Source organism: Lutjanus erythropterus, chromosome 4 (assembly GCF_056507025.1).
Source record: "Lutjanus erythropterus isolate fLutEry1 chromosome 4, fLutEry1.hap2, whole genome shotgun sequence".
Classification (NCBI taxonomy): Eukaryota; Metazoa; Chordata; class Actinopteri; order Lutjaniformes; family Lutjanidae; genus Lutjanus; species Lutjanus erythropterus.
Genome location: NC_139320.1, coordinates 6,233,521 through 6,299,434, shown reverse-complemented (window position 1 = coordinate 6,299,434; position 65,914 = coordinate 6,233,521). Strand labels below are relative to the sequence as shown.

Here is a 65,914-nt window from a genome sequence, read left to right as displayed (position 1 = left end):
GTGTCGTCGTTCCTCGTGCGTCCTGGTTGCGGCAGAGGTAACGGGGTTAGCGGCTCCCAGTGGCTAACGGGTCCTCGGCGAGGGGGCAAGTCTCTGGCGAGTCGATTCCGGCTCGTAGCGGGGAATCACTCGGAAAGAAGGGGTCCTTGTCCTTCTTCTTGAAGCGGGCAGTCTTTGTTATCTGCCAGGCTTCGCATCCGCGGGCATCCGGTCGAGAGGGTCAATCCGTGGTCTCGTACCGGGTGGCTCTGTGTTCCTCGGCGCACAGAGTGAGGGAGAGGAGAGGAAATCAGCTCGACCAGCGAGGGAAATCCGTAGGCCTAACGCGTCTAATAATGCACAGTCACTTGGTCTAAAGCGTTCGCCACATGGGATGAGTTGTTAAACTTTAGAAACTGTTGCGGTTACTTCCATTGACTATGCGGGTCACAGTCGGAAGCACTGCCTTCGGGTGCGCTTCGCATTATTATAGTCCTGTGTGACGTCATTGGCCATGGCGGATTTCACCCAATGGGAGCTGTGGATTCCCCTGGGACTCCTGCTGGTCAGCGGGGGTTCTGCTGGGGTTTGACTCTGCTGAGTCATTCAAAAAGAGGGGGTTGACTCTGTTCTTTTGTTCTCTTGGGAGCCAACATGTGGTCTCAGGCTTTTATGGTTACATACAGGCCCCTAAGTTAACAAAGAAAGTGTGGACCTTTGTTGGTAATCCTTGTACGGCACAACAGGTTTAATACCTGAACTCCCAAACCAGTCAGGCAGAACTGAAGAAGCCTCTTGGATGAGAGGCGAAACGTCTTCAAGAACTCTATTAAGTCCAGTTGCCTACTACAAACTTTACAAAACTTTACTAGAATACCATGACCTGGATTAATGAGAATATTCACAGACATGACTAAATATATACAACTTAAATTTCTATGATGAATGCATTTGGTAAACAAGTTTTGTTTCTTCTATATTATTACTGGCATTGTTCATTAAATCATCTATTATTAACAAATTGTTTCTGTCGGGGTAGTAATACATCGTCACACAGAGATTCGGGTAACCCATTCACAAAGTTAATATCTCTTATTTTGAGGAGTTGATTGTATAAAGGCTGTCAGCATAAGTAAATGTAAACAGCGTTATCCATGTGGTGTGAAATAACCCGATGCATTTTCAATAACACTTGACAAAAAATGTCTTACCACAATTGCATGGTCCACTCACCACTAAACTAAATGGATGCTGTAGTTTGCCATCAAACCCTTAATCCGTTTTAATATTCATAAGGAAGTGTAGAATAATCAGGATACACCCTGTGCTTATTGTACACTACCTGGACCTTTTTGACAACTGTTTTGTTTTTTAATTGAAACTTCTTTTTATCTCGTTTGATGGTGTCAGACACAGTCACCATGTGCGAGTCTGTTTTCTGATTGGCTACAAAGGAGTGAACTAACCCTTGCAGCAACTCGTGGGTGACAACCGATACGTTTTGAGAGTTTAGCGTCACCCCTTTGCATTTGACTTGTGTTTTCCCTAACCGTGTGCAATATGCATAGCACTTTGGACCCCCCGATACAAACTCTGTGATAAAGTCTTCCTCAAGAAGACCGCACACATCACCGTTGTTTAACTCGTCCGTCAAATCACCCAGGTACAGACCTAGGGGAGGGACCCAGTCGCCAGAACGCGATGTAAAAACAACACTGTCTGTGTCACAATACAAAACACGTTCTTGCAACTTGTCTAACAGATCGTACAGCATGACTCAGGCATGAGCAGTCGTCATGGCTCCTATAAAGACATTTACATCTTTAATTCTGGATCGTCTGCATGACGCCACTGCACCATCGCCACATCATCTGAGACGAAACAGAACTGCCGCACATCATAATGATCGCTGAACATCAGCTGTGCAAATCTGGCTGGTTCTGTGATCAGCTCACACGACAGCATGTTGCTTCTCATGCTGAACCTCCCCCACAACGAGTTTAGGAGAAGTTTGTTGCAACTCTAACAGCCTTGTTGACACGGATTTTATTGGCGTCTAATCTAATACCCTCTTTTTGATAATAATCGTCAATGTAGTTTTTCTGCTCCTCAGGTGTTTTGACATGCCCGGGGTACCCTGAAGCTTCTTGTTTGCATTTCAGAAATGTTCTGACATAGTCCTTGAACAACATGTCTGTCTTGTTGGGAAAATGCCACACTTCATCGATGCTCACAATCCAGTACCCCTTTTCAACCGCTTTCTGAAGCTCAAACGAGACCCACACGCCTGACAGCTGTCTGTCACAGTCATCATGCGTACAGGAGCTCGTCTGGTTCAGATCCATAGCACATTTACTGCACAGCGGCAACATGAGCTTGTTGTGACACCTGAAGGGCAGAACAGGGTGGTAGAGACCTTTTGGAGGGAGCACTGTGCATTTCACTAAACCAAAATATCAAATCAAAAAAAATTCCTTGTGATGATCTGAGGGGGACCGATCAGGTACAGTTTTTTAGACTGAACGGTTGGATACAGACTTGTAAAGTCATAGTATCTAATTTTCTTGTTGTCGTTCTCCACCTGGTGGTACAACCACATGGCGTTTGTACGCCCGCCAAAGAGAGCCTTACGGGGATCAAGGCGTTCAGGCTTCTTGTAACCGGCCAGAAAAGCTTGTACCGCTAGGTTTGACTTGACTGACGATGACCATTCACACTCCCACATCACCACCACCCTGCACCTGTGTAGTGTTTAAGGCTGTTATTTTCTCATTAAACTGACAGTATAGCACACCGTAGGGGACCTTCGTGACAGGATTTAAGTCGGCCTGAACATGACATTTGACACACCCGTGGAAAAAACACCCTGCAAATTCATAGCATGTTTTTGTACCCGCATTATAACCATCCACAAAGTATGGTCCGATTTGCTGTTCACCACGATTGAGGGCGTGTTTTATCTCAATGTTTTCTGTATGAGAAACATATTCAAGCCACTGGATTGACACGTTTGAATACGTTTTATTCTGATCAACGTATGCACCTTCATATGTGAGAGCTAACGTGTCTTTGGGCAAAAACAGTGTCTTGAATACGCCCATGCAGCTGGATGCCAGAGTGGTAAAGGCAAATGGATCAAGCTGTGTGCACTCAAGAAACGTGTCTCTGTAAATAATGCATGCTCTGCGCAACACCTCTACGTCATTGACGCAGTAGCAGCGAATCTCTGTCTGAAAATCAAATTTTTTCCCCTGACTGTGTCGTACCATGTCATAAAAACCTTTTGCTCACTGTCACTCATGCTATCGTACCCATAGTAGGATGGATCTGGGTAGGGCCCAACAAAGTACTCATTGTCCCTGGTGTTAAACTGGTGTGGAAAATAACCCTTCTCCATGTCCTCAAAGCCTAAGGCCGCTGGTGTTTTGGACAGGCGCATAGGTAGAAAACTGAAAGAGTCTATCCATCGCTGCTGGAATGCATTGTCATACATCAGAATAACCCTACTGCCTCTCATAGTCACTGTAGGTGTGATTCCATGTTTGACAAAGTACTCCAACAGTATGTAATTGTCAAAGCCCAATGCATTATGTGCTATGAACGTGTACCCCCTAAATTTAGGTCGTTTGTAGTGTTTTACAAAAGCACGTACACAATTTAGGGTGTTGAAACAAAACTTGTTTCCGTCTATGTCCATTGCACACACAAAATTTGCCTTGTGCTTACCGTCATGATACAGAGTCTCAAAATCAAACAAAATGTACTTTTGCTGCAGGTCTTTCTTTTCAGTCGACTGTATAAAACACTCATGCTGGACACTGCTCTCTTTTTTGCCGCAGTGTACGCACACAAGGGGTGGACACTCGTGCAGCTTTTTTTAACCCTTTTTTGTATGTTTTTCCACATGCCTCACAATACCTCATTGTATCACGAGGTATGAGATTATGCACTCTTTTAACTTGTGTTGTTCAAAACACTGTCTAGATTTACAGATGCGTTTGCAGTCGTTGCATTTCAAGCTTGCGCCTGCGTGACTTTCACACACTGTAAAGCAGACACTGCACCTTCACTTACAGTTGTGATACATGGGGGTTTCATATGTGTTGTAGCAATAATGACACACATAAGAGACACCGAAAAAACCTGTCTGATTTTCTATCAGATAATAATGGTCGTTATGAAGGTATAACCACACAGTAAACCGGTGCGGGTTATCATGTGTTTTGAAACACTGCAGGCGCTTGCGCCCAGTCAGTGTGTGGTGGAAGACAATGATTTTTACATTTAAATGTTTTTCAAATTTGGTCACATCAGAGAGAGAGTTTATACATCTGATTAAATCCCAGAGGCATGCGATTTCACTGCATACTCAAGTTTTTCAGACTCTGACATGTCAGCATTAGCAAAATGTGCAAAAGACAGAGAGAAGCATAAGTTATTGTTTCCACGGTTGGTGGGGTTGTACAAAAAACGTCCCTTTTCGGATAAAATTTCATCATAAAAGACACTGCCCAATCTGAGACATGCACCACCATTTCTATTGTATGCTACTGTGACTATAAACTCTAATTCGTCATCAGTCATGGACGTGTCATTGCTCTGTAAAACCTGTGCAACTTCCTCCATAAACAGATCGGCGTTGTAGTCATCATCTGCATTTAAGACTGCCTGTCCATCGGCGGCCAGGGAGGGCCCTCTCAGAACCACGTTACCAGCCGGGGCACCATCTAGCGCTTGGTCAATTACAACAGACAGTCTTTCTCTGATTCTAACAGGGACCTGTTCAGGGTTGTCTAAACTAATATCTCTAAAATCGAGACACTGTTGTAGTTCAGAGGCATTAAAGTTGGGTATGTCCCTGACTAAGATACCTCTGTTTTCAACATTACTCGTGGAGGGTGAATTAGATTCCACACTTGAGCTACCACCACCACCCCACTGCCCAGATCCATGATCTACCACAGACCTCTCACTTGTAATTGGGGATGTATCATTGTTATTACCCATACTATCAAGCAGCCTCTCCTGTTCAATATTCACAGTACTCCCACTGTATACTGTTTCTAGTTTTAAGTGACTGACGTGACAGATCACCTCTAAACAAAGCAAAAGATTTGGCTTGGGCCTGAACCAAGTTTATTAAAGCTTTGTTACTGTTATGCAGGTGTTACAGCTTGGCTCAAAGTTGCAACAAAAGGAGGGAGTCAGCACACAGAAAGATCAATTATCTGGATATTTTATTGTAAACCCAAAGAAATGTGGGAAAAAGGGGATGAATCTGTAATCAGTAATGTAGTGCATGTGTGGGTGTATAGGAATGTATGTAAGAGTGCTGAAATAAGGATTTAAACCCAAAACTGAAAGGATGAGACGGCCATGAGGAATGGTGGCAGCAGCCCAGCCAGAGAGAAAGAGTCAAAGGAGAGCAGCCCTTTTATGCCCTCTGGCTCCTCCCAACTCTCAGGTGCAACCAGTCTCACTGATGACCCACAGTCTCTGGGTGAACAAAACAAGACACATGGGTGGGCCGTCACACAGGTCATCAATTTTTCTGAGCACAGAAGTCTGGAAATCTTGGTTACGTTTTAATTCATCTATTTGTTGTTTGACCTCACTACCCAATTGACCTATTTTGTCATTTAACAAGCCTTGCAACCCATTCAATTTCTCATTCACAGATTCTATGCCCAGAGTGAAAAAACCTTCAGATATTTCAGCCAAATCAGCCAGATCTTCAGACCCTAGGAAATCTGTTTGTCCTGTTTGAGAGTTGTGTAAAACATTTACCTGCAAAGGACACGAGTGTGGTGCAGTTTGTATTTCAGTAGAAAAATCAATTACCACATTAGCTGATTGGGATCCCAGTCTCTCCTCTAAATTCTCTGAAGAAAATTGAGATGAAACGTCCTCAATTTCTTATTCTAGTGATTCATACACCTCCACCGTTTCCTCAGGCTCTTGTGAAGACTCTTGCATAGGGATCGATGCATCCCATTCTAAGGAATAAAGATCATGGAAAAATCAACACATTTTGGAAAAAAAAAAAGCATCTTTTCTAATTTTAAACCATTTTGTACTTACAAAGAGTCACAGAGAGGCACCACACCACAGTTTCCTCACAGACTAGCTCCACCTGGGAAGCAGTCAAATAAGGCACCAAACCCCACACGGCCGCCTCTGTTTCCTCAAGCTCTTGGGAAGGGATCTGCACTGGTTCCAATTCCCTAATGTATAAATGAAAATACTGTCAGCATGTTTTTTTTTTTTTTTTTTTTTTTTAAGTATCTTTTCAATTTTAAACCAGTTGTTTTTGTACTTACAAAGAGTCACAGAGAGGCAACACATCCACAGTCTCCTTGCAAACCAGCTCAGTCTGGGAAGGGGTTAGAAAAGTCTGTAGCTTCTCCAGCTGCTTTGCTTCCTCAATCCTTTTGCGTTTTTCTCGCTCGGCACGAATCACTTTCAAGGAAAGTGACCTTTTACGCTTGGGGTTCGAGGCTTAAACACACACACACACACACACACACACACACACACACACACACACACACACACACACACAGTTTACTTGTAATACATTAATATATATATGAAATTTAACCACTACAACACAGAAAACATGAAAAAAAACTCTCACCTTGAGCAGGAGAAGGAGGAGGAATGTTTTCAATGTCCTCCGCGACGTTATCGAACAGACTGAAACCTAGCAAAAATCACTTAAGGACAACATCACATTTTTTTTTTAACCAATATCATAAATAACTAAATTTAACCAAAATACAACAAATGAATATAAAACCAATAAGACACTCCCCTTGTTAACAAGCCATTTTGGGTTTCTCACAAAATATCCAGGTGAAAAAAGCCAAAAAAAAAAGAAGAATGCTGAACCACTATTCAGGAATTAAAAAATAAGGGCTGAATACCGATCACGATCTCACTCCGAACCCAGTGAGGAGCAGAAAAGGACTGGTCAAAGATCAAGCACAACGTTAATAGCGATCAAGCTAGCTGGTAAAACACACCCATATCCAACATCCACCAATAAACAAACACAGAAGGAGGTGCCTCCACGAAAGGTAGACACTATAGGTAGAACGTTTATACCAGCCAACAAATCACATACAGGTAGGTGTAGCATAGAGTAGAAATTCCGGGGTCATGATGTCATACACACGTGCACTTTCACGTGCACGCGCAATTCTACCATATTTATTATTCTTATGACGCCGTGATTTATTTAAAATAGAAAAAGGTGGCAGGATCAAGTGTATTCAGCCTCCTGTAGTTCCCATGCCCGGGTGGTCTTGATTTTAATTCATAAAACAATTCCATTTCAGGTAATAAACTCAATAATTGATTCCAAAGGTAGATGCATTATTCTCCAGGGCATCTTAGTGTGTGAGAAACTATGGTCCTAATGAAGATGACCCTGCATTTTTTGATAATTTATTTTTGACCTTATCTACACTTACAGGGAAGTTCGTCATAGGGGGTGATTTCACTGTCACCCCAGACCTGCTTAAAGACGAGTCTTCAGGTTCCGATACATCTCATACTAGAGCAAGAAAATCGATATTGAATTTTGTGAAGGATTTAAACTTATTTGAAATTTGGCATGAACTGAATCCAAATCAACTATTACTCTTGTTATTCTGCCACACACAACTTACTCCCAAATTGATTATTTTTTAATTTAAACACTGATAAGATATAAGATTAACTGCAAATATGATAGTATTTTAATATCAGACCAATAGCTCTTACTTCCTTGGACACTAAATTGGTTAATAGCCCTCAGAGATGCCGTTTCCATATAAAGTGGCTACAGGATGTTGCTTTTATAGAATTTATCAAGAATCAAATAGATATGTTTTTTTAATTTAACGACAGATGTCCAAACATCTCAAAAGAAGCAAAAACCAGTTTAGATTCTGATTTGACAAGAAACAAAATTGTAGAACATATTGATGCTGTGACGGGTGTAATTAGGAACCAAAAGCAGCACTCTGGAAATCTGGGACCGTTGGTAATGACCTTTATTAGCACACAAGTAGAACAGGAACTCAAGCAGACAAGGAAACACAGAAAACAGTTTGTTCTTCAGTCTCGGGGCCCACACAAAGTCTCTGGGTTTCAGGCTCGGGGATTGGGTAGGGCCGAGAACCGAGGGGGAGGACGTGAACCCTCGGACCCATACAGTTCTGTTCTACAGCAGGCAGGAGTGACAGAGAGGGGCTTACAGGAGACGAGGTCAACGAGGCGAGAAGTCCAGAACCGATGATGCAGCAGAGCAGACTGGGGATGAGCAGCAGCGAAGTCGGGACCAGGTGAACAGACAGAAACCAGAGATGCTGAGGCAGAAGTCGTGGTCAGGGACAGAAGGCTGGTGAGTTTACCGGGAGACAGGTGATGCAAGCAGGTCAGAGACAGACAAGTTTGGCAACAGGAGGTCAGGCAGATAAGGAATCTAAGGAAGGAGAGTCTAGCATGAATGCTGAGGAACAATCTGGCAAAGAGTGAGTGCAGGAGAGGCTTATGAGCAGGGCTGATTGTGGATGAGCTGCAGCTGTGCCAGCAGGTGAGTGGAGTTGAGCTGATGAGGTGGGAGTGGCTGACAGGTAGAGTGGAGGAGAGGCAGGGAGAGTGGAAATTTACTGGGGCAGAGGGACAGGAGGGAAACTGGGGGAATGGAGCTGTGACAGATGCCATGAATGCCGGTAAGGTGGCTGGCTCTGATGTCTTAGATTGATTGGAGAAAATGAGTAACTTATATTCTTTAAAGGAAAGGTGAAACCCTCGAAAAAATTTGGGCCTTTTATCCAACTACTGGTTAACTACTGGTTAATGTTAATGTGTCAGATACACTACAAAATAATGACAATGGGAATCAATGATAGATCCATGAGAGACCTTTTCTACCCTTTGCTCTCTGCCAGAAAAGAAGCCTAACTTTCAATAAAGAAAGCGCTTTTTTGTTTTTTGATAATAAGATACTTCTTAGACTGATATGACTGGGAGCATTGTCTGGGATAATGTTTTTTCTGTCCTATTCATATATTATTTTTATATTTTATTTTTCTCTTTTTTGTAAATATTCTTTATTATTGATACCATTATTACTATAATATACGACTGTTCTTATTAGTTGTGTAGTCATTTTTATGCATCTGTTACTTTACTTTTGATATAAAGTTTTTGTGAGGTATGTCTTGTAATTATGTTACTGTTCTTTCTTAAAAAGAAATAAACATTGTTAAAACATTTTTCAGTGTTATATCTGCCACAGTTTTCACTGTAAGCTGCATAAATGCAGTGCAAGAATGGAAGGTTTGGCAGACACAGCAACAGAAACTAAGGAGGGCAGGGCTTAGCAAAGGGTCAAGTGAAAGCATCAACTGGAAACTTCACAAACTGCCCTGGGATGTGCATGTCCCAGGACAGAAGGACTCTACAGCTGGTCATTAAAATGGCCCAGAACATCATTTGTACCCTTCTACTAAAGATACAGAAGTATCTGCAGCTGTACCTCCAGACTGTAGAGCAGCTTCTTCTCTCACACTGTGAGACTGTTTCATTCATCCTCAGCACTGTGAAATGTTCAATATTTATCTCTTCAACCAATTCCAACTAATCAATCAAAGAAGGAAGTACATCAAAATCTCATTTCACAACCTTGCTGTAAAGGATAAATAAACTGGCTTGTATCCTTGTAATTTTGTGGTGTATTTTTCCCTTTTTCCACCCAAGATGGTTGAGCTAAACACTGAATAATAATGTTTGAATTGGATGTTTGGACCTGTCCCATTTCTCATTCTTATTAAGTTTAAACAGTTAAGTGAACCGAGGACAATCAATTACAATACCATTACATCATTCTGTACATCTTAAAGAAAACTGAGACTATACAAGACAAATACACTTTATTTCAAACTTTGGAAATCTCTGTTGGTTGAATCTGGGAGTCATGGTGTGACTGCAGTAGGTGCTTCACCATCTGTTGCCTGGTGGGGATCTACATTACTGAGTGACCTCCTGTAGTTGCAGACTGTTGGCTGCAGCACAAGGGTATATGTATTCTGTCTCAGCCTGGTCACCTGAGAGGAAACAGGAGAATGAGATCAACAGTTTGTCAGCCAGTCTGTCCAGGGTGTACCTCATTTCTCACTCAATGTTAACTAGGATAGACTAGACACCTTGAAACTTGCAAAGGATAAGTTTCTTTAGATAATGAATGGATGCTAAGATGAAGAATCTTTTTTACTTGGCTGGTAGTAGTCATAGATCTTGACCACAGCTGGCTTCAGGTTCTGCACTGGCAGCTCCTGAATGAGCTCTAAGCTGTAGTCGTTGGGTACGTCCTTCATTAACTGTTGGAGGGAAAACAGATGATCAGTAACAATCGATCAGTAACAAATCTGGAGAGCATCGTCTTTTGTTCTTCACTGTGAATTAAACTCACCTCCTGTATGTACACGAGAACATGATCTTCCTTTTGTTCAACTCGATCCACCAGACGGGTCGTTTTGAGCTGTGAGGAGACGATATTCGGCTGTGTTATCCCATCGTCATGACATCAACAACCAACAAGAATAATGCTGAAATGTGTTCATAACTCACCTTCTTCAAAGACTCTTCATCTGGGGAAAATCCAGAGAGCATTTTGATATCCAGGATCACCATGTTTGTACTGTTCTCATTTCCACTGTATCTGTAATGGAATCATATAAATATGGTGCTGCACAAAGATGCCTACTGCAGGGCTAAGTTCACGACTATCGTCACTGTAAATTTTATTTTGAAGGGTCAATCTCATGTTGAGATCAGTGCATCAATCTATTAATACACCAAAGGATCATAACTGTCACACACAAGTCAGGAACACAGCCTCTGATTGGTCGACAGACTCAACCCAAGGCATTTAAGGATTTCCAGTAGTGGGTTAACAACATGCTAATAACAACAACAGCTGCTGACAAGTTGAGATGAATTAAAATTTGCCCTTTAACCCTTTTAGATTACATCCCCAGTCATATTATGCACCTATTTAACAATATGTGCCAAAAAATACAAAATCCATGTCTTTATGTTCTTATATCAAAATCTAATCATGTTTTCTTTCACTGACACAAAATATGATGTGTGCTTATGTAGGCTTGAACCAGCCAACTCAATCATGAGCAGAACAAAAAACAACCTACTACAACAGTGTTTCCCAATCCTGGTCCTCAGGGCCCACTGTCCTGCATGTTTTAGATGTTTCTCTGCTCCAACACACCTGATTCACATGATCAGCCCGTCATCAAGCCTCTGCAGAAGCCTGATAACAACCTGATCATTTGAATCAGGTGTGTTGGAGCAAAGAAACATCTAAAATATGCAGGACAGTGGGCCCTGAGGACCAGGATTGGGAAACACTGTACTACAAAAACACCAGTAACACTGTAGGAAATACTGTTATGGTCTATATGGCTGCCAGCCACCAGGGGACAGCAATGCTCTATACACTGATCAGGCATAACATTATGACCACTGACAGGTGAAGTGAGTAACACTGATTATCTCTTCATCGTGGCACCTGTTAGTGGGTGGGATATATTAGGCAGCAAGTGAACATTTTGTCCTCAAAGTTGTTGAAAGCAGGAAAAATGGGCAAGCATAAGGATTTGAGCAAGTTTGACAAGGGCCAAATTGTGACGGCTGGACGACTGGGTCAGAACATCTCCAAAACTGCAGCTCTTGTGGGGTGTTCCTGGTCTGCAGTGGTCAGTATCTATCAAAAGTGGTCCAAGGAAGGAACAGTGGTGAACCGACAACAGGGTCATGGGCAACCAAGGCTCATTGATACATGTGGGGAGTGAAGGCTGGCCCGTGTTGTCTGATCCAACAGACAAGCTACTGTTGCTCAAATTACTGAAGAAGTTAATACTGGTTCTGATAGAAAGGTGTCACACAACAAACTGCAATGCAGTGTGTATTCTATGGAGCTGCACAGCTGCAGACCAGATAGGGTGTTCATGCTGACCCCTGTGCACTGCCGACAGCACCAACAATGGACACATGAGCATCACAACTGGACCATGGAGCAATGGAAGAAGGTGGACTGATCTGATGAATCACATTTTCTTTTACATCATGTGGATATTCGGGTGCATCACTTACCTGGAGAACACATGGCACCAGGATGCACTGTGGGAAGAAGGCAAGCCAGCAGAGGCAGTGTGATGCTTTGGGCAATCTTCTGCTGGGAAACCTTGGGTCCTGCCATCCATGTGGATGTTACTTTGACACGTACCACCTACTTAAGCATTGTTGCAGACCATGTACACGCTTTCATGGAAACCGTATTCCCTGAAGGCTGTGGCCTCTTTCAGCACCGTGCCACAAAGCAAAAATGGTTCAGGAATGGTTTGAGGAGCACAACAACGAGTTTGAGGTGTTGACTTGGCCTCCAAATTCCCCAGATTTCAATCCAACGGAGGACCTGTGGGATGTGCTGGACAAACAAGTCCGATCTCACAACTTACAGGACTTAAAGGATCTGCTGCTAAGATCTTGGTGCCAGATAACACAGCACACCTTCAGGGGTCTAGTGGAGTCCCTGCCTCGACTGGTCAGGGCTGTTTTGGCTGCTAAAGGGGGACCAACACAATATTAGGCAGGTGGTCATAATGTTATGCCTGATCAATGGCTTGGACCAACCAGTTTAAACGAGTGACATCATGACATCCACCCAACAATCAATCTTCAACTTTAAGTGGCGCAGAGCTAAGATTCATGAGTTAACTAGCAACAGCATGGAAGGTCTATCTGTCTTTGGGTGTTTACCACCTCAAACCTCTTCCCCAAAACACTATGGTTAAATACCCACTGACTATTCAATTTGAGGAAAGTGGTATCTGTGACAGCAGATTATGTGCGAGGCACTTTATAATGGACTGCTTCAACAACTAGCTACATAAGGCACACAGTGGGTTGGGCCTCAATAATTAATATCATTGTACAAAAATACAACATGATGGCTTGATTCACTGATTTGGGTGAAACTGGATTTCATGGAGAAAATACTTCCTGTTTTCCCTCTGATGTTCTTTGGCTGCTCAACTTCAGCTCTAGGTGAATTACAGAGTTCCTGCTAACTTAGCTGGAACCAGGCTCAGCAGCCTCTCAATGAACAGCTGGACAGGGACAAAACACAGCCTCCGAGACCAACAGGGAATACAGTACTGAGGTGATTTACAGAGCTTCCTAATGGAAAGACAGCTTTACTTGTTCCTAAATTAGTTAGTTTCTCATAGTAGAGCCATTTACTCTGGTAGCTGTGCAGCTTGCTGACTCAGTCTGGAGGTGTCAGGAGGCAAACCCAGCAAGGAAATCAGCTTTGTACTGTATTTTGTGGCATCAAACCTCTGTCTGCCTCGGAGGCTGTGTTTGGTACTGGGTGTTTGGTCCGGCTGTGGTCACTGGGAGCTCCCAGTTCAGCAAGAGTCAGCGGACTGCGATAGCTGCAACATAAAATAATACCCTATCTGCTTGTTTTTACAGGAAACAGATAATTATGTGGAAGAAAATAGTGTCTTATGAACTCAAACATTACTTACAGGGACTTCAGCTGCAGAGTCAGTTTAGGTCTCTGGGATTGGTGGGATTGGCAGTCAGCCTTTGGTTTGACCTCCACACTGAGAGTGGTGACATCAAAAGGAGTCGGGATGTTATAGTGAAGAGAAATCTGAAAAACAGTGAACAGGAAGTGTGTAATTTGAGAATTTAAAGCAGAATTTCACATGTGATGACCTGAGCCTAAGATCACCTCAGTAGTGTTATACAGTATGTATGTGTACAGTTAGAAACGTAGAGAGACACAGGGTCCACTGACCTGTACTGAAGCACATGCAGAGCCCTTCACCTCCAGGCTGTGCTTTCCTGTCACGTCCTTCAGCGCCTCCTCCTGGTAGAGCAGTTTGTTGCTCTGGTTCACATCAAATAATAGCTGGTCACTGGGAGACTGGACGCTCACTGAGACTGACCCCTCTGGACTGAACACCACAGTGGAGTAGAGAGCCAGAGCCTGAAGAGCCACCACTGTGTCCTACAACACACACACACACACACACACACACACACACACACACACACACACACACACACACACACACACACACACGTTGGGACCTCAGTTACACCAGATATATTTACATGTAGATTGTGTTTATACCTACAGCATAATTCATTTCCAGTAACTCATGTTTAATGGTTGTAATCATCTTCAGGGATCAACTGAAATTCAACAAATATTGGTTCTGAGAAAACTGTTCCTAAAGTTTTACAGTAATAACATTATTTTTTACAGGTCAGAAATCTACTAAGAAAAGCGGAAAATAGTCTGAAAGTAGCATTTTATGTAACTTTGCTGGAAAAATAATTTTAACAATTATTTGATTATCAAAATAGTTTAATAGTTTAACTCTTTTTTACCACTTGCCCAGTCAGGCAAGTGAACTGCCAGATTTACTAGCTTAAAATGGCATTTTAAGTGCCCCAGACAAGCAGGCAATACTTACTGTTGAGCCCTGAATCATGCTATTTTAAGTTGGTTTTGGTGCATTATTACAACTGGCCCCAGCCTGGCCCCCAAGAAAAACTGTTCTAGAGCCACCACAGCAAGGAAGAAGAAGTTAAAAAAGAACTCTAATGGATAAAAGAGCAGAAAAATACAAAGCTGATGGGTCAGTGGTACATGACTTCAGCTGTGGACAGAACAGACAGTTCTGCTGGTTCAGCTCCAACTCACACATGCAGACACCATCACATGATCTCCTCCAGTAATGATCATAATAGAGTGACTATTTGCACACTGGCTATTTAAACCCTGAAAGCAAATTACATTGTTGGCTATAAACACCTGGGTGCTTGTCTCTGCCATGCAACGCTATGTACACCCAGATCTAAATAGCCACATTAGCTGTTCTGCTCCAGGTGCAAATAACATCTGTCTAACAAGAAACCACCACTGAGGCATGTATGTAATTGCCACAGAGGCTCAGGGTCTGAACTCTAATAATGACAGTAAAACTGTCGACTGTGCAGCTGCTCTTGCTCAGCTCCAGCTGTTTGGGTCGTACCTGTGTAGACGAGAAGCCTCCATATTGGTTCTGCTGCCCTGTGAGCCATCTGACAATGCGGATGGCGTAGGCCACGTCTTCAGCTGTAGGAGAAGCACTGAGTTTGGCCAGCAGCACGTAGGAGCTGATCTCCACAGACAGAGAGGCTGATGTTTCTGTTGCTGTCTGAGACCAGTGGAGGAAACCTCCTACAAACATCCATCCATACACAGGCACAAGGTAAGCTACCGCAGCAGTAATGAAGCAGAAAATGATTTGTTTCAGGAGGACAACTCACCTTGTTGTATGGCAACTGTGTCCAGATGCTGCAGAAGGTGAGCACGGGTCTCCATGTCTCCAGCCAGGGTGAAGACATATGCCAGCAGAGCTGTAGTGTAGGTGTTGCTGAGGTCACTGATGGACTCCCTGAGACAAGACAAGCTCCTTCTCAGTACATGATGCTGTAAAAGAAGAAAAAACAAGATAAAAAGAGGTTTGATAATCTCTAACAATTAACAGGATTTTTTTTTTTCAATAAATGCTAACAGACACTTCATTGCTCTGTCCTGTTATGATGTAAATTTAATCAGGGACCATGTAGAAATAATGGCTACACTTTATCTTACAGAACACTAAGAAGACGTAACATGTTCTTTATTAATAAAAAAAAAAAAGTTATACCAATTAGACATACACAAAAAATAGAAACATTATTATCATTAAACCCAAAATACACTATACTTCTCTAAAGTTAGTCTTTTTTCCTACTTATCCCTGAAGTCCAAATACAATGCCAATTCCAAAAAAAGTTGGGATGCTCTTTAAAATGTGAAAAAAGTACAAAGACGAGACATGTTCAAATACTCTCATTCTGAATTTGATGCCTGCAACACGTTCCAAAAAAGTTGGGACAGGAGCAACTAAAGACTGGAAAAGATTTGGAATGCTCCAAAAACTCCCGTTTGGAACATTCCACAGGTAAACGGGTTAATTGGGAACAGGTGACAGATTGGGTATTAAAGGGACATCCTCAAATCCTCCTCGCTCACAAGCATGGATGGGGTGAAGTTCAACGCTGTGGAAAACTGCGTGAGCAAATAGTCCAACTGTTTAAGAACAATGTTTCTCAAGACAAAACAGCAGGAATTTAGAGATTTCACCATTTACAATCCATAATTAAGAGAGTCAGAGAATCCAGAGAAATCTCTGCACATAAAAAGTAAGAATGAGAATCAACACTGAATGTCTGTGACCTTTGACCCCTCAGGCAGCACTGCATTAAAAACTGCATTACAAACCCACATCATTGTATAAACGATAAAACATGGGCTCAGGAACACTTTGGAAAACTGTTTTCAACTGTCAGTAAACACAGTTTGTTGCTGCATCTGCAAATGGAAGTTAAGAATCTACCATGCAAAGAGAAAGACATAAATCAACAACATCCAGAAACACTGCAGACTTCTCTGGACCTGAGCTCATCTGAGATGGACTGACGAAAAAAGGAAAAGTGTGCTCTGACGAGTCCACATTTCAAACTGTTTTCTGAAATCATGGATGTTGTGTCGTCTGTCCTAAAGAGGAAAAGGACCATCCAGACTGTGAGGTGCAGGGTGTCTAATTAGGGTAGAACTGGATTTATTTACCATATAAATATTTTTTGTGCTTATTTCCATCTTGATACTAACTACAGTTTATTACGTTTGTTGTTTGCGCATTTCTTTCAGTTGTGTGTGTGTGTTCAAAAGGACAAGAACGAATACTTGCAGACTGAGAAGACAGACTAAGTAAGTAATTAAAGAGACAAAGTGAAGGAAAACTGGACTGATATTTATAGTTTGTAACACAAGAGTGTCAAGAATCTGTTGCATTTTTCCAGATTTCAGTCTCCACTCAGACATGATGATTCCTCTTTGACTTCTCATCAGTTAACATTTCAGCTGTTTGTTGAAACAGAAGCAAACAACTCGCACACTTGTAAAACAAAAAAAATCTAAACCTGTTTATCCAGTGTTGAGAGCACAAGTTACAAACACGTTACAAACACACTTTTGGTGGTCACTATGTACCACTTCAGATGCAGCCTATTCCAGGATCTATTATCTAACATCACCTGACCTCACGGTGGTGTCAGACAGCTTAGGCAATGTGAGCTCATTTTTCATAACAGTGTAACATAAACCGTTCATCATATCATTAACTACTGTAGCAACGCTTGGTGAAGGAGAACATCCAGCACCATCTACGGTCTTATACCACTAGATTCTACTGTTTAAACCATCAGTAATCTAAGTGTATCTTACATGTGGGAATGCTAGTTCTGCTGCCCTCTAGTGGTCAGGAGTATGAATAACTCCTATCAGTGAAAGATTGAAAATTTGACTGTCTCCAAAATGATATAGCTATGTGTGCCTAAATAAGAGAATTGCTGCAAACATTCAAAAGTAACTTACCCAAGTAACTAATTACTTTTAACTTCTGCAACACTGATCTCAGTGAAAGAGAAAACAGAGTTTTTATTTACTTACAGTTACGGACATGTTCATCTCCAAGAAGGCAGCAGTGATGTAAGCACTGAGAGCCACTTCATCTGAGACACCACCCTGTAGACAGGAAGCATCAGGAGGAATTAAAAGCATGACTATCTCCAAGATCCAGGATGGCACAGAATCTTAGGACTGAAACCACTGCTCTCACTGATTATCAACACTAATCTGGAGCCTCATGAAATTTGCTTTGGTTTCTGGATCCATTTGAAAACATGATCAGTCAATCCTAAAGCACACAAAAGACAAATAAACTACTGGTGAGGCGGTGATGATGTGACAAACAATCATTTTTAGAAAGACTTTCAGATTACCTTCATTCTGTTGTTAAAGAGTTTTCCAGACAGTTCAAAACAGCCTGTATCTCGTTGTTTTCTCTTCAACCAAGTCCTGGACTGTTCAATCTTTGCTGGGTCAATGTAGACGAAAGACTGTGCTTTGACAAAGGATCTCAGCACAAAAGCCGTCAACCTGTAGTTAATGAGTTAAACAGGATCAGATGTGTCTGTGTCATCAGTCACCATGATACACTAATCATAACCAGAATCCACGTCATCAGCACTGCACTTCAGTGTTTAATGTGTTGTTCTTTGAGTGTGTCTACAGATAGACATCCCTGTGATTCAGTAATGTTCTCACCAGGTGTTCCCCTCTCCTGTTCCAAAGGTGCTGTAAGCACCATCATTGTGCTTGTAGTTCAGCTGCCTCTGGTAGCCTGTATAATAATGATGACATGCAAATAAAAGATTAATAGTAAAAGAATTTGGTGAAAGACAGCATTTATTTATTTATTTTTACATTAAAACTGCTTACACAACCATCAAATCTATACATTATATTGGTAAATCTTATGGCTGGAGTCAACCAAAGATAATCTTGGTCGACTAAGATTCTACCCACTCTTCAATCAGTCGACTGGTCGATAAGAATAAAAACTGCATGTTTTCTGCAGATTAATTAAATCAGACACAGTGCACTGAGTGACTCTACCTGCAGCTTAAATAGATGCTAATGAAAGTTGAATTTTAATTAGTAATTTGATGATATAAAAACATTTTTTATTGCTTTATTGGCATAACCATAACAAAATACAGTATTGCCAACCACATTCAGAATAAATAATACACAAATAAAACGCAAGCAATAAGCAATAAGACATAATGTTACACTAACATTAAAGAACCTAAAGCAGGAACCTAACAGACATGCAGACTGCTGACTGGTCAGACTAGTGTTTCATCTTGAGTGTGTAACTTTAGCGAGCCTCACAGAGGGTAAGTGGTAGAATAATTACTGATGACAGTTACAGTGAATGTGCGCTGAGCGGAGTGAAATGTGAGCAGTGACGTTGTCATTCTGGTAGAATATGTACGTATGTATGTATGACAGCACTGGAAATTTACAGTTTGGAATTCATTTGACAGTGAATAAAGGCTGCGACTTCTCAACACTGAAGTGGAGCTCTTGCATGTACGTGAATCATTTCCCAGGTGTGGGAACAGTATCTCTATGACGATCAGCTCTGCTTACATTGTTGGGAGTATCAAGTACAGTGGAGGACAGTGTAGTTGAGGTGTTTTACTCAAGTTTACACAAATACCATTTAATACCGTGTACCCTGGTAAAATGTCAGGAGGGTAGGAAGGTATGAAAAAATGAATATCACCCAAGCCTAGTAGAGAGGTGTTGTCCATTTTTATTTACTGTCATTGAGCCACATTAGCAACATGCTGCTGCTTAATAAAGCAACCAGCAACAGCTGGTATTTATCCATCATTGAGTTTGAATCGTTACCAGCAGCAGTCTGACGGAGTAAAATCCACACACATTTTGTCATCAAAAGTAAACTTTTCATCCTCTCAGCTCTTCTGTACTCTGAGGCTGGCAGCCAGTGTAGACAGCTGTGCTGCTTCTCTGACATGGTGTCAGTTAGTTTAGAGCCAGTCCTCAGAAAGCCTCTAACTCAAAAATAAAATACATCAGGCCTGCAGATGGCCCATCCCCCTGACAATAATGGATAGACCAAAGAGAATCTGGTCAGAAAAGAGTTTAACAAAGAACCAGTCGACCACAAGGTGGCAGCCATAGCATAAACCTGACTGCCCCATGGTGGTAATCCATCTATTGGAATAAGAAGTTTGTTTTTTAGTTTTTGTCTTGGCTGTAAGACAACATTAACAGAGACTCACCACTGGACAGGAAGTTGGTAGCTTTTTCCATGATAGCTGTGGTCAGCTGCTGGGTGTCTTTCAGGTACTGGAGGATGTAGATATTAGGAGCCAGCAGCACCATGTTCTGCTCCCCACATCCATATGGCATCTTCAGCAGTCCATCCAGGTTCTTCAGGGCTCGGCCCAGGATGTCACCTGCACAAAAACATGTTAATATGTGTGAGCAACCCAACCTTTAAACTTTGTATAGATTTAGGAGACAAATGTGCTCACTGCTGAGGCCGGAAAAATGTGTTATCTTAATTATGTTATCCTCTGAGAATAAAATGAAAATAAGATATTGAAAAGATAAGTACACAGACTTTACATATTTGATTTTGATTTACTTTACCAATGTTTCTTTAATGTGTTAAATACATGTTGGACAGGACATTTTGGACTTGGACTGTTTTTAAAGGTAACCTGTGGACCTTTAGACCTCTAGTGGAGCTATGGAGGAAAACTCCACAGGGCTCATTTAATGTATCTCTCATGTTCACAATCTCAACAGAATAGAAGTTCAGAAGTTTAATGATTTAAATGTTTACTTTGTTTAACTTATCTGCAAAAACACATTGATTTACAGAAGGAAATGAGTTGACATGAATTGTCTAGAATGTAATCAATTACTCTATAGACTCATGGCATGCATTTAGTCAATAATCATATGAAGTGAATTGACTACAATATGCACAACCATCTCCCAACATGGTTACATTTTCCTGTGAGGCTTCAGGGGGAATGAAACCAGTTGTCCTTCCAGTAACTGTTTTGGTTTAGGGTTGTTCAGATACTGATATCAGTATCATAAAACACCACTGATATTGCCTAATATGCTGGATAGAGTCTATACATCAATCAAAGTCCACTAAATTTATTAACTCCAACTGTTCTATGTCATTCATTCTCTGTATGTATTTGTTCATGTTTTACAGTCTGAACTGAGCCAGACCATCCAACACTGACAGCTATCATAACACATCTATACAAGGGCAGATGTATACAGCTGTTAAAAACAGTGATACAGTGCTACAGTTAAAAAAGAAACAGTAATCTGATTACCCAGCACTGATACTGAAGCACGGGCAGATCCATCAATCACATTCTCAGGGAGTTGTAGCTCTAATTCCTCTGTCAAAGCCTCCCCTGGGTACAGAAATAAACACAACGACACATGTATGAATACTGGTACAGAAACAACTACATTATTACAGAAGTCAGAAAAACACAATGTCTACAAGGAAACATAACCAGACCCACCCGACCCGACTGACCGGATGGATGTTCAGTGCAGCATCACATGGACCTTAACATAAAGTCTCCTGGGTCAAACCATACTGACCTTTTGGACAGAGCAACCAGTTGGAAGTTTTTGTCACCTCAGTTCCCTCAGCCTGAAAGGAGGTGAAAGGTCATTTAACTTGCATGTGTGCAGTTCTAGGAAAGCCAAGAATGTGTCACACTTGCAATTATTTTCTTAATGCAGTTATTTCAAAATCATGACTTAATCATTTTGCTGTCTCGAGATAACAAAGCTTGTCAAAGCTTGTCCTTTCATCGAAGTCGAGAACGACCTTACTTGCAGTGATTTTTTTTAATGCTGCTATCTTGAGATCACGTTAATTGTTTTGTTGTCTCAAGAAAAAGCTTGCCTTCTCAAGCTAACAGATTAATTTATTTCATGGTTTTGAGAAAACAAAACTTAAAATCTTAAAATAAAGAGATAATCAATCTGTTATCATGAGAAAACAAAAGCTTGTTTCTACGGAGGCCAAGAACAGATGTGTTTAAATTTATTTCTTCTTCCGTTATACTGAAAACACGAGTTAATCATTTCATTATCTTGAGATAATAAAACTTGACTTCAAGGGTCAATTATTTTGTCTCAAGATAATGAACTCTGTGCTCTCGAGATAACAACATTAACTTGTCTTGTTGAGACAACAGGAGGAAAAGAAAATCCCACGTATGGCTGTTAAACCCATCAAATGTAGGGTTATTAGTTATGGGTTAAACTTTTGTCATTTTGCCTTCAGGTGCTCACCTTTACTATGAGCGGCCGTGTGACCACATCAATTCGACCCCTCTCTGGTACGCTCACAATCTCATTGTCACATGACACATGGGACGCCACAGCCTCAGCAGTCACAGTCACATTCACAACACCTGAAAAGATCACAAACTGATACTGATATGGTGGTGTGTTCTTTATACTATGACAGATTCCCTAAACTTAGATTTGTAAAAAAATCACAATATGTCACCTTGCTTATAATATTGAAACACTCTGAATTGTGACCCCTATATCATGATACATAATGTATTGCCAGATTCTTGTGAATACACAGCTGCAGTTGCTGTACAGTGCAGTACAATATCAAGGTGGTTCAATCAACTTTTGAATTTATCATAAAGTCAAATTAATTTCAAGAATGTCTGACAGGGTTGACAAAATTCTGGACACAACAATCAACCTTTACCTAAGACAGCGGGGGTCATGGTCCATCTGAGGGTTTTACGATCGTTGGCACAGAGACAGGATGTGTACTGGTCACCAGAGAGAGGGGTGAGGGTGTAATCTAAGGACGGGGCTGCAGTCACAGTGACCTGTTCAAGAAACACAATCTCACTTTTAAAAGTTACAAAAACATATTGACACTCATACAGACAGTCAGTGATTTGAGGAGGGATGTCATGTAACCTGACATGCCAGATGGTTTGGACTCTTTGGAGAAGGGCAAGCACTTAAAAAAAACACTTGGCAGCTGACTGGGTGAACCATGTGTCATGATAGACAGATGGTTCATCCAATCAGCTGCCAAGAGTTTTTTTGTCTACCATGAGTTAACTTCAACCAATCAGATCAAACTCTTGCCAAGAGGAGCGAAAACATCTTTTCAATTGAGAAGAGCCTTAAGTGCCATTCTTTGTTCTTCTTTCGATGAAGAAAAACTTTCACATTATGATATGTGGTGCTACTGAAGTATCTGTGCTAACCCTTGTTGGAGTTGCCATTGTTTGAGACGAGTCGTTTCCATGGACCACAGCTGCCAGCAGTCCCTTCTAAGATGCTGTTTGGCTGCACCACTTTTGGTGTGGAGACAAACGGATAACTTAAAGCCTGGCAAGATGGATTCTTGCATGATCTTGCGGTATCTCACAAGGTAAGATGTCATCCCCCTCATTAGTAAAATGACCCAAATACATTCCCTTCGTTAAACTGCCCCCTCTTCATCACTATCGTAGAGACCCAGACACCATCCTATCCGGACCCGTAACAGAAAAATTATGGACAAAACCTTACCGACTGATTTACAACATAAACCACGTATTAAATATAAAACAGGGTTGGGTTACTTTAAAAATGTATTCAGATACAGTTAGTAAATACCTAAAATACCTTAACTGTAGTTAGTAACCTAATCTGAGTCAAGTAATGTAACGTGATTACTTTCTGTTACTTTTGGATTACCGTAATATAAAATATAGTGAAACTATTTACCCTGATATTAAGTTTTATTTAGTGGTTGTAGGTTTGTCTGGCTATTCCTACCTTTGTTGTAACTCAGTCAATCAATTTATTGATCACTGCTACTCAGTCAATCAAATCTGTGCATTCTGAGAAGCACTGTAAATCCAGTCTATAATTGAGATACATATACAGCAGAAAAAAACTTGAATTATGATTCAGTGTCAGATATACTGAAGTAGCTGAGTACTCTCGCTGTGTCAACTCTGCATACAGTCAACAGCTGACTGTCATATCAAATAAAGCAAGTATTATCATCTTATATTTATTACCAGTGTAATAAATACTCATAATAAATAAATGTTATTTTCTCGTTTCAAATAAAATATGGGCTGCATTATTATCTGGACATGTCCAGACATGTTTGAGCCACCAGAGCCAGAGGACGGTGACATATTGTGACAGAGGACAGTGACAGGATGGGCTTTTTTTCCCTTCTGTGTCAGGTTGTTGGAGCTGAAGTGAACTGAAGTGAACTGCTGGACTGATTTGACGGAGAGTTGCTGAAGGTTTGTTCATGAGTGACTGTTCGGGAGGGGGGGGCGTGGTCGTTCTTGGGGCTTACATAGTGTTGGGGGACTATGGCTACAGCACGCCACTGAGCCATATTTCAGGTCTGTCCCAAAACACCCTGAACACAGAAATTGTTAACAACAGTTTACCAATGTGACTCTACAATTCAGGACTACACAGTTCTCAATATTTTCATGTTTAGAGCATCTATGTTCTGATATTTATAATATGTTTAGGAGCAAAACAACCTTTGCACAGAATTTAAAAATGAACAAATCGCCTACTGCATTTTGTGAAGAAATATTTGGAGTTAAATTGGTGATTAGTGGTCTCTGCTCAGTGCCCTCTTTTTAGGATGGAAAATTTGTTTCAAATAATATGTAACTTCACCAGTATCTTTGGAGTATAGATATGTTGACTCCAGTTCATGCACTCTGTCCTTCAGCACATACAATAAGTCGTAATGTCACTGAGTGTAAAAGCATTGATTACCATGATGCAGCTGGACAGGTAGTTGAAGACAGTTGCTTTGAGTTCAAAGTTCTCCCCGCGGATGATGGAGTACGGCAGGCTGAGCTCGAGGAAGAAGGGCTGGAAGACGGTCAGCTCCTTACGAGGAGCCAAGCCAAAACCTTGAGGGGACAAACAGAAAGCCTCCGTCTCCCAGGTGGTGATGGTGTCCGGGACAGTGAAGGACGCATTCGTCATTCCAGACTCTCTGGATCAGCACATACACGACACACAGACACATACTGCGAGTTAGAGGAACGTACTTCTCTATCTATCTATCTATCACTATCTCTCAGTGATGTGTGGTCAGGGTAAGCAGTACATCAACAGAGCAAAACAGAAATGATGAGGTTACATGATAGGAGAATCCATTTATTATGTCTTCATGGCAATGGTGGCTACCAGGTAACGTCTATTTAAATGACATATTGACATTGTGTGGCTATTATCAACAGTTTTTAATACTGTCGACACTTTGACTGTGATTGCACATAGCTCCACAGTCAGACAGCTCCCTTTCCTAGCTAGCAGTGCTCCCTACTTAGGGCCAATACCTTAACAGTGCTGGTCTGCATGGATTGGCTATTTCTTAGTTTAAAATATTTTCAACACTGCCCATCTGTGGTTGCTTGATGAGCAGACTCCAGATCAGTGTGCACATTGCAAAGGTAAAGGAAAACAAGGCATTTTACCTGTTCAAGTCTAATATTAACTTGCTGCTGCGTTAACTGAGTGTAAACATACGCCTATCCGGGCAAGGATTTCACTGTGTGCTACTACTCAAATTAGCCATAGAAATGGCTACAATGACCATCGTGGAACACCATTTTTCTGTTCATGTCCTTATAAAGAGCTAACTTAAATGCTGTGGTTGTGGTCAAGTTTCATTCCAAAATTGGCAACAAAAATAAAGGTGAAAATTCCACACAGCAGAAGTTGAGGTCTTGCATTTTGAAATCAACAAGAAAACAAATTTAGTGTCAGTGTCTGTCTGTTCACATTAATGCATTCTAATTCTGAAGTCAAACAAGAGTTTTGTCCCCCACTGAACTACATATGTCTACATGACGAGTACATCTGAAGTAGAGGACTCGGACCACTCGTAAATTTTGTTCATGCCGAAGAGATGAAGAGATGCAGAAGAGAAAAAAAAATTACAGCAAAATTTCAATGTGTGAACTCTATGAACTTATACTGTGTGTGTGTTAGAGACATTCTAGATGTGGAGAAGAACAAAGGTCATTCATTTCATCCTATTTCACCCACCTGTAATCACCTGCTGAATGTTAATTGTTCTGATACGTGGATTAATAGCAGTCCCCTAAAAGAGTTTATGCACGAGTCCACCTCTGTAGGCACATCTTGTGTCACTTTCTGGGGTCTCAAGATAGTAATGTGCCTGACCACAGCCCATTTTAAGACAAACACACTCATGGGTCCGCAGATGGACTCAAGTGCATTTGCTAATGACACAACATGGGTGCTGGGCAAGAAAACGACAACTGCATCAGTTAAATAGCAATGATAGCTGGACAGTTGCCAGCTGAGAGACATAAAAAACGTTTTTCAAGGTTTTCCAAAATTGTTTAAAACAGGGGTCCTTCAGCATACTGTCTGAATGTACACAAAAAATATTAGACTGTTTAGTCCAGTAGTATGCAAGATCAGTTGTGGACAAGTTGCAGGTCAATTGGTCAAGCACATGTGACACATTAAGTTATGCAACTTATTAAAAATAATTTCTCAGGTGTAATGTAAGCTAAGAGGGAATTTTAAGTTTCCTGTGTGTTTTACATGTGTTTATGGGGAGAATAGGATTACTTACGTTAAAACTGAGGGTTCTGTGTTGTTAATTGCAGTGTCGCTGTTAAGGTGTAGCACAAGTCAATCGCCCACAGGTGTCAGTGTCTGTACTTCCTCTACATTCATGTTGGGAGCAGAGAGAACTATGAAATTGATGTGTGGAAATTTACCACAAAGCAGGAAATTAAGTAACCTTATCTATCAATATCTAACACTGAAAATCAAATGGGGGAGTGGCAATGGCGCCACCAGGCGGTGGCCTGGGGTGGCCGCGGCCACTCCTACAAATCTGCTGCCCACCCTACTGGCCAGTCACAAATATCAATTGCCAGTTAAGCTCACACCGGTGCACACTTAGCCAATCAGAGGCGACAAAGACGGTTCCTTCCCCCTTGTGCTTTTTAACTTATTTGAGTTACGTAACATTACAGTACGTAGGCATAGTCAGCTAACGTTAGCTGCTGCTATTATTTCAATTTGCAGACCATGAAGAGAAAGTCAACAGACATCTCTTCTTACTTCAAGAAGAAAATTAGCACAGGAGGAGAGAGAGAGCCAATGGTTGAGCAGCAGAGGTATAGTGATGAAACGTCAGAATCAGAATAAAGGGTTTCTGTTTGTATCTGGAAGTACCTGCTTTTTCTGTTTTGATTGCAATAATGTACACCGTAAATGAATAATGATAACATGATAACTAGCCAATTAAAAAAAAAAAAAAAAATCACCTAACACATATACATAGCAAAATAAAACAGGATTGTTGTGAGACTCAAAATGTTAACTGTACTGTTATTAGTCTATGCACATTAGATCATTAGTAACATTAAATATAACATAATAAAAACAACAAGTTATCAATAGGCGCTTCCTCAAGTCTTTCTGATAGTCTTCTGCTAGCCTATATACTACAGTATAATAAAAAGATAGTAGTAATAATAGTACTAGTAAAATAAAATTCCTGAAATTATGACTTTTTAGTTCTGGTGTGCCACCCCAAGATTGTAAGTGGCCCCACCTGGCCACCCCTATGAAAAATTTCTGCAGGCGCCACTGGGGAGTGGGCTGACTCCAAACCCCCCTGCTTGATTTGTGTCCCCAGGACATGTGGCCGTAGCAAGTTGTCACTTATTTTTTCCAAATTGAAAGTGGAAACTCTTCCCTCAAGACTTGTACCTGGTGAGCACAAAAAAATATTTATATCATTTAAAGGGGTTTTTAGTCTGACTCACTGGATGCACACTGCAGGTATAAGCTTGCCATTTGTTGCTTGGTTTCAGTAAACATCATGGCAGGAAACAACAACAACAACCTCTGAACTGCAACCTACAGTTTAAAAATGACAAATTAGCATGTGCGACACTAATGGCACAAAGGTAAACAAGCTAGCAGGTATTGCTGTGTGTTTTGGGGTGATTTTTTCCATTTTAATGCCAGAGCTCATCTTCCAACATGCAAAGGTTCCACCACAATAAGTTCACTCTTGACACTATTGCAGAAACACTGTCACTGCATCCTGGGCTTAGCCCCACCCTAGAGAGTTGTGAGTGGTTTTAAAAAATGCAAATAAGGTAGGTATTTTTTCCCCTATAGCAGAATGCTTATGTGTGGCGCCAGACCTTTGATCAGCCCTGAGCACTTTGGAGAGAGGTCTGGCTATGTGAGACTGAGAGACTTGTGACAGAAGCTCACCCAACTTCCACCAGGTTCCATATCCAAGTCTCAGGGAAGAAAGTGCGGACCGTCTGTGGAGCATCATGTTCATGTAACATTGGCATCGACATTACATAATGCCTCATGGCTGAGGAAAGAGGATAATGTTAGACCAGTATCAGAGGTAAACTTGAAACAGTGAACTATAACTTGTGAATATTCAGAATGCTTGACTTGATGGAGCCAAAGAAAGATCTCATAAAACTTACCAATCATACGGTAGTATTCTGTTCCCTTGAATTTCACACATGATGGTATCCTGAGGAGCAAATTTGTTGCCATCTTCAGACCCAAGCTCTAGATGAACCAGCAGCATATAAAAATGTCACTGCAAAGCTTGGTCTGTATTGGTATCAACTGTACAGTTTGTTTTTCAGTATATTTCACTGCATTTCCACAGCAAAAAGGCTGTCAGAAATCAATTTGGAAATTGTTGCACAAGAATTACCTCAAAAACTGTTTGAGCATCATTTTTCTCGTGAACTCCACGGGGTGGCAAAAATGATAATCTTTTTTGTCTCACACGTAAACACGATGGACGATCTTGAACATCATGTGGGAAAATGAAAGCTCTCTTAACAGGCAACAAGTCAAATATCTGTAAAGAAAGATATCGCCCAGGCTATTAATGACCAAATATTTGTCTTTTTACTCTTAAATAGCAAAATCATACAAGTGATAGCATTTCTATTAAAATAGTGCCTTTCCCTCTCTGTGAAATGATTACTCTGTTACTCATTCGTGTCATATAGTATACAAGGCAATGATGGGAAGGATTCCAAATTACGACTTTAAAGTCTTCAAAGCATCAGAGAAAAGTCAACTCAGTCAGAATTCATTTCTTTAGGGCAGGTGGGGTTATTGAACATTACATGTCCTGGTCATTTAATGCAGTTTGGAGTGGGTAATTGGTGGGTAATTCCCCTACACCAGATTTTTCAGACCCAATTATAGTCCATTGTCCTGACAGCATGTCCAAAACCACAGTAATCCAAAAAAATATCCCAATGGACCAAAAGCCCATTTTTCCAACAGACTCTTATCCTGTACTGTATTTGAACATGCAAGTGTCAGGTTACCTTTGTTGTCATCGTAACAACAACAAACATAAATAACAACATAACATAAATGTTGTGAAATCTACCTTGCTTAGGTTTAGAGTTTGGAGCAAGGGGAGCAATGGGAATAATGGTTGTTTGTTTGATATTTGTCAGACTATTCAGAATAATGGACCAACCCATGTATGAAAAGACAGCTATTACCTTATCTCCAGTAACAGTAACTTTGATATTGAAGAAAGCAGACAAGTACTTAGGTGTCTAAGGTACAATTCAAATATTGAAAACCTGGTTAGATTTTATAGGCCCACAAGTTACGTCGGATGATTGACTTTAGCTAAGATGAGAAGTTTGTTAGCTTTTTTTGCATTGTCTTTGTAACTCACATGAGTAATTACAGACATCTAGGGTTAAATTTACTGACCCTTGTCATACTGGCCAGCTTCGCTTGGGAGCTCAGTGTTTTCCTCTATTTTAGCAGGAAATAGTTGGATAATAATGAAGACCATTATTGTTTGCTTTCCCTAAAAACACATTTTGCCAACCAGTTCCAGGATGTAGACCTATAACGTTTAGACTAATAACTCACTACTGTAACATGGAACACAATAAATAAACAAAATAATCTGATGCATCTGCTGTGGTTGATCTCAACAGTTACCCTGTCTGCATCCAGAATCTTTCCTGGCTCCTTGATGAGGACGCTCTGGTCAATGGCGCTCACACCACACAGAGAGTCTGGATTGGCCGACACCTGCAGGGTGGTTTCTTCTCCTGGTACAGCTGTGGATGGAGAAAACTCCAAGGACACCTGACACACAAAAGCACATGCACATACAGACAAACAAGTAGCTATTACAATATGTACATAGAATTATTTTTTAGATGAGAGACAGAGCAGATAAATTTGTTTGTCTGGAGGCAGGTGGATCTCAGTGGTGAACTGGAATTTTGCAGCTCTCAAAGATATCCATCTTAATATGGGATGCCAAATGTAAAAACTTGATTACAGTTTTCAAACTGATATATTTTCAATATTTAGTTCATTTTCTTCACATTTAGCTCACTTTACACACATTTGAGATATAAATTATTAAAAAATTTGGTTATATGTGAATGAAAATGAAATATTAAATCTAAATGTTAAATCTATATCTAAATGTTAAATCTAAATCTAAATGTTTAATCTAAGTGCTAAATTTAAATGTTAAATCTAAATCTAAATCTAAATCTAAATGGGTTGCCAAGTGTAAAGCTAAATATTTAGAAAATATCCCATGCCCCTTCTCAACCACGCCCACACCACTGATCAGGGATCAGTCAATATGCACTCACCCCTATGCCGATGTGAGGATGGGTGCAGACTCTACAAAACAATCTGGAGTTTCAGCAGAAAACAGGCTTGCAGCCAAATCCAGTACAATGGCAGTGAATGGAAATCAAATGTAAATGTAAAAAAAAAGAACACAAAACAAAATATCTACATCCTGCTCGTGTGGTATAATCCAAATGTCCATGAGCCGCGACATTAAAATTTAACCACAAAAGTCGCCATTTACACCATGTTTTTAGCCGAAACGTCAATTGTAGCATGTAGCAGGTAGCATGTAAACATGTCATCGATCTTGCGAGGCTTCGTATATCCCTTAATGGATGCGTGTGTGAAAATATCGCGAGATCATTAGCTGCAACCGTTTACTGCTGAAACTCCAGGACTGTTTTGTGAACTGAAGATCTTCACCCATCCTCACATCGGTATAGAGGTGAGTGCATATTGACTGATCCCTGATCAGTGGTGTGGGCGTGGTTGAGAAGGGGCGTAGGATATTTTCTAAATATTTAGCTTTACCCATTTAGATTTAGATTTAACATTTAGATTTAACATTTAGTTCTATTTCATATTCGGTCAACACGCCAGCATATGGGTCACTCTCTCCAAGAGTGAGCTGTTTCAGGAGACAGTATAGCAAATTAACACCTCCGCCCCGGGCGCAATCAGAGCCTACTAATACAGGTGCGCGATCACCTACCCAGTCTCTTTTTTCCTCCTGGAGCGGCGTGAGTATTGGTTTCAGATTGACACGTAATTCTCTGAATTTTCCGATATGCTTATCTGCCTTCTTCCTACAGGAGCTGATTGTTGCTCACGGTAAGGAAAAGTGTGCGGATCGTTGGGTTTGGTGTGGCGCTGCGGGGAGCTTCTTTTCCTGTGAGGGAGAACGCTGCCTCCCGTGGCTGACATTGTGTGTTTGTGCTGAGAGGAGCCGCTGCGGCCGGGAGGTCGTACGCTACCTGAGGCTTTATTCCACACCTGTGCTGTCATCGCGCTCAGTCCGAGAGACACCCTTGGCTTGCCAGTCACAGGACGGCGATGGTGAGGTTTTCCCCTCTCCAGTGATCACCTCGGCGCAGGCTGGTCAGCGGGCAGAGGGTGAGCTAGAGACGGAGCGGGGGCGTGATTGCTCGCTCGCAGGTAAACAGCGTAGCCGGAAAAGGAAGCATCCGGAGGCGGAGATCGGTCAGCTGCAGCTGCAAGTGCAGGCTATGCAGAATACCCTGCAGGAGCTTGTTCACGCTCAGCGTCCTTTAGTGCTGCCTGACACTGGCAGCCTAGCTACAGAGGTCTGGAGTAAGGATTCAGATGTGCTTTCTATCGCAGCCTCTGACAGTCTGGAAGGTCTGCGCGACCTCCAGTCCGAGGAGGATGGCCAGTCGCTGTCTGATTTTGGAGATGGTTCTTTGCAGGCTTTGGAGCCTGAGCCACTGGATCCTTCCGATAATGCTGTGGTTGCGAGGGTGGCAGCACACGCACAGTTAGTCTGCCAAACCCCGCCTCCAGCCGCATCAGTGTTTGACAGGGGCCCACAGCGACGCAGGTCAGAGGGGCTCCCTGTCCTGCCTGATTTTATGTCTGAACTGCAGTCCTCATGGAGGGCTCCTAGTTCTACAGCCCTTCTGAGGACCCAGTTGGCCAACATTACAGGGGCGGATGGATATGGGGTGGCCACAGCCCCCCCAAGTGGGACCCACCTTTGCTATGCTGACAGGAGCTGTTGCGAGGGCTGGCAGGGATGCCAATCACCCTAACGGGCGCTGCAGGGCAACTGATAACAAGCTCCACAGAGCTTATCATTCCTCAGCTTTGGCGGCCAGGCTGGCGTGCACCAATTCTCTGTTGTTGCTTTATTTGAAGGGCCTGCTTCAGGATTTGGCTTCAGCAGCCCCAAGTGATGAGACAGCTGAGGTGCTCCGTGTGGCTGACATGTTACTGCGGGGAACCAGTGCACATGCTCAGGCCCTTGGTCAGTCAATGGCCTCCGTGGTCCAGGCATGCCGCCAAGTGTGGCTGGCTCAATCCAATCTGTCCGACCAGGACTGCATTGCTGTGCTGGCGGTCCCGGTGGTGCCAGGGGAGGTCTTTGGTCCACCCTGTGAGGCGGACTTGGAACAGTCCCGTAGGGCGAGGGAGCTGACACACTCTGTGAGGGATGTGCCAGCCTCACGCTTGCACTGGAGTCGTGGGTCCCTGGCCAGCTCTTCGGCCTCCCGGGCACCGCAGTCCACCCGTGGGCTCCCAGTCAGGAGCAGTCAGGCTCGCCAGTGTTCCTTTCGCCATGACTATGGTGGAACTGCTCGTCTTGGGGGCCCCAGACCTCCGCTGGCTAGTGGCCGACCCTGTCACTGATGGGCGTCAGCCTCCGGCTTCACGCTTCACTCCTCAGCACCTCACTCACTGGCGCCAGTGTACTCAGTCCCCTTGGGTGCTGAGTATACTGGAGTCAGGGTACAGACTCCAGTTCAGAACCAGACCACCACACTTTTCCGGAATTGTTCCCACCCTCCTAAGCAACATGGCAGGTTGTCAGTGTCTTGCAACCTACTTCTTGGTTCCCAAGAAGGACGGCGGCCTCCGGCCTATCTTAAACCTGAAGAGGTTCAATGGCTTCCTGAGGCGGCTGCCTTTCCGTATGCTTCATCTGTCATGCCTTCTGTCATCCATAAGGCAGGGAGACTGGTTCATTACGGTGGATCTCCGCGATGCATACTTCCACATTCCCATACACAGAGGCCACAGGAAGTACCTCCGTTTTTTCTTTCAAGGCAACGCATACAAGTACACCGTCGGCCTGTCCTTGTCTCCTCGCACCTTCACAAAGTGCATGGAGGTGGCTCTGGCCCCTCTCCGTCACCAGGGAATTTGCATCCTGAATTACCTGGACGACTGACTGATTTGCTCCCCGACAAAGCAACAGGCCCAGCTCGACACCTTGGTGGTGTTGAACCACCTCAGGGACCTGGGGCTGGCCTTGAACAGGGAGAAGAGTTGCCTGGTTCCGTCAAGGAGGGTGGAGTATCTTGGTTTGGTTCTGGATTCAACCTAGATGAGAGCTGTCCTGACCTCAAAGAGGACAGCGGTGTTGATGGACAGCTTGTCACAGTTGACTGTGGCGAAGTGCGTATCAGTGGAGCATGGCCGGAGGCTGTTGGGCCTCATGGCAGCAGCATCCCAGGTGGTGCCCCTGGGGTTGCTTCACATGAGGCCACTGCAGCGTTGGCTTGCGTTGGCAGCGTTGGCTTCCTAGCTCTGGCTACCCTGCAGGTAGCCAGAGCTAGGAAGGCAGGTGGAAGAGGTTTTGCCAGTGGTGTGCAGGGAGGGGCTGGAACCCGGTCTCCGGTGGGACACAGGGGGTCCTCTTGATTTTGCAGTCTCTGTTGGATGAAGGGCTGGCAGAATCCACCTTGAGGGGCTATGTGGCAGCCATATCTGACCGCCACATCCCCGCTGAGGGTCGGACGGTGGGCTCACAGCCCCTTATTGGCCAGTTCTTGAAGGGGGCTAGGCGTATCCAGCCACCCAAGTCCCACATGGTCCCATCGTGGGATTTGCAGCTGGTGTTGCAGGCTCTTTCAGGGCCTTCCTTTGAGCTTTTGGCCAGTGTGGAGTTGGAGCTCCTCTCCCTCAAAACGGCTTTTCTCCTAGCCATGGCCTCAGCAAAGCGGGTCTCTGAACTGCATGCCCTGTCTGTGCATCCGTGATGTTTACGGTTGGGGGAAGAGGGTTCAGCCATCTCTCGCCTGTCAAATCCGGCCTTCTTACTCAAAGTGCTCCCTCGATCCTTTGTGTTAAGGCCCTTGGTTCTCGAGCCCTTTCATCCTTCACCTCATGATTCTGCAGAGGCGGCTCGGTTGCACCTGATCTGTCCTGTCCAGTCCTTGAGGGCATACGTCACCCGTTCAAGCCCAGTTAGACAGACGGACCAACTTTTTGTCTGCAATGGGGGAGCTAGGCTAGGCCAAGCTCTATCCAAGCAGCGCTTGGCCCACTGGGTTTTTCCAGGCCATAGCTCTGGCCTATGACAATGCTGGAGTCCTTCCACCTAGTTGGGTGGTAGCCCAGTGAGGGCCAGTGAGCTGTCTGGTCCCTGCCATGCTAGATCATGGCTTCAGGGTTGATGTTCACCCGGTGGTTGTGTTTAGTGTTGTGCTTGTTCTGTTATGGGGACCTTTTCCTTTTAAGTGGCACAAAGTGCTTTCTTCCACAGCAGGTGGCCTTCATAGGCCTTTGACTGGTTTTCCATTAAAATATGATCGAATATGTGATCTGGTTGTCTGTTTTGTGGCCTCACTACACCTCCTGCCTGACCTTATTTGTTACACTGTTGACCCATAGGGTGGCGTGTTGACCAAATATGAAATAGAACGGATGGTTACGGATGTAACCGTGGTTCTATGAATGAAGGTCAACACGCCAGCTTGCAACATCATTCAGAAGGCTAGTTTGGCCTCAATCAGAAAAAGAGACTGGGTAGGTGATCACGCACCTGTATTAGTAGGCTCTGATTGCGCCCAGGGGCGGAGGTGTTAATTTGCTATACTGTCTCCTGAAACAGCTCACCCTCAGAGAGAGTGACCCATACGCTGGTGTGCTGACCTAGAACCACAGTTACATCCATAACCATCCGATTTAGATTTAATATTTAGATTTAACATTTAACATTTAGATTTAGATTTAACATTTAACATTTAGATTTAACTTTTAACATTTAGATTTAACTTTTAACATTTAGATTTAACATTTAACCCCTATAAACCGACCGTTTTCCATGGGTCAGTCTCATGACCGTAACTCCTGAACTATATGTGCTATCAAAAAAATTCCAATCGTTCCTGAAAGTAGAGAAGTTGTGCTTTCTAAACATATAGGGTCATTATGGTAATTCTCTGCAGCAAACGACACAGAGCCTGTAGTGCCAGGTGCAGAGTGTAGGAGATTTGAAGAGAGTGGCGGTGGATTTTGAAAGGTTTTTCAGTGGTAGTTTAGCGGTTTTTGGGTGGATTTTGTTGGCGATTTCGTAAAGAAGATGCTAAGAAAGTCATCTAGGGTGATCAAAACACCCAGAAGATTCATCAATGACGACGCTGATGACGACATTGATGACGATGTTTCTTCTGAACAACGGTATGTAATGTTATTTCTGGCTAATTTTGCGCAGTCTGCTGGCTGGGACAGTATTGTTAGCTTGTAAACTGTGTAGTTTGTGTGGTCTTGTAACAAAATCTACCACAAGAATTGAGGATGAATACAATTACATGTTATCTCATGTCTCAATAATTTGTAGGATGCTGTAGGATGTGTGTGTGTGTAAGCCATATGACCCATATTGTGTGTTTTGTCATCTATTGAGGCATGAATACTTACCATAGCCTATCTAAGAAATCACTTAGCCTTAGATGCCATGAACGATGCCAAGAAGGGCACAGCAGAGCATGACCCTCTCCACCGCCTGGGACCCCTGCTGGAGATGATGAGGATCCGCTACATGACCATCTATCATCCAATGCAGCACATCTCGGTGGATGAAAGGATGGTTGCCACGAAGGCAAGACTTGGCATCAAGCAATACATGAAAGCCAAGCCAACCAAGTGGGGTCTCAAGTTTTTTGTTCTTGCTGACAACAATGGCTACACCGTTGACATCAGGCTGTACACTGGCAAGAACAAGTTTGCATCGGGGAAGGGACTCTCCTTTGATGTTGTGGCAACACTTGTGAACAAGGAGTTCCTGGGGTCTGGCTACATAATATACTGCAACAACTTTTACACCAGTCCCCTCCTCTTCAGACACCTGAGCCAGCAGGGCTTCGGGGCCTGTGGCACATACAGGCAGGGAAGAATTGGCGTTCTGTCCACTCAGGAGAACGCCATTGATAAGAGGTCTCCAAGAGGAACGATCCGGTGGATCAGGGATGATGACCTCCTATATGTGAAATGGATGGACACAAGAGAAGTCTCCATCTGCACATCCGTCCACCCTGTGTACAGTGGGGAGACTGTGTTGCGGTGGCAGAAGACAGGTATTGATATTGTTACTATTGGAATATGATTTATTTTGTGTTATGAATATGAGTTATGAATACTTACCATAGCCTATCTAAGAAACCACTTAGCCTGAATATACTTACCTGAACCTGTGAAGGAGAAAACACTTACCTAGTCACTCACCTGAGTTATGTTATCTATAGAGTTATGAATATGAGTTATGAATATCCATCCATCCCCAGACCCACAGCAGTGGGAGAGTACAATCGTTACATGGGAGGAGTGGACACATCAGATCAAATGCTGGGGACCAATTCAGTCCACAGGAAAACAATGAGATGTCCCATCCAGGGGTCGCGTTAACCGAATATTTTCCGTCGTTGACCGGTTTTTTAAAACGGTGACGGAAAAATCTGACGGTCATCTGTCATTTTGACAGATTGCAATTCACACCCCTGACCAGTAGGTGGCGAGTGATCATATTAATTAGCTATTGTCTCTCTTGATGCATGACCTCGTTGTTTCACTCAGAAAAATGTCACGGCAGCTGAGTGTCCGAAGTTTCTTCAGAAAGTCCAATGATGATGTTGATAAAAGAGGTGAAAAAAGAGGGACTGATGCAGTGGAAGATGAAGGACAAAGAAGTAATCAGCCCTCAGCAACTACGGAGCGAGCAAGCAGCAGCAAGGAGGTCAGGAGGGAGTACAGAGTTCAGTGGGAGCAGGAGTTCTTCTGGCTGAGGAGGGAGGATGGAAAAATGTTCTGCGATATATGTAAAAAAGCCAATATGAGTAACGGATTTGTCCGAGGATGCACGAACATGCAGAAATCAGCATTAACTGACCACCAAAGTAGCCACAGCCACATCGAGGCTTCAAGGGTGCTCAACCAGAGTGTGGCTATGGTTAAGCATGTAGAGAAATCACAGGTTGCCTGCAACGAGGCATTAAAAACACAACTTAAGGTTGTGCTGCATATGGCTAAAACAAACACCCCGAGCCACCTGTATCCTGACCTGATAAACCTCTTACAGTCTGCCGGCTGTCCAAACCTTAACAGTGCACATACGTACACCCACCATGAGACAGTCAGTCAGATGGAGGAGGCTTTAGCGAAGACCATAACCAGCGATATTGATGACCGCATCGCCAACAGCAGATATGTTGGAATAATAGTAGATGAAACCACTAATATCACGGTGGAGAAAATGCTAATCACATACCTGACACTTCAACAGAAAGGGGAGCCTGAAACTGCGTTTATTGGCAATTACGCAGTTCCCTCTGGCACTGCTGAATGCATCACAGCAAAAATAAAAGATGTGTTGTTGGGCCGTGGGGTCGCTATGACTCGGGTTGTTGGACTTGGAAGTGATGGAGCGAATGTGATGGTAGGTCGAAAGGCCGGAGTTGCACAGCAGTTGCGCCAGAATGACTGTCCCTTCCTCGTAAACATTCACTGTGGTGCGCACAGGACAGCGCTTGCTGCCCGTGATGCCTCCACGGCTGTGCGTCAAGTAAGTGCATATGTCACCACTGTTAATAACATATATACATACTACAAGAATTCCCCCATACGAACATACAGACTAAATGAACTTCAAAAAGAAATGGGGGAACACGACCTGCTGAGCCTAAAGCAACCATCGGCTACACGCTGGCTGTCGCTGGAGAGGGCGGTTAAGGGCATACGTGCCAACTGGGCTGCTCTGGTGTCGGAGATGGGGGAGGAGGAAGATGCGAAAAACTGCCCGGTAGCTAAGGGCATCAGAAAGCACCTTCAAACATACACATTCCCTGCTTTGACTCACTTGCTGACTGACGTTTTGGCTGTGGTGAACCGCATGAACCTAACCTTCCAAAAAGAAGACGTTAACATCTCCTCCATCTCACCTGTCGTGAGCATGACTGTGGCCAGTCTGGAAGACTTAATGAATGGGCCAGGTGAGGCGGAGAAAAAATTCAACGAGGCCTCACAAGACGGCAAGTTCTGTGGCGTCACACTCACACATGCAGACGCGCAGACATTTTCAACTTTACGCACAGAGTACATCGCGGAGGTAACCAAATCAATCAAAAAAAGATTCCCATCAGAGCATCTGAGCATCATCTCTGACCTGGACACCGTACTCAATGCATCTCGCTATCCGGGTGCTGACAGCGCCTTGAAGAGTTATGGACAGGAGGCTTTGGAGCGCGTCTGTGACCACTACGGGTCACAGACCGGTGCAGCTGAACCACTGGTGCAGAAGGAGCGCATGCTGCGGGATTTCCTCCCGCTGAAGCGAGTGCTTGCGGGATCAGGAAACCCCTCGTTCAGAGAGTCTTGCCGACTTCTGATCACTTCACTTGGAGAAATGTTCCCTGATTTCAAAACTTTGGCTGAAGTGGCGCTTGTAATTCCAGTCTCCAGTGTGGCAGCAGAGCGCGGATTCAGCCTCCAGAACAACATCAAAACAGCCATGAGAAGTCGTCTGTCCGAGGCAAAAGTCCAAAACCTCATGACAATAGCCTCTGCAGCAATTTCACTTGAGACATTTGATTACGCACAAGCGGGCACGCAATTCAAGTCCATGCGGACCAGGAGGAAGGTGTGAGACTGTGCGTTCTGGCCACAGCAGGTGAACTGTTCATATTTTAGGTGCAATCGTTTAATTTAATTGTTCATATGTTGCTACTGGGGCCACAGTCAGTGTTTTTTGTCACTGCGGAGAAAAAGTTACATGTATTCATCTGCTTGATGTGTGATGGCAAGGTGTGGATTCTCTGTTCAGCTTGTTCAGACTTAATATTAATTAAAAATGAATGAAAATGTATTGAATATGTCATTATTATAATTTTAAAAATTAAAGTGACGGGTAAAAAAAGATTATGACGGGATTTTTATGACCCTGTCAGTCAAAATGACAGACAACGAAAAAGTCTAGCGCAACCTCTGGTCCCATCACTGTCACAGCTATGTCCACAAAGTGCTGGAACACAAACAGCTTCATCGTACACAAGGAGCGTGCCAGCCAGCTGCAGGAGAGGCCTGTGATCCGCCAGGCCTTCCAAGAGGAGCTGTGTGCCCCACTGCTGGGAGTTACAGTGGCATGCAAGCCGAAGAAGACGCCCGTCCATGACCACTTCCCTGTCCCCACTGCCAATCCCAATAACCTGTGGAAACAACAGAAAGCCACAGCGGGGTGCCGAAAGTGCACTCTGTGCAGAAGGAGCACACTCTGGCAGTGTGAGGAGTGTGGTGTGGGCCTGTGCCTGCAGCTGGACAGAAACTGTTTCAGGAAGTGTCACAAAGGCTAAAAACACCTTGACATACAAGGACTAAACAGTCCATAAAAAAAACCTAACAGGCCAAGAGCCACAAAATGTTTTGTCAATATGTTAGACAGTTATATGTACAAATTGAACATGTCAAATGTTTTGGATATGTGCAATAATACTTTATTCTTCACTAAAAACTTGTAAAATCCAATTCCGATTTTCTGTTTTTCTTCTCTTTCAACTGTTATTACACATTAATACACATACAGTAATGTTGAAAAAAGATTTTTAAAAAAAAGATATTGAAAGCTGAACTCATCCTGGTAAAAGGGGCAAAAACACTTACTCCTGGGACATTTTCTGACATTTTTACAGTCAAAGGAACAAAATAAATCCAGGCGGGATTTTGATGCATATAATTAAATAGGGTTAACATTTAGATTTAGATTTAACATTTAGATTTAGATTTAACATTTAGATTTAACATTTAGATTTAGATTTAACATTTAACATTTAGATTTAACATTTAGGTTTAACATTAAGTTATAGATTTAACATTTAGATCTAATATTTCATTTTTGTTCACATAACCAAATTTTTAAATAATTTATGTCTCAAATGTGTGTAAAGTGAGCTAAATGTGAAGAAAATGAACTAAATATTGAAAATATATCAGTTTGAAAACTGTAATCAAGTTTTTACATCTGGCACCCCATATCTTAAACCATAATGAGATTCAATCAATAGCTGATTTGGCCGATAACCTCCACACAGAGACAAACTAGCCCCATCTGTTGGCAGAGTACAGCGTGCCTGCAGCCAAAGTTACCTGTAGCCTCAATAAGGGAAAGTAATATTTTATTGCTATAAAAATATTAGAGGACTGGGGTGGAGCTGAGGCACAGAGCTGACAGACAGCTGCTGAGAGCAGGGGAGCTTTGGGGGAGAGAGGACTGGAGGAAACACTGGAGTGGGTGGCCTGGTTGCTCATTTGGTAGAGCGTTCAGCCCATGTACTGAGGCTTAGAGTCCTCTGCAGTGACTGTGGGTTTGACTCCTGCCTGCTGCCCTTTGCTGCATGTCATCCCTCCACTCACTCATTTCCTTTCCTCAATTCAGCTGTTCTACCGCTATTCGCTGATTGGCTGGAATAGTGTTGTGTGTCTCCATCTGAGCCACTTTGCTTACAGTGATGGAGAAGGTCCTATCTGTGATATGAGAGGTTTTGTGATGTGAGAGGTGTGCCAGAGACTCAAACTCAATAAAGTAAGTAGGACTGTGTGGTCCACTGCGGTCCACCAAAGGCAGCACTGAGATCTAAATGAACCAATATTGAGAAGTGACCACCATCCACTGCTCTCATCCAAGAAGCTTCTTCAGTTCAGAACTGAAGAAGCTTCTTGGATGAGAGGTAAAATGTCTTCAAGAACTCTATCAAGTCCAGTTGCCTATGACAACCCTTGCTTGAACATCATGACCTGGATGACTGAGAATCTTAACAAACTTTGTGCTGTTAAGGAATGATGCTTCCTTCTGGGAAGTATTTAGGTAAACGGCTGGACACTAAACTTCAACCTTCTAACAGCTTGTTGAGTTGAGTTGAAGTTAGGTTTCTATTAGGAGTTATATCTAAATCAGATGTTCTTGAAGTGCCAAAGCTCATATATAATTCCACACATAAATCTGACACGCTCAAATTAATCTTCAAATACAGTCATTTTTCCACACTGACCTTGTGACTGAAACATTTCTCAGTCGAGAAGTCAGCACTGTGGGCAATCACATTTTCACTGGGGAGGACGGTGTAAGCCACAACCTGAACATATGGTGCGGTCTCTGGAGACACTTTCAATGTAAAGGACACCTCCCCCTCAGTCACTGAAACAGCAAACTGAATGTTATGATCAAATATATTAATAAACACAACATGCACATTTACAGATTCTATTTACATCTACAAGTTCAGGTATTGGAAAGCTAAGAATGAGAAGATAATTTCTTTCTATCAGTCTCTTGTTTCATCTCTCCTGTCTTTTTCTACAGGTGTAAAATGAAGCAAGAAATCCACAGAATAATATTTGAATTGTGAAACAGAACTGGCACGAGAGTGGTGTCTATAAATCTAACATTATTGATAGATGATCCTTGGTAACTCATTTGTCAAACCATCTTTACCTACCAGGATTATTTTGCACTTCCACCTTTTGAAATCCTTGCATGACAAAAGTTCCTCTGGATAACACCTGGAGAATTGAATGGAAAATGGTTCAAATGATTTTCTCAGCTCAGACCATGACATTTTTAAGAGCCAGTGTACAACACGCACGACACACTTCAGTTACAGTACATGACTTCTTGTGGTTGACTTTTCCAGAGCAGAAATGGACAACAATCAACACAGTTTACCCTCAGAGACATCAGCGTGTTTATATATGATGGTTGGATCAGAAAAAAACAACACACCCCAAAAAAGAGGATTTTGTCTTCTCAAGTTTAACAGCAACTGACCCAGATAAGAACAGCTGCAGTTCAACTTAGTCCCAGCAGTCGATCCCCCAATCTTAACTACTCATGTCGTATTTGCCCCTTCAACAGGAGATTCTATCTCTGCTGTTACAGTTTATCACAGTGTACAGCGTTGGAACCATGGTATCAAATTTCTGCCCATAAAGCCAGCTGATTCAGTGATCCTCTTCATTTTACATGGTGTAAACACATTTTGCCCACTACTCACCAAATACATCACATCCACAGAGCCCTGGGTCTCTCCTACTATCGTATATTGGATGAAGATGTTCTCCTCTTTGTCACAGGGAAGTGGTTTCTCCTTGTTCTTCACATTCAGAGAGCTGACTGATTTAGAATAAGGAGAAGATGGCTGGACCACTGACAAAAATTGAAGAGTACTCTCATAGCGCGGGCTTCGATATTCCTGCGGCCTTTGTGTGAGTCTAGCCTGGATTGTACAAAAGAAGCACAATTATATTACTATTATACTACTACTACTATTATGTTTAGCATTATAAATTACTGTCAGAGGTAGCAAGCTCATTAGGAGTCTTAACATAAGTATTCCTGCTTGTGTTACTGACTGTTTGCCCTTAGTTAGATGAGACTCAATTTCAAAAACAAAAAAAATCCTGTGCAAGCTAGTTAGCCTCATATGCTAATTAGGGATGTCCTGAGCTGATCCTACAGATCGTCATCAGTGCCTATCAAGTGTATTTCAATGGGTCAATACTGGCTAAAATAAAGCCAATCAAAATACCATCCTTTCTTTACTGAACTCTACTGTCTTTTATCCATATCAGCCAGTTAGTGTTGCAGCACAGTTCTCTTTAATAAAAGCCAGGTTCTACACTGCTAGCATTTCTTTCTGTATTCAAGGGAAAATTAGAGGGTGTGAATGTGAAAAATTATTTTGTTGCAAGAGCAGTGTTATACAATTCAAACTGACAGATAACCAGTGAAAGGCAGCAGGGATTACAGATGGTTTTCTGCATCCTCTTTTGAGCACAAGAGGTGGCCAGAGGTGATTTTTCCTCTCATAAGATGTAAGTTTGCTTCTGACCCTTCCTGCTACAATTCAAGTCTTTCCAAGCTGTGAACTCTCTCTCCAGCTGTCACCACTCTCATCATGGTTGTCATCACAGCCTATTCCTGGAGTTCACTGGCCGAGCCAGATTGACATGGTAGTTTCATACATCTAGTGATACTCTTGAACATATCATACGATCACATACCACTGATCTTATGAATAAAAACTAGAGGAGATTTGTGGATTTGGACATCCAGTGCTTGATATGAGCAAGACATTTGAGGATATACTATGTAGCATCAGTAACCAGCACAAAGTTTTATCTGGACATACAACTGAATGTCATCCACAAAGCAGTGGAGGTTCATATGTTCAAGGGGCTGCACATATAATAAAAGGGGACTCCAGAAGGAGTAGCAGTGAAGGAGGCAACTCCAACCACAGTAAAGAACTATATCAAGTATTTATCCAAACAATGCTTATGTTACACAGCCAAGTCAAATGTTTAGAATCCTTGATCCATTGCATCCTATTTAGGAACCAGTTATGGTTTCAGCTGTTCAGTTCATTATCATCATATTTTGTGGAGTCAGCCATATAAAAATAGTCCATGTATCTGGACAATGTTCTGGTTATACCTAATGAATATTGAAATGGCAACTGCCAACCAAGGTGATGACTGACTTGTGTTGTTGGCTCTACTCTGGACATTTAAGCATATTGTGGGCTAAATACTTGTGAGCAGATTCAACCCCTAATATCATAATCATTCATTTACTCTTAATTGGATGTCTCCACTGTGGTTGGATGTGTTTAATGAGAAAGTGGCAATTCCATCACTGTCAGTTGTGAGGTTCTGTAGCAGGTGTGCTGACCACTCTTCACCATAGAACAAATAGACCGTCTTGTCAGGAATAGGTGTATTATTGAAGTAAACAGCTTTAACCTGTTGGAAGCAGAAAGGTGTATCAGTGAGAATGCACATGGCTTCAGTTGTACTGTAGTCCTCACAGTGAAGAAGTGAAGACCACATCTGTCACTTACTTTTCCTTCCAGAATTGATCCTTGTTCATAAACCTTGGGTGTATCAATAAAGGACAGCATTCCAACCACATAAGAAAGTGTCATTACTTTCTCTTGTGAGTGTGAAATACCTGTAAGAAAAGCCTGCATGTTAAAATAGTGTGTATGCAATATTGTTGAAACATCTTTCAAAAACATGATCTTTTTAAAATATGATAACTGAAACTTGCCTGTCTCCTCCTCTTCCATTCTGGCCTTGAGATGCAGTTTATCCTGCAGTTTCTCTTTGTTAACTTTAGTGAAAGTGGATATCTCAAACATGAACATTACACAGCCATTCTTTTCAGTCTAGATAGACGCACACACAAAAAAAAAATTAAAGACATTATTTAGCCACTAAATCATTTTATCTAGCCAACTGTGCTTGTCATTTGTAACCAAAACTATTGACAGAGGGGCCTCATTCATAAAAGTTTTATACTTGAACTTAATCTTAAAGTGATAGTTCACCCAAAAATGAAATTTCAATCAATATCTACTCAGCCCTGTGCTGATGTGAGGATGGGTGAAGATCACCAGTTCACGAAACACTCCCAAAGCTTCACTGGAAAACAGCGTTGCAGCCAAATCCAGTACAATTGAAGTGAACGGTGACCAGTTTTGAAATGTAAAAAAAGAACACAAAGAAAAACAAACAAAATGTCTCCATACTGCTCGTGTGGTGTAATCTAAGTGTCCATAAGCCGCAACATTAAAGCCCCAACTTGTGTTCTTTTTTTACATTTTAAAACTGGTCACCGTTCACTTCAGTTGTACTGGATTTGGCTGCAACGCTGTTTTCCAGTGAAGCTTTGGGAGTGTTTTGTGAACTGGAGATCTTCACCCATCCTCACATCAGCACAGGGGTGAGTAGATACTGAGTGAGATGCAAGCACATCACAAACTGCAGGGAGTTTTGTCTCCATCTCCCAGTCGGCTCTCACACAGGGCATCTGTACTAACCCCATATGCATGTAAATGCTTCGAACCTGCTCTGTCTCTTTGTTTACTGACTTGCACTCTTTTTGTACACTGTACAGGTTTGTTTGTTCTGCAGTTTCCTGTAGCATTTCATCAGTGACAAACTGTTTGTAATACATGTATGGTGTCCAGTCACCCCTGTCCTCTGTGCCTTCCTCAACACATGCAATGAAATCGACAGATGGAGCTTGATATTGTATTTTTCTCCATCTGTATTCTTTCCTTTTTGCATTGCCCTTCACTGACTCCTTCCTGATTGTGTCCTGTGTTGTTGTTGGAACCTCAACTTCTGTGCTTGTCTGGGCTACACTTTCATCTAATAGTCTTCCTTATCACTGCTATCTGAACTTCCATCATCATGCATGGCTTGAGGAGCCCATTCCTCCTCATCCTCCACATCATCTTCCCCTAAGTGCTCCATGTCACTTGAATTGCCATCCATTATCATGTTGATGACATTTTCCATGTACTTTCTTTGTCTCTCTTCTTCCTCTATTCTTTTTGACATCTAAAAATACACATAACAAATTGGTCAATATAGCATAGCGCTATGCTTTCAGAGGAATTCTTATTGTGAAAATATGCAAAATGTATTTCAAGATGGCATTTCAATCATTAATTAGATTAAATAAATCATGAAAATAGTGTGTGTTTGTATTGTGGTAGGAATGATGTAGATAACATCACAAAAATGTGACATGACCGTTCAGCGATAAAGCACCTAATATACCTTGAGTATCAAATGTCATACACACATTTTTAACACAATTTAACTGACGTATAAAGAATGAATTATTCAGTAATTATGCATTGTTTCAATACAGAAAATATTTATTTTTAAAAATGAGTTACAATTTTAATGTTATTCTTACTGTAACTTCTTGAAAATTAGCAAAGATTTTCCTGTCAAAAGTGTTTGGAAGATTTAATGACAGCGGCCGTTGTGAAAAGGCCAAAAAACACCCTTCCACTGCCTGCAGTGCAATGATAATCCACTAGATGGCAGAATACATGTATCAGGTCATATACAACAGGTTTTTACGGAAAGTATTGGTCATGTTGATAAAATAGAGGTCTCAGAAACTCGCGTAGCAAATATGATACAAATGGTTTTAAGTTTGATTTACTTCAGAGTTACAGGTCACTACAGTGGTGGACTCCATGTTAGATTCCTTCAAAGTCTTCACTAAATACATTATAATGTATTGTATTATAAGCCTGGAAAGACATGGGTGTCAACTACAACTTGACTGGTTATTATTATTTTTTTTAATCTATTTTTTGGCTGCTCTGTTTTATATGACCATCCTAACCAGCCACTAGGTCATGTTAATGTCATTGGAACTTTGAAAATCTCTGGTGGTTGCATCTGACAGTTCTGTTGGCATTGCAGTAGGTGCTTCACTATTTCTCTGACAGGAATCTGCACTCTACTGAATGCACTCATCTAGTTAAACCTGAGTTCTGAAACACACAGCACTGTGAAACACAAAGCCTAATTTACTAGAGGACCTCTGTAATATATAAAAAGGCTGTTTGATAACTAATACTGAAGCGTCAGAAATGACTTGAAGAATACATTTTTATATGAAAGAATGTGTCAGTAACACACTCTCAACCTTAATGTCTCAACACAGTTAAAGGTATAGTTCTCTTCACAGTGGGATTTTGACTGGAAAGAGAAATGTCATTCAGCAAAATGTCATCAAACTGTCTGAGAAAATTATGATTAAAATGTCTGCTAAAATTCTGACAAAAATTTAAATTTCCACCTAGTAAACCTTGACTAAAACAACACTAAAATGTGGTTTTACCCAACTAAAATCTTCAGTGAGCAAGTAAGACTAAATCTGAATTTAAAATAAGTTTCATAATTAACACAGATTATGATGACAAAGATAATAATGAATTATAAAATACAATGCAATTTCAAGGTGCTTTAGTGTAAAAAATAATTGGAAATGTAAAATACATTATTTTTACATGAGGCCTACTGTGGAGACGTCCTGCTGTCTCCATATATTGTGCACTCTCACCTCTCGAACCAGTAGATCTGTCTCCTCGTTTGAAAATCTTCTCTTTTTTACTCCTGCTTATTTCTCCATTATGATGCCAACACTTTATGGTCTGGGTGCACCTGCTTCTTAAAGGTGATGAGAGCTGATTTTCTGATTGGTTTATTGCATGTTTGGCCTAAAACACACCCATGAATTAATCAGGCCACATGTGCACAGCTGATAGGTGTCTCCCACTGTGTGCTGTGTGTGTAAGGGGTGGACAGAGCAGGACAGCCCTGCACCCCTGCTGCAAGACAGCAAAGGTGGATTTGGACATGCCTTGAATAAATTAAAACCATTGCAGCTTGTGCCTTGAACTTGCACTTTAGATCAGGGTAAGATAGAGCCCACTGTTTTTGTGCTGATGCTGGAACAAAGGAGCTCCAACAGGAGCAGCTGCAGTTATGAGTTCTTTGTGTAAAATAAAGATCTGACTTTTCAAAGTGAGAAAATGTAAAACAACAACCCTACTTGTTTCTGTCACTAGTGAATCAATAGTAACTGTACCTGCTTTGTTTCATTGAAGCATGGGGCGGAGCCTCCAGGTGGGCTGAGCGTTCTAAACTCTTCCCTCAGAGGTCGGCACATCTCAACTTCAACACTGCCTGGTACAGACTGTCCATATGTATACCTGATTGGATGTAAAGTTTTCACAGTCAGTGTGTTCTTGACTTATTCATCAGTGCAGATTGTTTTAAATCATAAAAATGGCACAAGTCACCATCTGTGACAAAGTCTCATTACTTACTTTGCACAGACTTCCACTCTGATTTCCTCCTGTCCAATGTTTATTTCATCAGACACCTTTACTTTTACATCAAATTTTGGCAAAACTGAGGACAAAGTAAGGAGTTAGTCTTCTTTGTTTGTCATAAACTGTGGAAGGAAAAAAGAAATGGCACTTACCATATTTCTCCACCTTGAAGTCTTGATATATTTTATTTCCTTTAATCCACACAATAACTCTGTAGATTCCTTCACGGGCCTCAGAGTTCAAGGAGTAAGACAGCTGCAGTATTTTACCATTGGACGTGGTGTTGAGCCACTGTCCAATGCGGTTTCGGTTCACATCCTGTTAAATAAAATCAATGAAAAGAACATGTATTCACAGTATGTTTGGACAGGATGACAATGGTGACTTTGTTGATCCTGCTTTAATAATCTGGTCTTAAAATTACTGCATTGTTGGCTGAATCATACAAGTCCTCATGATGTTGAGATAACTATGGGAAGCCCTTTAACGTTGAAAAGTGAAGTAACTAACTTAAGGATGAAAAACTCAAACATCATTAAGTTTGTAGGTGAAGCTCATGTTACTATAGCATAGACAGGAAATAAACAGACGTGCAGCTCGTGAAATGGATTTGTTACACTACATTGTACAAGCAGAGAATACACATTTGGTTGAGGATTTTTCCCTGAGCCTTACCTCAATTTCAATGACGTCGTACTGCAAGAAGAGAGCACAGAGGTGTTTGTTAAAGGGGGAGTTACTTTAACAGCTACTCAAATAACTGGATAATAACTCTGAGGACAGCTGCCTCAAATAAACTGCAGCATCAATGTGCATGTCACCATCACTCATCAAAAAGTTTCAAAAGTGTGTCTCATGATTGTACAGACAGTTGTTTAGTGGTTAATTAGCTCTCAGTATAGTTATTGACCCTATAGACTGCAAGATTCTATGGTTCCTCTCTTTTTTATATTTCCATCCATTCTTCATCCAAATGAAACTTTCAAAAATTATTATTACCAACACTCAATTCTAATTTTTTGGTTAAAATTTCTTCATTAAAGGATCTATGTATACATACATATATATATGAAATACATGTAATTTATGAAATGTTTTGGTCTGCCTTAATATTTTTTTATTTCTGTTTGTGTTCTGTGTGTTCTGGGCCAGAAAACACCACTGTCCCAGACAGCCCTGTGCTGATGTGAGGATGGGTGAAGATCTCCAGTTCACAAAAACTCCCGTAGCTTCAGCGGAAAACAGCGTTGCAGCCAAATCCAGTACAATTGACCCACAAAATGTCTCCATATTGCTTGTGTCGTGTAATCCAAATGTCCGTAAGCCCCAACATTAAGAATTTGACCCAAAAAGATGCCATTTACACCATGTTTTTAGCCTAAATGTCAACTATAGCCTCTCAGACCTGATCCGCCTGCACATGCCTGAAGCGCAAGTTGGGCCTTTCTCAATCTGGAAAGGATTTTGTTCACTACACCACCAGGTTTCTGTTGCTCTTGCTCTGTAGTCCGCTGCTGCAGCAAAGAAATGATGTTCCTCTTCTATGTCGAAGTCCTCGGACATTTTCTTCTTTGTTGAAAGCTTGTTAAGTCACCTGTTCACGTAACAAGTCACTATTGCTGAGCAGATCTCTCTCTGTTGTGTGAGTCACTTCCAGGTAGCATGTAAACACAGGTGTGAAGGTAATGTGAGATCTCGTATATCTTGTGTCACGCTGCTTGGGTGAGAGCCTGTGTACCCGCCTCAGGCATGTGCTGAAAATCTGAGAGTGTTTTGAGAACTGGAGATCTTCACCCATCCTCACATCAGCACAGGGGTGAGTAGATATTGAGTGAATTTACATACTGGGGTGAACTAATGCTTAAACTACAGACACTCATGCAATTATACATGATTAAATATTTTAATCAATTGAAAGCCCTTGTTAAAAGTCTTCAAAATCTAAAACTAACAATATCTACTGGTAACACTGTTATAAAAAGTTGCTACTATCATGCTGCTATCATAATAATCTTTGTCATAAACCCTATTTTTTATGAAGATGTTGGCCATTTAAAGATGTGTTCCAGATTGCAATCAGCTCCATCAATTAAAAAAAAAAAACATGATTTAAAGCAGGCATAAAAGGGTAAACTATATACCATGAACCCCTGTCTCATTTCCTGGTTTAAAAAAAACAGGAATACTGCTCAAGCACTTGTAAACTTTCTATTTTTCTACACGTTCAATTTATATATATATATACATACATACATATATATATATATATATATATATATATATATATATATATATATATATATATATACACACATATATATATATGTGTATGTATATATACACATATGTGTATGTATATATACACATATATATACATATATATATATATATATATATATATATATATATATATACACATATACATATACATATATATATATATATATATATATATATATATATATATATATATATATATATACACATATATACATATATACATATACATATATATATATACATATATATATATATATATATATATATATATACACATATATATATATATTATATTAATCAGCATTAAGAGAACTCACTCAGAGAAGACACTTAAAAAAATAAAATGGCTACTCATTACAACTATGCTGTGAAATGACAAAATTTAACAAAATAAAAAATGTAATCACTAGGAGGCTGGCCCATTAAGAACACAAGAATGAGTGATTTGTCATTAAAAAACAAAACATACTATGTGTTCTAGTATCTCACACTGTATAAAAGAGTGAAACTTAACTTAGTTTTAAACATAACAAATATAAACATGTTTCACAGCTTCAATTTTGATTGTCTGCTCCAAATATTGCAAAATTTCAGATGAGTCAGGTTTACCAAAAGAGGCCATGGTTGTACTATTGACCCTGCTGGAATCAACAGGAGATATTTATACAGACTGATTAAACACACAGGTCAGTCAAGGTTAAAGAACGTGGTATTTGTTCCACTTTGTTCTGTTTAATTCCACCAGCTGGGACACAAACTGAAACCTGCACCATCATCACTCAGAATTACTTGAACTGTTTGAATGAGGTTTAAAGAAAGAACAGACAGTTCAGACACTCACCAGCTCATTGGCAGGTCTGAACCTGGTGTCCAGTGTTATGACTCTGAAATGAACTGAGAGAAATAGATTGTATGAAGCTTCACCTATACTTTATCTAAAGCAATGGTTCTCAACCTGGGAGTCAGGACCCACAAAGGGGTCACAGGATAATTTCCAGAGAACGTCAGATTGGCAAGCAGCACAGAGTGAGAGGCAGGAAGCAGCTCTCACTGATATCCCCCTAAAAGACATTCAGCATGAGGGAAAAACACTCTGAAATATGGAGTTTGGTGGTTCTGGTAGCAACTCAAATAAGTTGAGAACCACTGATCTAAAGCAGAGTTAAACATCCTAACAGACCACTGACATTAATGAATTTAATCAATAAGAGATGACATCACTGTTAGCAAAGTTTTAAACACATTAGATGAGACAAGTTACTAATCTCTTTTCATCATCTGTCATGTTTTCTAGACAGGATTCGGCTTGAGATCTTCAGTCTATAGTTACCTGTTTGTCCAGGGAGGTAGATTGGTTTATCTGTCTGGATGAATGTCATTGGTCGATAGACTTTGAACATCACTTTTCTGACTTCTTCAGAGTGAAATGTGTCACCTTGTACCTCTACCTTGAAATCCTGCACCTCCTTATTCTGTACTGAAGGAGCCTGTGGCAGAAACAGAGAGACGAGTCAAATGAAAAATAATCATTCATCAAGATTGTATTGATTTTATGTATAGCTCATGGCTGAATAGAAATGGTCCTGGATCAACATTTAGGTGTAAAATATTTAAAGAAGAATACTTGTAGACTAAATGAACAGAAACAGTGTGACGAAAAGGTGACCTGAAACTGAGCGCAGGTATGAAATTCTGCGCTGGATGTCTTCTGGAAGAGGATTGTCTTCTTCTCTTGGGAGATGAGACTGATGGTCATGACCAAAGTCTCACTGGGCTGCAGGAGACTGGCACAGAATCTGGTCTCAGCTCCAGCTTCAACAACTGCAGGAATAGCGACCATGTACTGACTACAGAAACATACAGAGATACAGCAGATTAGTCAGAGACTCTGATAGAAACAAAACTTTCACCCAAAAGATTATGATAAAAAATAAGCAGAGGAAGCCAATCCTCTGGCACAACTTAGAATGAAATCAAAGTTTCTGAAAATTGAAACAGAGTAGATGTCTTCATCTCCACTGTACAACTGTCCTGTAGACAGGCTGCAAATGTTTTTTAGACTGTTGAAGCAAACTTACGGTTCTGCCACCACTTGACCCACAAACATCCAGCTGAGGCAGACACACAGTGTCCACGTCCATATCTGAATCCCTGGAAGACCCATGACTGACTGAGATGAGCCTCAGAGTCACATCTGTTTAACAGTCAACAGAGTCCCACCCCCTTTCTCTCCACAAACAAATGGAACGTCACTTTTTGAACAGAGGTGAAAAGTAACTTAGTACAAATATTTTTTGTACTTAAGTATATTTTTCAGGTCTCTGTACTTTACTGGAGTATTTATTTTTCTAATAATCTTTTACTTTTACTCCCTGCATTTCAACGCAAATCTGGATTTTCAAAACAGGCTCGTCACCTGAGTTTATTGCATCTGAGTGGAAAAGACATTACAAAAAAATAATTTCAAAGATAACGATGAATATGACGTAGAAAACATAAGACGAAAATGTAAAAAAAAATGTAACAAGATTAAATTGATGGTAAAGACAAAACAACAAAAGATGTGACAAGTGTTACAAATTCTAGAAAAGGGAGGACCCAAAAGCAGACAACATGAGGGAACCAGCTCAAGAAAGTTTTAATGAAATTAAACAAATGAAACAAGGGTTTACACAGGAGGTAAAAATCCAAGGTCCAATGAAACAGGCAAACTCAAAAAAACAGTCCAGGGGAAAAAATTACACAGAAGAAATTTGGGAGAGAGACACAGGGGCTGCAGGCTGACTGAAATAGAAACACAACGAACTGACAAAGACACAGAGAAACACAGGGACTAAATAGAGAGAACTAATGAGACACAGGTGGGCAAACAGGTGAAACACATGACAATCAAAAAGAGTGGGAAAAAGAACAAAGACAGGAAGTAAAGACTCGACACATGAGGGAGAATCAAGACTACTAAAATAAAACAGGAAATCACCAACAAAAACCCAAAACCAACCAAGACAAAAATGACGAAAAAGATTCAACAAGATAACAAGGCACAACTATGAAAAAGATGCAGCAAGACAAATATGACAGAAAACATGTAAGAAGATGAAAATTACATAAAAGATGTAACAATACGAAAGCAACAAAAGACGTAACAAGATGAAAATGACTAAAGGACATAAGACAAAAGCAAAAAAAGTGGCAACAAGCAGAAAATGAAATGTAGCAAGATGAAACAAACAAGAGAGGGAGACTCAGAAACAGAGTCATGGAGAAAAGGTGAGGTTCAGTTAGTTTTGCACAGAAACAGATGGTAGAAATGTCCTTCAGACTTTTTACTTCATACTTACAGAACATTTCAGAGCCAACTTGAGTAAAGCGTGTGTGTAATTTTGCCACCTCTGGTTTTGAACAGCCGTTTTCAAACACGGTAAACCAAAGTCTCAAGGCGTAGCTGTAGTCATATCTGTGTAAAAATAACAAGATAATTCAAGAATTCTTTTGAAAATTTGTAAAATTACATGAAAAGCAGCAACATACCAATTGAAACAAGACAGGTCACAAATTTATTAATCACTTTTTCTGCCTCTGACTTGTTAACCCTAAGCCCAACTTAACCTTAATGAACCTAACCAACACAGGCAACAAGTGCTAGCCAATCAGAAGGATACTTGGCATGATAGTGGGAAAAATATCACCATCAGTACATTCAGTTTTTACAAAATGTATTGAAACCAACTACATATACATGAACTCACCTCTCACACAAAGTACTGGCTCTGGAAAAGACAACTTAAAGTTGGCGAATAAACTTTTTCCAGAGTTGCAAATTGTAAACCCACACCGTGCTGGAGCTGTAGTCCATCATCACTATTTGAGAACTTCAGCAGCCCACACGTTTATTTACCTGAAGTAACATTTACTTTTGCCCCAGTGGTCATGCTTGTTTTTTAAGTTGTTCTGATGGCCAAATCAAAAAGGGAAATGTTGCAGAATCAAGTCAAGTTTATATTTACAGCCCAGTGTCAATGGACTGCACACACTGAAACACACACAACCTTTGGATGTCTCAGCTCCTTAACACTTATCAAAAGGTGTGTGTATATCACTGTAAATTATTTCCAGGATTTCACAATATGTAACTGTGAAATTTTACAATAAATTACATTATTATCATTTCACAGGATCTAACTGCGATATTCACAGTAAAATTTAAAAAACAGTAAAAACATTTTTTTTTCGAGCTGCGTCTCTCTCCTGGAGCTGTCACTCACTTCACTCATCCACTGACCAACTAACGGTAAGTGTTTAAACGTCTACTTTTATCATCTTTTTCGACATTAAAATGAATGTTATTTAATAATATGAACTAAACAGCGTTACATGTAGGTCCTGTTGTCATCTGAATATTTTTGAAGCCAGTTGGAGTGAGGGGTTGTCTTATAGACGTTTGAGCTGTTTTGAGCGCGCTGTTTAAACGACCTCCTAACGGACGGTGGTTGAAGTGTAAGCTAATTAGCTAGTAACTAGCTAGACATCAGCTAGCTACGCTGTCGGTGCGTTTCCAGAGCCTCATTTGGGAAGATTTGGTCGTTACTTGTAGCTGTGCTGAGTGCTAAAAACCTTAACTCTGCTCTTACTCTAGATACAACAAGTGAAGATGGGCGGGAAATAAAGTGAAAAGTTGAGTTGTGGCCTAAACGTCGACATGATAACAGTTTGTATAAACCAGAGAAATTAAAGTGTCATAGATTAGGACAAAGGTCGAGAAAATTCATCTCAAATCATCCAGGCTTGCTTGTACTTTTTTCCTCTGCTTTGGTGTGTGTGTGTGTGTGTGTGTGTGAGAGAGAGAGAGAGAGAGAGATACCAATGGCCCTTGTCTGCCTGTAACCTGAAAAAATAGCTAAGTGCTCAAGTCAGCCTGATGCTATTTTTAGAAATAAGTGTCTTCCCGCTGTTGAACCAACAGCTGCACTGGTCTTTGGTTTCCTAATATAAATGATAGTCAGACAGAACTGCAGTAGCTGTATACCCATAAAATAATTTGCTTTTAATTTTTTTTCTGTGACTGTTTGTATTTGTTAGCCACTTTTACAGCAGTAAAGTTAGTGATGAGACTAGAGGTTGGTGAAAGAGTTTTCCAGCTACACTACACAGCATCCATTGTAAAGATAACAACCTGAGTTGTTCTGTATAGATTCTGTATTTTTTAGGGTAACTAATTTGTGTATATTGTTCATCAATTTATATCTGGTTCAGTAGTGTTAAGTGATTTTTGTTCTGAAAAGGTTAACTTGGTGTTATTAGGGCAGTCTGCTAGCTGCTTACAAAATCAAAGGATTGCTCATTTTAAATCCCTGTTAGACCTGTATTTTGTTCTTTCCAGTGAAAGAGAACACAATGTTCAGCTGTAAATTCATTTTGTGTGAGCATGTGTCTGAGACTGTTAGTGAGTTTATTCAGCACTCCAAGTTGCATAGCAGTGCTCCTCACTATAGATACCACTGTGGCGTGTCAGAATGCTCACAAAAGTACAGCAAAGTAAATGTGCTGAAAACTCACATGTATAGAGACCATAAAGAGCACACTCTCCTTTTAACCAGCTTACTTATTTTCATGTGTGTCAGCCAGGGCTCCCGCCATGTCTGGGGCATGACTTGTTTGAGGGTATTGTGTGTTATGACCTTGCCTTGTTTGTTAGTCAGCTGGTTCAGGAGAAGCACTTCACCTACTTACAACTGAATAGATGTAAAAATCAATTCAAATACAAGGGAAACGATGCCAGGAGCAAACCAGCAGATGTGTCTCCTGGAAGCAAACGTTTATGTGGACATGCAGTCCAAAATTGGTTTTCTTAGGTTGCTATCTCTCTTTGTGGGTGACAGAATTAAAGATTCCACTGAAAATGAGGTATGGCACCTCATTCTGCAGCTGAGAGAGATTGTGAAACTTGTTTGTGCACCAGCTATTACAGCAGGCCAAGTGGCATATCTGAAAGTCCTCATTGAAGAATATGTTGCGAGTCTTCAAAGGCTTTTCCCTGCCAGTCCGTTAAAACCCAAGCATCACTACTAGTGCCATTACCCAGAGCTCATTCTTCATTTTGGCCCACTCATACGCTTATGGACACTACGGTTCAAAAGCAAACACACCTTCTTCAAACAGTGTGCCAGAAAATTGCACAACTTTAAAAATCTCTGCAAAACTCTTGCAGAAAGACATCAACTATTGCAAGCCTACTTGAGTGCAGGCAGTCTCTTCCCTTCGGCTGTGCATGTTGAAAAGGGTACAGAGTTTTATGTGAGTGATTATAACGATAAGATCAGGGCATGTGTAGCTGGTCAAAATTTTGAGTCACAGTCTGCAGTAGCTTGCAATGAAGTCACAGTGAAAGGCACAGTATACCGAAAGGGAATGTTTGTTTTGCTTGAGGGTACCAATGGAGAACTTAATGCTGGGAAAATTGTCCTTATTATTGCTTTCAATGAGTCTGTGCACTTTGTGACTCAGAAACATACTTTTGTGAAGTTGGGTGTCTATTGTGAGTTAGGAGTAGCGCAAGAGGATTATGTCTGCATCAAGCAAGAAGATTTGCTTGACTATTATCCTCTTCCATCATACAAAGTGTATGATATATTAATCATTGCTCTCCACCATTTTTTTTCAGAGGCCATTTGAGCTGGCAGGTGTAACAGAAGTGGCAAGAACAATATGACAAGTGGAGCAAACTTGTCAGGTAAAAATGCATACAGGAGATGTAAACTTTCTGATGACATGATTTTTAAAAAGATGCCACACATCCTCCTTTCGAGTATACTTTTCTTTTATGACCAGTGCATGTTCTCATCAAGGTGATGCATAGAAAAAAGAATGCTGATGAAATTGTACAGAATTCTAGCTTTAAAATATATCACTCATTGCAAAACAATACAAAACAAACAAAAAATGTGGAAATCTGATGTTTTAACATCATAGATGATAAAGAAAGACATTAAAATGTGAGTCTTACTGTAAACATACTCATATTGGCTGATATAGGAGTGTGTCGCTGAACTGAAAAAAGAGAAAGAAACAAGCCGTCAAATATTCACATGGAATGGGTGAATCCTGTTCAACTGACAACATTCTGCTTTGGGCACAGCCCTATGGATTTCATACCTATTGCTGACTAAATTTGTTATTCTATATAGCTGTACATAGTTACATTGTCCCAGCTTGTTGCAGTAAAGCTCAAACAAAGTGTGTAAAACCGTAGCAAATTGACAAATGGGATTGTTTGAATGTCTACCCAAACTCTTTCTCTTTTCAGAAAATGGATGAAGAAATGCTGAAGGAAGTTGTGTTATCATTGTTACCGGGTCTCTCTGATGAAACTCTGACTACACTGCTGCATGGGTTGCAAGACTTTGGTGTGGAAAACAGGGAAGACCTTGCTTTGGTACTAGAGAAATACCTGAGACCTATTCAATGTCGAAAATTACTGAATGACTTTAAGAATTAAGGTAAATATATTCTTACATTGTCCATGAAAGTTCAATAAACAATAACACCATAGTTCAAAAAATATTTAACATTAATGTCATTTATGATCTGATTTTTGAATTACATTCATTCTTTCAATTTAGATGTGGTCAGTTCTCTTTTTATTTATGTTGTCATTTGCATTAGGCATATTTGCTCATGTTCATAGCTGCCATTATAGTCAGTATAGTATAGTTACACTTAATATAGACTTGGTGTTGCCAACTTGCTGACTTTCTTGCTAGATTTATTGACTAATTTAGACCCTCTTGGGAACTTTATTTCCAAAAAAGGGACTAGCACTAAGGTGTCTCTCCTCTCTCCTTGCGCCATGTGAGATGAAGTGGGCAGGCAGGTTCTCTCTCACTCTATGTCTCTGGATTAGGATGTTCTCAGAGGTTGTACATATATAAATAGTTTGTTGGATGTTGTATATATTTAAATAGCTTTTGCTCTTCTCTCCAGACCTGGTGCAAGTGCATTTGCTATCTTGCAAATATGACAAAAATGACACTCGTGCTGGTGATCAGTAGCGCAACTGGCATTGCACCAAGTGTAAAGGCCAAAATGCACTGCGTCAATAGACACGCGTCAGATGAAGCTTCTATAGCGCACTGCAGGCTTCAGAATAACGCAGCAAAGTGACAAATGTTTCATGGAGGAGATGAGCATCTGTCTGTTTCAGACATATATTTTAGTCAGATAACTGTTCAGTACATCAGGTTTTATATCAGTCTGCACTTCACACAATCCTCATCTCTAAGTTTCTTCCTAAATTTGTATGTATTCTTGATTCCTTTTCTGAATACCATGTATGGTTTTGTTTCAGGTGACATAATGAAACCACAAGGGTGGATGCTGTTTATGGAGGGTCAAGTTGTCATGGGGCCTCACCATGACTTCCATCAGTGGTTTGGCTGCCATGTTTGCCAGCTACTACAACTTCAATTTGAAGTATGATGAAGGTGCCTCATGCACGTTGGAATTCATCCAAAGGTAATGTCTGTATCACTTGTTTTTTATTTGGTGGTTTCAGCAATGAGTTTGGATGAGTTCTGATAGCAAGCTGTTCAGGACTGCAGAAGCTAACCAGTGGACAACACCCATCTCCCCCTGCAATAAATGGTGTCCGGTCAGTTGCAAACTCAAATTGTGCTAGAGAGGAAACTGGGCGGAACACAGAGACTTTTAAAAAGTACCCGAGTTTACACTAGATTTTTCTCTTTGATGACCTATATAGCCGTTACTTTTCCAAACTTGTGGGCAATAGTAGAACAATTAGTGGACCGTTTTAAAAAGCCTTATTAAGTACTATAGTTAGTATTAAGTACTATTTGTTAAAGCATTTGAGTACACCTATGATGTGTGTGTGCATGCAGAGGCATGCTTAAATTGCAGCTTGTTTTGGGTCATATAACCACTTTACCTACAGTTGCAATTTCACATATATTAGTCAACTATAACTTAACACATGAATTAAGACTGACTTCATGTAGTTTCATCATGTTGAAAATATATCACGGCAGTTAGTCAGCATGAGCTCTTTCTGTCTGTTTCCTGTCTGCCTCTCTCTGCAAGTCTGCATGACACAACTGGAAAAACATGTCTTTCACCTCAAAAAGTGCATTCTGTCTGATTGGTACCACTTGCTTTACTGATGATTCAAGCTTCAAGCTTTAAGTGAATCGTTCCTGTGTGCCCCGCAGCACTCCACTAAGTGATCATTTCTTTGTCTTGTCCTCATCTGGAAACATAAGGGGTGTGATCATAGATAGCAAAACAAAATGTTAAACATCAGTTTAACATGCCAGAATTAAATCCCCCAGTACTTCTTTCAAGTAACTGTAGTATTCAGCTCTATGTGCAGCATAGACCAAACTTCTATATTGAAATGGAAATAATCACAAGTTATTCACTACAATACATCCAGGAGGGTCGCAGATGGATGATTTATACGTGTGGATTCAGATGAACTCAGAGCCCATCAGCACATCACCAGTGCAAATGCTCTGCCTGGGTAGATCAAACACCTTCACTTTGTGTAGGTCTGTGCTTGTATTTGTAATGAAAAGGTTTTCTGTTGTTATTTAAATGGTTTCTGTTTAACTGAGCCACAGTAATGTTAAGAGCTGCAACGATTATGTATCAATTATTAAATTAATTGTCAACTATTTTGAGAATTGATTATTCGGTTTGAGTCATTAAAAAAAAAAAGTCGGCTTCTTAAATCTGAACATGTTCTGGTTTCTTTCCTCCTTTCTGATAGAAAACTGAATATGTTTTGGTTGTGGCCAAAATAAAACATTTGAGGATTTCATCTTGGGCTTTTGGACACACACAATTTTTGAGACTTTATGGACAGAACAACTAATTGATTAATCAAGAAAACAATCGACAGATCACTTTGCAGTGAAAATGATTGTTAGTCACAGCCCTATGACACCTTGTTTGAACTGAGCTAACTTAAGATTTGCTTGGGACTGCTGTTGCACACTTAAAGTGTGATGATTATTTTCTTCTTTAACTGGTCATTATGCAAAATACAGGCACCGCAGTAGGGCTGAAACTAATGATTATTTTCATTGTTGATTAATCTGTAGAGTATTTTCTCTACTAATTGGTTAGTTATTTAGTCTATAAATGTCAGAAAATGGAGGAAAATGTCAATCAGTGTCTCCCAAGATGATGTCCTCAAATGTCTTGTTTTGTCCACAACTCAAAGATATTCAGTTTACTGTCAGAGAGGGGGAAAGAAACCAGAAAATATTTACATTTGAGAAGCTGAAATCACAGAACTTTGGCTTTTATTTCTTGAAAATAATTTCAAACTGATTAATGGTTGTAGTTAGTGATTAATTCAATAACTGATTAATCATTTCAGCTCTACATTGCAATACATCAGTAGACATTTCTGTCCTTTCTCTCAGCACTACAATACAATTTGCTCTGCCTTTATAAAATTCACAGTTTGGATCGTACAATGGTTTTGAGTCACGGATCAAACCATTTTTTGGATCAGCAAAGAAGAAAAAAATGTGGAATTAGGATTAAATTAATTTGAAAATGCACACTATAATAATAACACTATACAGTATACTCAAAATTCTATACTATGATACACCATACCATAGCACACATGTGTAATTATACACTTTACAGTATTATACACTACTTTTAACAATGTCAATTGATGTTTAATTTTAACAGCTTTCTGGATGTTTTCTTACTGTAAGACTAATTGACTACTCTAAATTAAAAATGTTGTTTAATCGACATGGAAAGTAGTCGTCAGGAACATCTCTACAGCAGATATCTCTGAAGTTAGAATAAACATCACAAACTTATGATCGATTTCTATGATGGCAGCATGCCCAGTTTTCCTAGTTACACCACTAAAAATGCCCCAAGTCAAAAATGACCCAGTTTTCTATTAACTTGTCCTTTGTACTTCCAGTTCTCACACTGCAAGAGCAGTGACTCACTGACAGCAGTGGTGACTGCTTGGGAACTGACACACCTTTTTCATCTTACTTGAATGAAATTAACAGCTTTCTTTGTCCCTTTTGTTTTTAGGTGCTTCTTGGGCATTAACCCAGAGAGGGGCACCAAGTCAAAGACGTGCTGAGGCTCCATCAACCAGCACGTGTGTACATTCATTCAAGAACTTATCGACTGCGAGTGGATTTCGATGTAGGACTGACAGGCAAGATGCAGTGCTGTTGCACACTGTAACCTGTGTATTAAATGTGTAAATGTCCTATTGAGATTTATGCATAATCTTGTGTAAAATTACATTTTTGAAATTTAATTTAAGATTGTTTTGACATAAAGACCAAAAATTGTAGGAAAATTTGGTTTGTTGGAGCAAGGCTCTAAAAAAACACTTTTTTTTTCTATGTCACGTCGAATGATGTAAGAAGAGGTACGCGCTGTGCCGGAGTCTGCCTCTGACCTACGGGCAGAAGTAGTTCATATTCAGTCTGAGTACCTCTTCTTATGTCATATGACGTGTAAACTAATATTTGCCATTATCGCACATCACGTATCACTGTAGCTTAATTTTACTACGATCACTAAACAAAACATCCCTGTGGACTTGGGTCGTGAACCCCTAGTGTACGTCAGACCTTGCTGTCCCCTTGGTAAGTGCACAGGCTATGAGCTCCACCATCGTTTTGTGGTTTATTAACGGTCGAGTACATTCTTTAATGTAAAGTTGACGGTGGCTTTATTTATTTGTTGATATAACACGGCCAGTGAGCACCGAATGTACAACTTTGCCCTCGGTGCGCCAAGTCAGTTTCTATCGGGGCTTGTGCGGATGGTATACGTGGTCAGGCTCTCACACGTGGTGTCTGTAAATGTTACAGACAACCTCGAGGGTCCGGCATGTTCCAGAGTCAGACCGTGAGTTCGACTGCAGGCCACACTGTACAATTTGCAAAGTTGAAAGAACAATCTTATGTTATTCTAGTAATATGAATATAGCCCAAGAAATGTGGCTTCTCCATTATCCCTGGCATTAAAGTAACTCTGAGTATGATGCTTTAATGATTAGATTTCTTTGTATTTTACAGCCTCCACTGGGAAAGTTCTCCTGCTACAGCATTTGATTTGAATGGCTAATGGTAAATCTAGGTAAATCTAAAACCCTAGTTACCTCTCATTCTTTGTTTTAAGTTGAATTTTATACTGATATGAAAATCTTGTTCAGATGAGGTTTGATTTTTGTCTGTTTTTTCCAGATTTAAAAAAAAAGATGAAATGGTCTTGTAAAACATGTAGATTCGAGGCTGACACATGGGCAGAACTTTTGAAACACTACAGACTAAGACATGGAATGGTTAGCCGTGGCCAGACAGTGCCTTGCCTTTATAAGGATTGCCCTTGTTCATCATTCATTTAGAAATAGCCATTTATAGTTATATAGGAGGGTCACCTTTACGGAGATCATCATCCTGCGCCGTCTACGGCAGTGCAGAGCAAACAAACTGCACTAACAGTGAGTCTTGGGAAGCTCATGGTGCTCTTACGTAGACGCTGCAGCGTAAACACGGAAGTAGACGGGGAGGATAGACGCAGGTGATTGCTGGCAGACCATTTAGCGTTGTGAACCTTGACTGGCACAGTTTTGACAAATGGTGGATCATACATACACTGTACCAGAACAAAAAGCAGTGGACAGTGAATCCCCGTCATCCAAGAAGCGGAGACGCGAAGAAAGTAAACGCAAGCGTGACAGGAAACGGCAAAAAACACGAATCAACTTCGGCATAGCGTTTACACGATGGAAATCGCTGATGGAGGACAAACGTTTTCACAGTGACGCCGAGGTTGCCTGTTTTCTGCTGGACAGGTAATTCATCCTACACACATAACTGTAGTTTGTTGTGAGATAGCTTTCGCTAGCGATATAACATAGCCACGGGCATAACTCTGGTTACTCACACAAGTAAGCCGTGTTTCTGTTGATAATATGTATTTATTACCATGACTGTAAGTTTACAAGTATTCACCAAATGTATGGTCATGTATGGTTGGAATTACCAAGATAAAGCCACAGCTTCAGAAAATTATCGCTTATAAAAGTGTATCAGTTGTATATGTCACATATCAATACAGCTGCATGTTAGTGAGCGGACATGTAGCTGTATTTATCTAATACGCTTGCAGTTGACTGCTGGTTTATGATATATAGGTATAATTTAATGTTGTATGTGTAGGCTAGCCATTCCTCTCAGCACTGTATGATGTAACAGAAGGCATTACAGTACATTCAAGTAGGCATTACAGGTGTGTGTGTGTCTCTCTGTAACCTAGCACTTCTATTCAGTTCAACCAGATGACCCCAGAAGGCTCAGTTTGGTGCCCCCATACCTGCACCTGCCACATCAGAACTGGTGCGGACACAAGTCAAGAGAGGTCTGGGTAAGTGACACACATGAATTTGCTTTTATTGTGGCATATTAGCCTGTCCTCTAAGTCATACTCTTAGTGAAATAATATGATTTTGACCACACTGTATAAGTACAATAAAATATTATACTAACTACATGTATCATGACACTGTCTCCAACAGGACCAGCTTTCACTCCAGCTGCTGATTCGTAATGATTCAGACAGAAGTTCACCCTGCTTCATCAAACAGAAAAAATAAAGTTTGAAATTTGTTCTGTTTGTTGTACAAGTGTATTTATATATCTGCATCACTGCAATAAATAAATCATGTATATCTGATGATCAGCTTTTTTCTATATATATTGCCCTTTCAATTCAAATTTCAATTGAAGACAGAATCACAGAATGATAAACTAAGTGCAATGAATGGAATGAGAAATGTTTTGTCTGTTTGAACACTACAAGCTGCAAGTTTTATGATTGCACACCAACATTTCTCCTTGTATTTTCAAGATCGAAAGAGATGGCCAAAACTGTTTGTGTAAATTTCAAAGTATTTATATTAGAACTTTCAACATAAGTGTTGTCTTTGTAGATCCATCTTTTGGTTAAACTTGTAAAGACACAGCTGACCCCTTTAATGATAATATACATTAGTGTAGCCTGAACTAGAAATAAAAATTTACCAGCAGTACAGGAAACTACTTTTTCTGTAAGTCCATGTTCATATGTGTATACTTACAGTAAATACAACAGGTATATCTAATTATCATATTTTATTTGCAATTGCTATCAGAAAACAACAGGATAATAAATAATGGAATGCAAAGTAATAGACTGAATAAAGAAATAGTATCAGGAAAAAATATTTAGAACATTCTTTGATATCTAATAATAAACAATATTAATAAATAAAGTATAAAAACAGAACATATATAACAGTTGCTTTGATGTTCTGATGATGTTCACACAGGTTAGTCAGTACTTGTGGTTCTGTATTGACACACCAGAGGGCCTGGAAGAACACTCAGATGCCAGGTATGAATCCTGTATAATGTCCAGTAGGGTCAGGGAACTTGTCCCTGATGCTCCAAACGCAGCAGCTGGGGATGACAAGACGGTTTCCCTGCCGTAAAGAGCCATGTTGCCAAAAAATAAAATGCCTATAAGCTGCGTAACGGTACTCCCGGTTGTCATCCCCAGGCCCTCCAACTTGGCCTAATACTGTCAGTTCTTCCCGGTACTGCCTGTGAATGCATAAAAAGCCTTCTTCTAGGCAGTACTGGGAGAAGTGAGGTAGTCGGCCATGTCCACCATGATACCCCTGGTACTGCAGTAAAAGGTGGGGTGCCATGCCTGAGCTGATGCATCATCAGGGCATCAAAAAGTAGTCCTGACTGCCTCTCCAGGAGCTGTGTGGTGAGCTGCCTGTGCTCCTCAAGAGTCATTTCTCCATTAAGTCTGGAAAAAATGAGGAAGAACAGGAAAAATACACATAATGTTAATGAGATGTCTGATATTATGTTGGTAATACACTAATATCACTGCAGTTTATGGTGTACAGGCTGCTCAGAGTTTAACCAGCAATAACAAATCTAAACAAATAACACGTGCTGCATGATGCTGTTACTCTACAGTATTTATGCTCATCCAGTAACGTCCCTGACGTTTCACAGGTAATGACGACTCACGTTACTCTGAGATTACTCATCAAACTACAGACAATCGTAACTTTGCTACATGTAGAGCTCAGAGCTGTAAATAAAATGTTTTGTTGAATTAGGATTATTCATATCACACAGACCACGTAGGTTTACAACAAAATTATTTTCTGGATACATACCTCCGTTACTTAAATCCGGCTCCTTTGGAGAGCTTCAGATCTTTCCTCCTCGTCCTCCAGAGAAGCGTCTGCTCCAGTCGCCCCGCTGGCACCTCTCCCTCGCCTAGCCCTGGCTGCACCGCGACCTTGGCCTCTCTTACTCCTTCCTCGCCCTGTTCCTCTCTCTCTTCCTCTTCCTCGCACTCTATCCCCCGTTCCCCAATCAAGACTCTGATTCTGTAAATGGGGAATAAATATGCACCCAGCCAACACTATATCGCTATCATACTTAATAACTACAATTACTTCGCCAGTGTCGGCTTATATCACTATGCTAAGCAGCTCGCTAAAACACGACTACGATGTGGAGCATAATCAGGTATATTCAATATCTTATATGAAAGGTATATACTACACAGACTATTGAAATACATTTTATAAAATTATTTATATAAACAAACCTCATCA

The 65,914-nt window shown here is 41.0% G+C and overlaps 1 protein-coding gene and 1 long non-coding RNA gene across 2 annotated transcripts; one reads left to right on the top strand and one right to left on the bottom strand.

The window, feature by feature from the left end:
* Window positions 1-9,887: 9,887 nt before the first annotated feature.
* Window positions 9,888-52,403, bottom strand: LOC146327405 (alpha-2-macroglobulin-like). The gene is made up of 34 exons (XM_084716827.1): window positions 52,290-52,403; window positions 51,878-52,058; window positions 51,542-51,698; window positions 51,053-51,105; window positions 48,607-48,627; window positions 48,084-48,249; window positions 47,926-48,010; window positions 47,685-47,808; window positions 44,122-44,448; window positions 43,856-44,023; window positions 42,274-42,495; window positions 41,719-41,782; window positions 41,272-41,417; window positions 29,621-29,770; window positions 28,350-28,499; window positions 28,111-28,198; window positions 27,881-27,989; window positions 24,371-24,596; window positions 22,317-22,443; window positions 21,881-22,002; window positions 21,179-21,230; window positions 20,899-20,982; window positions 19,816-19,992; window positions 18,266-18,341; window positions 17,941-18,097; window positions 17,609-17,683; window positions 15,379-15,541; window positions 15,102-15,289; window positions 13,856-14,068; window positions 13,581-13,708; window positions 10,600-10,690; window positions 10,442-10,510; window positions 10,244-10,349; window positions 9,888-10,076 (listed from the first exon to the last, which is right to left on the bottom strand). The coding sequence occupies exons 1-34, from the start codon at window positions 52,373-52,375 to the stop codon at window positions 10,000-10,002; spliced, it is 4,428 nt and encodes a 1,475-aa protein (XP_084572953.1). The 5' UTR covers window positions 52,376-52,403; the 3' UTR covers window positions 9,888-9,999.
* Window positions 52,404-54,433: 2,030 nt separating this feature from the next.
* Window positions 54,434-57,924, top strand: LOC146327404 (uncharacterized). Its single transcript, XR_014769935.1, has 3 exons — window positions 54,434-54,502; window positions 56,873-56,941; window positions 57,515-57,924. It is a non-coding gene; the product is annotated as an uncharacterized LOC146327404 (long non-coding RNA).
* The last annotated feature ends 7,990 nt before the right edge of the window (window positions 57,925-65,914 follow it).

Bases quoted from the DNA above. Each gene is read 5' to 3' on its own strand.
- LOC146327405 (XM_084716827.1), bottom strand. From the start codon at position 52,375: ATGGGTCTTCCAGGGATTCAGATATGGACGTGGACACTGTGTGTCTGC. The intron at 51,699-51,877 runs GTCACCTTTTCG...TTTCTGCCACAG, and splicing joins ATACCTGCGCTCAGTTTCAG to GCTCCTTCAGTACAGAATAA. The intron at 41,418-41,718 runs GTAGGTAAAGAT...TTGCTGTTTCAG, and splicing joins GGAAGTGCAAAATAATCCTG to TGACTGAGGGGGAGGTGTCC.